The sequence below is a fragment of the Arachis hypogaea genome, chromosome 11, assembly GCF_003086295.3.
Source record: "Arachis hypogaea cultivar Tifrunner chromosome 11, arahy.Tifrunner.gnm2.J5K5, whole genome shotgun sequence".
In the NCBI taxonomy this organism is placed as follows: Eukaryota; Viridiplantae; Streptophyta; class Magnoliopsida; order Fabales; family Fabaceae; genus Arachis; species Arachis hypogaea.
The window spans coordinates 98,741,369-98,813,457 of record NC_092046.1 but is presented as its reverse complement, the minus strand read 5'-3'; the positions used below and the strand labels follow the sequence as shown (position 1 = coordinate 98,813,457).

General features: G+C 37.0%; 1 protein-coding gene and 1 non-coding gene across 2 annotated transcripts; both read right to left on the bottom strand.

Moving 5' to 3' along the window:
- Positions 1–31,755: 31,755 nt before the first annotated feature.
- Positions 31,756–31,859, bottom strand: LOC112725066 (small nucleolar RNA R71). Its single transcript, XR_003164196.1, has one exon. It is a non-coding gene; the product is annotated as a small nucleolar RNA R71 (small nucleolar RNA).
- A 20,282-nt stretch (positions 31,860–52,141) lies between these two features.
- On the bottom strand, positions 52,142–54,600 carry LOC112722310 (dof zinc finger protein DOF5.6). Its single transcript, XM_025773292.2, has 2 exons — positions 54,322–54,600; positions 52,142–53,436 (listed from the first exon to the last, which is right to left on the bottom strand). The coding sequence occupies exons 1-2, from the start codon at positions 54,382–54,384 to the stop codon at positions 52,417–52,419; spliced, it is 1,083 nt and encodes a 360-aa protein (XP_025629077.1). The 5' UTR covers positions 54,385–54,600; the 3' UTR covers positions 52,142–52,416.
- Between the last annotated feature and the right edge of the window lie 17,489 nt (positions 54,601–72,089).

Here is a 72,089-nt window from a genome sequence, read left to right as displayed (position 1 = left end):
ACACAATCACTTTTGATCCTACTAAGTACGATCTGAACTTGTCAATGGCGTAAACCACTGCAAGTAATTCTTTTTCTGTGGTTGTGTAATTTTTCTGGGCATCATTTAGAACGCGACTAGCATAATAAATGACATGCAGAAGCTTGTTATGCCTCTGTCCCAGTACTGCACCAATGGCGTGATCACTGGCATCACACATTAGCTCAAATGGTAATGTCCAGTCTGGTGCAGAAATGACTGGTGCTGTGACCAGCTTAGCTTTCAGCGTCTCAAACGCCTGCAGGCACTCTGTGTCAAACACAAATGGCGTGTCAGCAGCTAGCAGATTGCTTAGAGGTTTTGCGATTTTTGAAAAATCCTTTATAAACCTCCTATAGAATCCTGCATGCCCCAGAAAGCTTCTGATTGCCTTAACATTAGCAGGTGGTGGTAATTTTTCAATTACCTCTATTTTTTCTTGATCCACCTCTATTCCCTTGTTTGAGATTTTATGCCCAAGAACAATTCCTTCAGTCACCATGAAGTGACACTTTTCTCAGTTTAAAACTAGGTTGGTCTCTTGGCATCTTTTCAGAACAAGTTTTAGGTGATCAAGACAGGAGCTGAATGAGTCTCCATATACTGAGAAGTCATCCATGAAGACTTCCAGAAATTTTTCCACCATGTCAGAGAAAATAGAGAGCATGCATCTCTGAAAGGTTGCAGGCGCATTACATAGCCCAAATAGCATCCTTCTGTAAGCAAATACTCCAGATGGACATGTGAATGCTGTTTTCTCTTGATCCTGGGGATCTACTGCAATCTGGTTATAGCCTGAGTAGCCATCCAAAAAGCAGTAATAATCATGACCTGCTAGTCTTTCTAGCATCTGGTCTATGAATGGTAAAGGAAAATGATCCTTTCTGGTGGCTGTATTGAGCCTTCTGTAGTCAATACACATGCGCCACCCTGTAACTGTTCTTGTAGGAACCAGTTCATTTTTTTCATTATGAATCACTGTCATGCCTCCCTTTTTTGGGACGACTTGAACAGGGCTCACCCAGGGACTATCAGAAATAGGATAAATAATCCCAGCCTCCAGTAATTTGGTGACCTCTTTCTGCACCACTTCTTTCATGGCTGGATTTAGCCGCCTCTGTGGTTGATCCACTGGTTTGGCATTATCCTCCAATAAGATTTTGTGCATGCATCTAGCTGGGCTTATGCCCTTAAGGTCACCTATGGACCACCCAAGAGCTGTCTTGTGTGTCCTTAGCACTTGAATAAGTGCTTCCTCTTCCTGTGAATTTAAAGCAGAGCTTATGATCACTGGAAAAGTGTCACCTTCTCCCAGAAATACATATTTCAAGGATGGTGGTAATGGCTTGAGCTCGGGTTTAGGAGGTTTTTCCTCTTTCAGAAGAAAGTTCAGAGGCTCTTTCATGTCCTCTGAATCCTCCAAATCAGGCTGAACATCTTTAAAGATGTCTTCCAACTCTGATTCGAGACTCTCAGCCATGTTGATCTCTTCTACTAAAGAGTCAATAAGATCAACTTTCATGCAGTCTGTTGATGTGTCTGCATGCTGCATGGCTTTGACAGCGTTCAACTTGAATTCATCATCATTCACTCTCAGGGTTATTTCCCCCTGTTGGACGTCAATGAGGGATCGTCCAGTTGCTAGGAAGGGTCTTCCTAGAATGAGAGTAGCACTCTTGTGCTCCTCCATTTCCAGCACAACAAAGTTAGTGGGAAAGGCGAATGGCCCAACTCTGACAATCATGTCTTCAATCACGCCTGATGGGTATTTAGTGGAACCATCAGCAAGTTGGAGACATATCCGGATTGGTTTAACTTCTTCAGTTAAGCCAAGCTTCCTGATAGTGGATGCAGGTATTAGGTTGATGCTTGCCCCAAGATCGCATAAAGCTGTCTTGGTGCAGTTACCTTCTAATATGCATGGTATCAGAAAACTCCCAAGGTCTTTAAGCTTTTCAGGAAAGCTCTCTAGAATGACTGCACTGCATTCTTCAGTGAGGAGAACTCTTTCTGTTTCTCTCCAATCCTTTTTATGACTCAAGATCTCTTTCATGAACTTGGCATAAGAAGGTATTTGCTCAAGTGCTTCTGCAAATGAAATCTTTATTTCAAGAGTCCTGAGATAATCTGCAAAGCGAGCAAATTGCTTATCCTGCTCCTCTTTCCGAAGTTTTTGAGGATAAGGTATCTTGGCTTTATATTCTTCAACCTTAGTTGCTGCAGGTTTATTGCCTACAGAAGTGGTTGAAGAAACCTTTTTTAGAGGGGTTGTTATCAGCATTTGTGTGTGTCTGATCCCTCACTGGCGATTGAGTGCCAGAGTTAGAAGCTGGAGTGAAACTAGACGCCAGCTCCTTGTCTGCTCCTGGCGTCTGAACGCCAGAACTGTGCCCATTTTGGGCGTTCAGCGCCAGGTCTTGCCCATTTTGGGTGTTCAACACCAGATCCTTGCCCATTTCTGGCGTTGAACACCAGTCCTGCCTTGTTTCTGGCGTTGAACACCAGTTCTGAGCATGGTCTAGGCGTTCAGCGCCAGCCTTCCACCAATTTTCTGGCGTTTTAGTTCCAGAATTACTTTTCCCTGGGCTCTTACTGTCCTCAGGTGAATTTTGGGTGGTTTGCTCATTTCTTAGCTTTTTGCTGCCTTGAGGTGGGGTATTTAATGTTTTCCCACTTCTTAGTTGAACTGCTAGGCATTCTTCTGCTATTTGCCTTGACAGTTGCTGCTTTGTTTGCTTAAACTGTTCGTCCATATGTATATTAGCCATCCTTGTCTCTTGTAACCTGTCTTTAAATTCGGCTAGCTGCTTTGTTAGAAAGTCCAATTGCTGATTGAATTCAGCAGCTTGTTTTACAGGACTGAGTTTAGCAGTTACTGTTTTAACCTCTTCATTCATGGAAGGGTTGCTGCTTAGGTACAGATGCTGATTCCTGGCAACTGTATCAATGAGCTCTTGAGCCTCTTCAATTGTCTTTCTCATGTGGATAGATCCACCAGTTGAGTAATCTAGAGACATCTGAGCTCCTTCAGCAAGCCCATAATAGAAGATGTCTAACTGAACCTACTCTGAAAACATTTCAGAGGGGCATTTTCTTAGCATCTCTCTATATCTCTCCCAGGCATCATAAAGAGATTCATTATCTCCTTGTTTAAAGCCTTGGATGTCCAGCCTTAGCTGTGTCATCCGTTTTGGGGGAAAATATTGATTCAGGAATTTTTCTGTCAGCTGTTTCCATGTCCTTATGCTGGCCTTAGGTTGGTTATTTAACCACCTCTTAGCTTGATCTTTCACAGCAAATGGAAATAGTAATAGTCTGTAGACATCCTGATCTATTTCCTTATCATGTACTGTGTCAGCAATTACAAATTGTGCCAGAAACTCTGTAGGTTCTTCCTGTGGAAGACCGGAATACTGGCAATTTTGCTGCACCATGATAATGAGCTGAGGATTCAACTCAAAGCTACTGACTCCAATGGACGGTATGCAGATACTACTCCCATATGAAGCAGTAGAGGGGTTAGAATATGACCCCAGAGTCCTCCTGGACTGTTCATTTCCGCTTAGGTCCATGATGGAGAAAGGGAGATGATATAAAATAGAAAAAATATTTTTATTTATTTATTTATTAATTTATTTCGAAAAGAAAATAAATCAAAATAAAATAAAAAAATGAGTAAAAGATTTTCGAAAAAGTGAGGAGAGAGAAAGTGGTTAGGAGATTTTGAAAAAGATATGATGATTTTTGAAAAAGGTTTTAAATTTTGAAATAAAAATCTGAATTTTTAAAGGAGAGAGAAAAACAATAAGATAGCACAGGATTTAAAATTTTTAGATCTGAGGTTCCTTATTTTCGAAAATTTTGGGGGGGGAAAATACCAAGGAACACCAAACTTAAAAATTTTAAGATCAAGACACAAGGAAAAATTAAGAACACTTTGAAGATTTACAAGAACACGAGAACACAAAGGAAGAACACCAAACTTAAAATTTTTAGAAAACCAAAATAAATTTTCGAAAAACACAGAAAAAGCAACAAGAAAACACCAAACTTAAAGTTTGGCACAGGATTTAATAGAAAAATTATTTTTTTGAAAAATATTTTTAAAGGGAAATAAGGATTCTAAGATTCTAACACAACAATAAAAAGAGACTCTAAACAAAAAAGAGAAATTTTTCCTAATCTAAGCAACAAAATAAACCGTTAGTTGTCCAAACTCGAACAATCCCCGGCAACGGCGCCAAAAACTTGGTGCACAAATTGTGAATCACACTTTTCACAACTCGTACCACTGACCAGCAAGTGCACTGGGTCGTCCAAGTAATACCTCACGTGAGTAAGGGTCGAATCCCACGGAGATTGTTGGTTTGAAGCAATCTATGGTTATCTTGTAAATCTTAGTCAGGAAGTCAATTATGTTTATCAATTGAGTTGCGAATAAACAAGAGAGCATGGATTAAAGGTTACTTGTTATGCAGTAAAGGAGAATATGTTGGAGTTTTGGAGATGCTTTGTCTTCTGAATCTTTGCTTTCCTCTGTCTTCTGATTCACGCACGCACATCCTCCTATGGCAAGTTGTGTGTTGGTGGATCACCGTTGTCAATGGCTACCTTCCATCCTTCCAGTGAAAACTACGCTCACGTGCTCTGTCACAGCACGGCTAATCACCGGTTGGTTCTCGATCCGGTTGGAATAGGATTTACTATCCTTTTGCGTCTGTCACTAACGCCCAGCCTTCAGGAGTTTGAAGCTCGTCACAGTCATTCAATCCTTGAATCCTACTCGGAATACCACAGACAAGGTTTAGACTTTCCGGATTCTCATGAATGCCGCCATCAGTTCTAGCTTATACCACGGAGATTCTGATTAAGGAATCTAAGAGATACTCATTCAATCGTATATAGAACGGAGATGGTTGTCAGGCACACATTCATGATTTGAGGAAGGTGATGAGTGTCACAGATCATCACCTCCATCACAGTTAAGCGCGAATGAACATCTTAGATAGGAACAAGCGTTGTTGAATGGAAAACAGAAATACTTGCATTAATTCATCGAGACACAACAAAGCTCCTCACCCCCAACAATAGGGTTTAGAGACTCATACCGTTAGAGAATACAAAGTTTTGATCTAAAATTTTATGAGATGCAAAATAAGTCTCTAAAAGTTGTTTAAATACTAAACTAGTAGCCTAGGTTTAAAAAAATGAGTAGACTATGATAGGTGATGCAGAGATCCACTTCTGGGCCCACTTGATGTGTGCTTAGGCTGAGATTTAAGCAAGTCACGTGCAGAGGCCATTTGTGGAGTTGAACGCCAGTTTTTGTGCCAGTTTGGGCATTCAACTCCAGCTTTTGATCCTTTTCTGGCGCTGGACGCCAGAATTGGGCAGAGAACTGGCGTTGAACGCCAGTTTACGTTGTCTATCCTTGTGCAAAGTATGAACTATTATATATTAATGGAACGCTCTGGATGTCTACTTTCCAACGCAATTGGAAGCATGCCATTTCGAGTTCTGTAGCTCCAGAAAATCCACTTTGAGTACAGGGAGGTCAGAATCCAGCAGCATCAGCAGTCCTTTTTCAGCCTGAATTAGATTTTTGCTCAGCTACTTCAATTTCAGCCAGAAAAATACCTGAAATTACAGAAAAACACACAACTCATAGTAAAGTCTAGAAATATGAATTTTTCCTAAAAACTAATGAAAATAGACTAAAAACTAACTAAAACATACTCAAAACTATATAAAATTAAACCCAAAAAGCGTATAAAATATCCGCTCATCAGCTATGCAGGTTTTTACAGGAGATTTATTAAGGACTTCAGTAAGGTAGCATTTCCTTTATCCAGATTGTTACAGAAAGATATTGAGTTCGAGTTCAGTGAGGATTCCATGCAAGCATTTGATAAGCTGAAGCTCGCCCTGACTCAAGCTCCAATTGTGAGATGACTAGACTGGAGCCAACCATTTGAGATTATGTGTGATGCCTCCAACCATGCAGTAGGAGCGGCATTGGCTCAGCGTGAAGGTAAGGATCCTTTCGTAATTCCTTATGCATCTAAGACCTTAGACGCTGCTCAGTCTAATTACACTACTACTGAAAAAGAGCTTCTAGCCATTGTTTTTGCTCTGGATAAATTTCGAGCCTATTTACTTGGTACTAAGGTAGCAGTGTACTCAGACCATGTAGCTCTAAAATATTTATTAGCTAAAAAAGAGTCTAAACCAAGGTTGATACGATGGATATTGTTGCTACAAGAATTTGATTTAGAAATTAAGGATAGGAGTGGTAACCAGAATTTAGTGGCAGACCACTTAAGTCTCCTTGAGCACATTAAGGATGACTCCACTCCTATCAATGATACTTTCCCATTTGATAGTTTGCAAGCAGTATCCGAAGTAGCTCCGTAGTATGCACCTATGGCTAATTATCTAGTTAGCCATACTTTCCCTCCCAATTTTACTAAGCATCAAAGGGACAAGCTGAAAAGCGAGTCTAAATACTATATATGGGATGACCCATATTTGTGGAGGTGTGGTGCTGACCAGGTAATTAGAAAATGTATGCCCCAATCAGAATTCCAGTTTATTTTAGAGGCCTGCCACTCTTCTGAGAGTGGAGGACATTTTGGCCCTCAAAGAACAGCTAGAAAAATTTTAGATTATGGATTTTGGTGGCCTACTCTTTTTAAAGATGCTGCTGAATTTTGTAAATCTTGTCCCCCATGCCAAAGCTTTGGCAATATATCCAAGAGGGATGAGATGCCTCAACAGATTATGCTTTTTTGTGAAATTTTTTATGTTTGGGGCATTTACTTCATGGGTCTATTTCCAAACTCTAATGGTTACCTTTATATACTATTAGCTGTAGATTATGTTTCTAAATGGGTGGAAGCAATTCCTACCCATACTGATGATGCTAACACTATTGTTTCCTTTGTTAGAAACCATATTATCTGTCGCTTTGGATCACCACGAGCAATCGTGAGTGATCAAGGCACTCACTTTTGTAACAGGAGACTAACAGGATTACTGAAGAAGCATGGGATTGTTCATAAAGTAGCAACAGCTTATCATCCCCAGACCAATGGACAAGCAGAAGTATCCAATGGAGAAATAAAGCATATTCTGGAGAAGATACTAAAGCCTCATAAAAAGGACTGGAGTGCCAGGCTACAAGATGCACTCTGGGCATATAGAACAGCATACAAAATACCCATTGGGATGAGTCCCTTCTGCTTAGTGTACGGAAAGGCTTGCCACCTTCCAGTAGAGGTAGAACACAAGGCTTTCTGGGCTGTGAGGGAGTGCAACATGAATTTTAAAGAAGCTGGTGCTGAAAGGAAGCTGCAACTAGATAAATTGGAATATCTTCGTCTAGAAGCATATGATAACTCCAGGCGATACAAGGAGAAGATGAAGGTTGTCCATGACAAGCACATTAAAAAGTGAGAATTCAGACCCGGGGAGTTAGTTCTTCTTTATAACTCCAGACTGAGACTCATGCCAGGTAAACTGAGATCAAGATGGGAAGGTCCCTACAGAGTAGAGAAGCCAGAGCCATACGGAGTTTTTCACCTGCGTCATCCTTCGAGCTCCAAATTCATAAAGGTCAACGGACATTGCCTAAAGCTTTATCATGGAGAAAAGATTAAGGATCACAAAGAGCTAGAGGTCTTCTTCTTGGAAGACCCACCAACAGAAGCAGAATAAGCCCAAAGACCGTCCAACTTAAGGACGTAAAAGCAAAGTGCTAGGTGGAAGACAACCCACTATGGTATAATTGTTCCGTTTCAGTCTTAGTTTTACTTTTTGTTAATGGCTCTTCTCATATTCTCTGCATATAGCCTGCATTTGCATTTGCATTCCGCATATATATATATATATATATATATATATATATATATATATATATATATATATATATATATATATATATATATATATATAATGCATGCGACGCGCAAGCATCGCTGACGCGTCCGCGTCATAGGTGCATTCAAAACAAGGAAGAAAAGAGGCAGAGAGTCACGTGGGAGCATCGCTGGAGGCGTGCCTTAGGCACAAGCATGCCCACACGAACGATGCCCTACGCGTCCGCGTCATTTGAAAAATCAGCCTCCCACGCGTGAGCATCGCCCATGCGCATGCGTGACCCTACGAAATCGACGTAAAGAGGTAACTGGCATAGAGTTATGATGGAGTGGGGCTGGAATGATGCTGGCAGCACAAGCCCTATCATGCGAACGCGTGCCCCATGCGTCCACGTCATTTTTCAAAAAAGAGGCCATTCACGCGTGCGCGTCACCCACGCGCACGCGTCACCCTAAATTTTGGCATTATGCGAATGAAACAGAAAGTTGTGCGTACGCGAGGCTGCTCTCGTGCCAATGGCACAATTCATTTCATGCGAACGCGTGACCCACGCGTCCGCGTCACTGGAACATAGTGCTAATCACGCGAATGCGTGCACCACGCGTCCGCGTCACATGCGCCGCACATCTTATCCAGATCAGCGCCAGATATCTTATCTTTTCTTCCCCAATCTTAATTTTTCCTTCTCCCTTCTTATTTATTTCTTTCTCCTTCTTTCTTCTTTCTCCCTTCTTACTTTTTACCTTTTTCTCCCCTTCTTTTCACATTCATTCTCAAGGTTCTTTTCTTTTCTTCTTCCCTTTTTACTTTTCCATTATTATTATTATTATTTATGTTTTCTTCTTCTTTTTCTTTTTACTTTCATACTCTATGTTCCCTTTTTTTTCTTTTTTTTAACATTATTTTAATTGGTGTTAGAAATTTAATTGGGTGATTATTTTCTTCTATAATTGCTTGTGGATTAATTAGGAATTGATTGACAATTAATATTATTTCTTAAGGGTTGTTTGAATGTTCAAATTTACTACTTTTAACAATATATTTACTACCATACTAAGTGTTTGTGAAAAAGCCCGTTGATGGGATATTTTCGCGGAGAAACGAATTTCTCCAAAACACCCAAATCTAACCGGCAAGTATACCGGGTCGCATCAAGTAGTAAAACTCACGTGAGTGAGGTCAATCCCACAGGGATTGATGGATCAAGCAACTTTAGTGGATGATTAGTTTAGTCAAGCTAACATTTGAGTGATAATTGATGCAGCAGAAAGTAAATGACAAGGAAAATTAAAGTGCAAAAAGTAAATTGCATTGAAACTTAAAGAGCAAGAAATGTAAATTGCAAGAATCTTAAATTGCAAGAAATGTAAATTGCATGAAATTAAAAGGGAGTGGGTGCTGGAAATTAAAAGAAAGCAGTAGATCAAGTAATTGGAAAGTTAAATTGCAAGAAGAATAAAGGAAATTAGGTACTGGGATTCATGAAATCAAACACGGAAGTGTAAATAAAAATCAAACAGAGAAGTAAAAGATGCAGCAGGTTCAACAGATTTGGAAAATCACTTTAAAATCAAAACAGAGAGCAACTTGGCTCAATTGCAAAATCTAATTGAGAGGTTGAAGATCTCAGGGGTTGGATGAGACTAGAGACCAAGTCTAGATCTCAATTCCTTCCTTGATCCAACAGAGAATAATTGCAGAAGAAAATAGAGAAGAAAGCAGTAAAGAGAGTTTTGATTCAAATCATAATTCACTGAAATTATGCAGACAAGTAAACAGAGAGAATTCTCAAGGTGAGATTGAAACAGAATTTCTTCAATTCTCAACCCAAGATTCAAAACAAAAATGAAAACTAAGAGAGAGAGTTCTGTATTCCTAATGCTCCCTAGTGGAGCTCGCCCCCTATTCTCTCTATTCGGGTCTCCTTTCTAAAATGAGAATGATGCCTTATATAGGCATTTTTACAAAATAAAAATAAAATTCAAAATAAATTACAATTAAAATGAAATTTCTATTCTAACTATCTCCTGTGCCTTTGAGTGATGATAATGGGCCCTTGCTCTTGATGGAATTGGGTTGAGAGAGGCCTTGGTTGATTGCTCTTGGAGTTGGAGAGAGAACCGAATTGAACCGGGTTGGAATCATGAAAGCTTGAGTAAAAGTTGGAGTAAAAGTTAGGGTCTAACTTTTGCTCCAACTTTTCACATCAGCACCCTTCCTTGCTGATACCAACGTTGGGGCAAAAGTTAGGGGTCAAACTTTTTCTCCAACGTTGGCCCCCTTGTGTGCATGTATGGGGTGCTACTTTGTCCTCTTGTCAACGTTGCCAATTTCATGCCAACTATAGACTATTATATATGGTTGGAAAGCTCTGAATGTCAGCTTTCTAACCCAATTAGAATCATCTCAATTAGACATCTACAACTCAAATTATGCTCATTTGAAGAGGACAAGGTTGCTGGCTTTGGTGTGCAGCGTTTGAGGCGACGTTTGCCTCAAACGTGGTCGAAAACGCCAGTTCTGGAGGCTCAAACATATTGTCCACCCCATACTAATTATACATTGTTGGAAAGCCCTGGATATCTACTTTTCAATGCCGTTGGGAGCACATCATTTGGAGCTCTACAGCTCGAGTTATACTCCGTCGAAGGTGCAGAGGTCAGTTGGCCTCACTGCAGGTTGCCACCATGTTCGTTTATGCTCATTGCGGGGCAGTTTTCTCCCTCAATTTTAGTGTCCACCATGCAGTGCCATATATGCTTGGAAAGCTCTCGATTCCTACTTTCCATTGCTTTTTGAATCACTTCATTTGGAGCTCTGTAGCTCAAGTTATTCTTGTTGTAAGTATACCCCTTGCACACTCATGGCGCCAACGTTAGCCAAAAAGTTAGGGGCTAACGTTGGCGCAAACTTTTGCTCTCCCTTTGTATTTTTCATGTGCCAACGTTAGCCCAAAAGTTAGAGGCTAACGTTGGCGCAAACTTTTGGTGCCCAGGGAGTAACTTTCATGTGCCAACGTCAGCCCAAAAGTTAGGGGCTAACGTTGGGGCTAACTTTTCACCCAAAAGTTTGTGCAAAAGTTTGAGGCTAACTTTTGGTCCAACTTTTTGCTTCCTGGTTCATTTTCACTTATTCCATTGTCCTCTCTTTACTCCTAGCCATTCCTTCTTGCTTCAACCTTTCTCCAAGCTTTCTTCACCTATCATTAATCAACCAAACACATCAAAGCTATGCTCAAAAATCATGAGATATTCATTCTTTCGTAATATGTGACAATTATAGCATAAAATCTCATGAAATAGCATGAATTCATACATGGTTGATTAAATCAAAGGAAACATGAAAATCTACCCAATTGGCTTGCTTATGGCTCAAGAAAGTGCATAAAATCTATTGAAAACAAATGAAAAAGCATAGAAAAATATGACATGTTGGCATGTCATCACAACAGCAAACTTAAACCTTGCTTGTCCCCAAGCAAGAAAAGAATCTTGCAATAAAGATTGACAATCCAAGGCAAGAAGAATAGCAACTCAATGTTCATGGTAAGCTAGTTTTCTAAGCATGCTACAATCACAAAAGAAATGTAAATGATTGATGCTTCCATCTAGCTCAATTTATGAAATCTTTTTCTTATATTTCTTCCTTGAAACAAGCTTTTGATTTTCTTATATGCTTCTCCTTTTGGGTGCTTTTCCCCATGAGTTGATAACAAAGCTACGACTTCTAAATGCTTTGTTTTCAAGTATTACCACTTGATACATAAGCACCACAAGCATTTGATTAGAGGACTTCATTAAGCTCATTTTTCTTTTCTTTTCTTGACTCTCTAATCATTGATGCTCAGAGCCTTGAGCTTTGAGGGAGTGCTTTTGCACTTTGAGCCTAACCTTGACTTCTAAGTGTTTTGTTTTCAAGCATTTGGCTTGATACATAAACACCACAAGTACTTAACAAATAAATTGCCATTGGTACTCAGAGCCTTCAGCTTTCTCATTCTTTCCCTTTTACTTTTCTTGCTTTAATTGTATTTGCTTCTTCAAGGTTTTCATGATTTTCAAAAGATTTCACAAAATGTACTAGATGAAAACTTCAATTAAATAAAATCCAATGCAATTGAGCAACAATTAATCATACTAGCTTTCCAATACTTGTATGCACATGCTAAATTCTTCTTTAGTTCCTTGTTTGTTTATGATCATGATACTTTATTGCTTTTGAATTCACAAAACTTAAGTTGGTAATCATAATGGCACAGCACCATGTTGCAATTTAGAAATCAAACTATGCCTTTTCATACACACATGCATACAGAGAAGGTAAAGACAATCATGCAGTTTATAGTGCTTGAAACAAATGAGAGGAAAAGGAACTTTACAACCTTGTAGTTCATCTTCTCTATTGTTGTCATTTTCCTACCATTCTCCTCCTTCCCATACCAAACTCAGAATGCTTGCTCATCCTCAAGCAACTATTAGAACCGTGGCTATGGGGCTAAGATGGATCATGAATGTCTTACACAAGGAATGTTAGTAGTACATGTGTTTCAAGCAAGCAAAATTAAAGATAATAATCAAGGTACAAGAGACAGAGACATTGTGATTGCAAACTTAAGAAGGTGAGCATAATACTTTGCATAAAAGATAAGTGGCACACCAAACTTAGTGTGACACTTTCACTTGGAATTAATGCAAGTATCTTGTAAGAATTGGAACTAAATTTTGTTGCATAGCAACACCAAACTTAGAATGCAACCATATGTCAATTTATTTGAACTAAAACTAAACAAAAGAAACTGTTATATGTTAAATACAATCACCAAATGAAGAGTCTGTTATGAATAAGGATGTCTTGGTGATGTATTAACAAAAACAGTTAATGAAGGAAAGCATTAAAAACAAGTAAATAAATGAAACAAAGAGAAAACAAAAATTATCCAACTAAGAAGAAAAATAACACTGTAAAAGGCAATATGATTATGCAGACAAGTAATGTTGCTGGATTCATTGCATAGAAAATTAAGTGGCACACCAAACTTAGAATCTTAGTGTGACACTTCATGTAGAATTGATGCAATCATCCAAACGGGATTGAAAACAATTTGTTGCAAGGCAACACCAAACTTAGAATGTGATCATATGCCAATTTATTGAAATTTAAACAAAGCAAGGAGAAGAAATGTACCTACTGTCTACCTGTTCTTTACTTTCTTCCTCTTCTTCCAATTTGTTAAGAGGAATGACTTCAAAGGAGGAGAAGTTTCAGCTAGTGCCCCCTGTCTTGGTCTCTCCTCAGCAAGCTTCCTTGTGAAATTGGCTTGATTGATCTTGCTTGCTGGATCAGGGGGAGGATTGTTTGCAGTTGACCTTCTCATGAATGTTGTCCTTGGTGTCTTGGTCACAATCCTCTTCTTGGTGCTTTTGTTAATTGCCTTCACTTTCTTGAATTTATGACTTGGTTGCTGTGTGATTGTTGGAGTTTTGTCTTCATCAAGAGTCTCTTGCAATGGTGGTTCTGTGGATTCTTCCTTCATGTACTTCTTTGCCTCACTTGAGTTTGGAATGACTTCTTCACTTTCTTGCTCCTCCACTTCCTCTTTTACACTCAACATTTGTTTTAATAGCTTTTTCATTGAGGAGGTTTGTTGATCTTCCCAATATTTCTTCATCTCCTCTTCATATTTTTCGATCACAGATTCAAGGGAAGTTTGTGAGGGTTGTGAATGTTCATGTTCCTTTATCACCTCAAGAGCAGTTTCAGGTTCCACTACTTTCACCACCTCTTCTTTTTTGTAATTTCACTTGACACAGGGACCTTGCATTCTTGTTTTTCCATTTTCTCCTTCCTTGCATTCAACAATTGGCCTACCATCACTTCCATATTTTTGAGGGAGTTTTCTATTTCTTTATGGTATTTCTCTTCCTCCTCCGCAAATCTTTTGATCATGGACTCAATCTTTGAGAGGCTTTGGTTCATGGAAGTTTGTGTGGGTGGTGAGTTTTGACAGAGGCTTTCTGTTGAAGCGTGGTCAAGTGATGATATCTTCGGATGAATATCATATGGAGCATTAGAATTCCCTTCCCAGCCACCATTAGAATCATGACTTGCATCATTTTGTGGTGGAGGGAAATATCCCATATGATTTTCTTTCTCATCTTGTGGTTCTGAAGCATAGCTCCATGAATTGGAGTGCCCAGAATTTGAAGTTTCTTGGTGATATTCCTAACCACCATTAGAGATTGGTGATGGTGGGTGATATCCCATAAAATTTTGTTTGACCATAAGATGAGTTGAACTCCATTTGTATTTTGTAAACATCAATAAAATTTGAAATTCATGTCATAAAGAAAGAATTTTTTAGTGAGGCAATAACTCAAACACCTTGGTTTCAACTTAGAACAGAGAACAAAAATAAAGAAAATGCTTAATCTAGACTTCTCACCCACTTAATCATTGTTGATCTAAATCAATCCCCGGCAACGGCGCCAAAAACTTGATGGGATATTTTCGCGGAGAAACGAATTTCTCCAAAACACCCAAATCTAACCGGCAAGTATACCGGGTCGCATCAAGTAGTAAAACTCACGTGAGTGAGGTCGATCCCACAGGGATTGATGGATCAAGCAACTTTAGTGGATGATTAGTTTAGTCAAGCTAACATTTGAGTGATAATTGATGCAGCAGAAAGTAAATGACAAGGAAAATTAAAGTGCAAAAAGTAAATTGCATTGAAACTTAAAGAGCAAGAAATGTAAATTGCAAGAATCTTAAATTGCAAGAAATGTAAATTGCATGAAATTAAAAGGGAGTGGGTGCTGGAAATTAAAAGAAAGCAGTAGATCAAGTAATTGAAAAGTTAAATTGCAAGAAGAATAAAGGAAATTAGGTACTGGGATTCATAAAATCAAACACGGAAGTGTAAATAAAAATCAAACAGAGAAGTAAAAGATGCAGCAGGTTCAACAGATTTGGAAAATCACTTTAAAATCAAAACAGAGAGCAACTTGGCTCAATTGCAAAATCTAATTGAGAGGTTGAAGATCTCAGGGGTTGGATGAGACTAGAGACCAAGTCTAGATCTCAATTCCTTCCTTGATCCAACAGAGAATAATTGTAGAAGAAAATAGAGAAGAAAGCAGTAAAGAGAGTTTTGATTCAAATCACAATTCACTGAAATTATGCAGACAAGTAAACAGAGAGAATTCTCAAGGTGAGATTGAAACAGAATTTCTTCAATTCTCAACCCAAGATTCAAAACAAAAATGAAAACTAAGAGAGAGAGTTCTGTATTCCTAATGCTCCCTAGTGGAGCTCGCCCCCTATTCTCTCTATTCGGGCCTCCTTTCTAAAATGAGAATGATGCCTTATATAAGAATTTTTACAAAATGAAAATGAAATTCAAAATAAATTACAATTAAAATAAAATTTCTATTCTAACTATCTCCTGTGCCTTTGAGTGATGATAATGGGCCCTTGCTCTTGATGGAATTGGGTTGATAGAGGCCTTGGTTGATTGCTCTTGGAGTTGGAGAGAGAACCGAATTGAACCGGGTTGGAATCATGAAAGCTTGAGTAAAAGTTGGAGTAAAAGTTAGGGTCTAACTTTTGCTCCAACTTTTCACATCAGCACCCTTCCTTGCTGATACCAACGTTGGGGCAAAAGTTAGGGGTCAAACTTTTGCTCCAACGTTGGCCCCCTTGTGTGCATGTATGGGGTGCTACTTTGTCCTCTTGTCAACGTTGCCAATTTCATGCCAACTATAGACTATTATATATGGTTGGAAAGCTCTGAATGTCAGCTTTCTAACCCAATTAGAATCACCTCAATTGGACATCTACAACTCAAGTTATGCTCATTTGAAGAGGACAAGGTTGCTGGCTTTGGTGTGCAGCGTTTGAGGCGACGTTTGCCTCAAACGTGGTCGAAAACGCCAGTTATGGAGGCTCAAACATATTTTCCACTCCATACTATTATACATTGTTGGAAAGCCCTGGACGTCTACTTTCCAATGCCGTTAAGAGCACATCATTTGGAGCTCTACAGCTCGAGTTATACTCCGTCGAAGGTGCAGAGGTCAGTTGGCCTCACTGCAGGTTGCCACCATGTTCGTTTATGCTCATTGCGGAGCAGTTTTCTCCCTCAATTTTAGTGTCCACCATGCAGTGCCATATATGCTTGGAAAGCTCTCGATTCCTACTTTCCATTGCTTTTTGAATCACCTCATTTGGAGCTCTGTAGCTCAAGTTATTCTTGTTGGAAGTATACCCCTTGCACACTCATGGCGCCAACGTTAGCCAAAAAGTTAGGGGCTAACGTTGGCGCAAACTTTTGCTCTCCCTTTGTGTTTTTCATGTGCCAACGTTAGCCCAAAAGTTAGAGGCTAATGTTGGCGCAAACTTTTGGTGCCCAGGGAGTAACTTTCATGTGCCAACGTTAGCCCAAAAGTTAGGGGCTAACGTTGGGGCTAACTTTTCACCCAAAAGTTTGTGCAAAAGTTTGAGGCTAACTTTTGGTCCAACTTTTTGCTTCCTGGTTCATTTTCACTTATTCCATTGTCCTCTCTTTACTCCTAGCCATTCCTTCTTGCTTCAACCTTTCTCCAAGCTTTCTTCACCTATCATTAATCAACCAAACACATCAAAGCTATGCTCAAAAATCATGAGATATTCATTCTTTCATAATATGTGACAATTATAGCATAAAATCTCATGAAATAGCATGAATTCATACATGGTTGATTAAATCAAAGGAAACATGAAAATCTACCCAATTGGCTTGCTTATGGCTCAAGAAAGTGCATAAAATCTATTGAAAACAAATGAAAAAGCATAGAAAAACATGACATGTTGGCATGTCATCACCCGTATGGCATTATGCTTTTGTAATTACTCTATTCTTCTACTCTAATGCCTGTTTTTCACAAAACCCTTTCATTATTTTATTAATTGAATATAATTGTCAATACAAACGTGATGGTTAGTTTGTTACGAGTGATAATACAATTTAGCATTTGATGCTTGATCTATGCTACTCATGCCTTTGCCAGCATGCCAATAAACATCTTGCATCTACTTGCCATCACATGCACTTGCTATATTTCCATTGATGAACTTCTCACATGTAGTCGCGACCATGTGTTAACGACATCCTTCTTTACCGTGCATTGATTATCACTTGTACTGTTCTCCTCCTTGCTCTGACCCTTAGCTTTAAAAGTTACTTACCTTTTCCCTTTTCAGGATGGCCACCAAGAAGGGTAAAGAGAAAGCTACTCCCAAACCACCAGCGAGAAAAGGAACAAAAAGAGCACTAGTGGCAGAGCCATCTTCAATAGTAGTAAAACCCTCAACAAAGCGAATCAAGAGGATCATCAAGGTCGATAAAAAAGAGAAAACTTTTCTAGCAAAGGACACTGCGCAGTTCATTAACCGCTACTGTGAGCAGATGTTCCCTATCCTGGCTGGAAGGAACTATAATAATGAATACCTTCTCATCCTCCCGACCAACATTGTTGAATTTGTTGAGCCCCGAATTGAACAAAGACAATGGAAATTCCTACGGAGACAGCCACGGCAGGTTAATCTATCATGGGTAGTTGAATTCTACTCCAATTTTCACATGCCAACCATGCAGTCGGTCTATGTTCGCTAGAAGCAAGTTCCTATAACTGAAGAGGCCATTCAAAGAGCTTTAGATCTTCTCCCTGCTCCAGAAGGATTGGACGCATTCCAAAAAGCCTCTTTCAAGTGCCAGACATACCAATTTGACTGGGATGCCGTTCTCAGAGTTATAGCACAACCTGGCAGCAAATGGATCTATGGATACCATCGATCCTGACCTAAGAGCATATTGGCTTCAGCACTCACCTTGGAGGCTCGAGTATGGGCATAGATCATGTCCCATTACGTCTTTCCAAGCACTCACGAGTCCTCCTTCACTGCAGATATGGCTGTTTTACTCTGGTGTATCCTTACAGACCATCCTCTCAATTTACCAAGACACATCTGAAATGCTATGGGACATGTACAGATTGTGGGCAACCTACCTTTTCCCGCCTTGGTTTCAGATCTAGTCTCAGCAGCTGGAGTCTCCTACAGAGCTGGGGACACTAAGGCCATGCTCACACGGGATGATCAGTACGTCCCTAACGGGAAGTACATCAGACCTCTAGCAGCCACTATCAACTGGAGCACAGAACCAGCGGAAGATATCCCTTCTCTTACCACATCACAAGCACCTTCAACAAACCAACTGCTCCATCAGATAATTGAGAAATTGGACCGGCTTGACAGGCAAGGAAAGCACAGATAGCGCCGTAACAAGCACAGATTTACATACCTCAAGGAGCTACTTGTTGGTAATCACCCACCTGAAGAAAACCCAGACACCTCGGACTCCACTTCATTTACCAGCACAGGGAGCAATGACGGTCCCAATTATGGAGATGTTGCTACCAGCCCCCCTTTGTTCCTGACTGATGGAACCAAGGACGGTGCCAAGCTTTAAGTGTGGGGAGGACGGTCAGTACCTGATTTTCGGAGGTAATTTCTCTTTCTTAACACCAATAGAATAGAATAGTTATTTATTTTTCTATTATTAGGATAGGATAGATAGCATAGTAATAGGTAATTGCATGCATGTTCTATTTGGTTGAAAAATAATATGTTTCTTTTCAAGACTCTATTTTTCAAAATTTTCACTAGTTTAAATCAAAACTTTTCTTTAAAACTTGTTTGGAGATTGTATTTGGAACATAGTTTAAGTTAAGAACACACAACCCAGTGAGATTTGAGCTTAATTACATGGTTACATTATTTAACCATAAAAATTTTTTTCTTGTGTGTTTGCTTCTCTATGATTGTAATCTTTATTTTGTTCCATCCTATATGTCCAATATTTAATGTGTTATATGCATGCATATGATTGAGGCCATTATTTTATTAGCCCACTTATCCCAAATAGCCTACCCTTCCATTTATCTTTGTTAGCCATTTTGAGCCTTTTAATCCCATTTGTTCTATATTTTACCACATCACTAGCCTTAAGCGGAAAAACAAGTAATACCCCAATTTGAATCTTTGGTTAGCTTAAGATAGAGATTGTGTGTCAATAAAGTGTGGAAAAGCTGTGGGAACATGGGTTAATAAGGGAATGTGTCATGATAAAATAATGGGAATTTGGGTACCTACTCATGTGAAACTAGAAAAATTAAAAATCCATGTGCATTGGCAATGTTATGTTTATTTTTATGCTTCAAAAAAAATAATAAAAAATAAAATCCAAAATTATTCAAGTAATTAAGTGATTAAATAAATGAATAAGGGGACAAAATTACCCCTAATGATAAGTTTAATGAAAAATCAATGCGTATGTGATACAAGTTAAAAGAATAGTTGATGCATGAGTATGTAATGGAAAAGTGGAAATTATGGGTAGCTAGGCATGAATTAGAATTATATAGAGTGTGTGTGTGTTTAGGTAAGAACTTAGGTTGATCAAGGATTCAATTTATAGCTCAGTTAGCCATATATATACCCTCAACTTTACCTTAGTCCCATTACAACCTTGAAAAGACCTCATGATGTTTGCATTGGTACATTAAATACTTGTTGATTGGTTAGGTGAAGAACAAGGTTTAGAAAGCATGATTAGAGAAGAGTAGAGTAAATTACCCTATACACTAGAGTGACTAGAGGGCATATATACCGTCAGTGAGAGTTTAATGCTTAATTCTATGTTCCCTACTTTCATGAGCTGTCTTCTTACAAGTTTATTTGTTTTTACTGTATGATTTTAATTAGTCATATTTGATTTATATTTGTCTTGAAGAACTTATTTACTTTTAACCAAGTAGGCAAAATCATTTTAGCATATAATTGCATTCATATACATAGGTTGCATTGCATTGCATGAGTCTTACTTTTCCCTACACATTTATTTTATCTCCTTAAGCTAAGCATGAGGACATGCTAATGTTTAAGTGTAGGGAGGTTGATAAACCACTATTTTATGGTTTATCTTGTGTTTAATTGAGTGGTTTTATCAAATCCTTACCTACTTATTCATATGATTTGCATGATTTTACAATCCCTTCCTAGCTTTATTTTATGATTGAAAACTTGCTTCCTAGAGATCTTTAATTAGTATATTTTAATTCTCCTTTATACCATTTGATGCCGTGATCCGTGTGTTAAGTATTTTAGGCTTTAGGGCAGGAATGGCTTAGAAAATGGAAGGAAGCTTGCAAAAATGGAAGGAACACAAGAAACTAAGGAGATGACCAGCGAGCACCGACGCGCACGCATGGCTCACGCGAGCGCGTGGAATGGAGAAATTTACAATGATGCGTGCGCGCGCCTGACGCGTACACGTGGATTGGAGTCTGCACAAAAGACACACACGCGTGAACGACGCATACGCGTGACGAGGAAATTCGCCAATTGACGCGCACGCGTGACTGATGCGTACGCGTGACCTGCGCGATCTGCAAAATTAATAGAAAACGCTGGAGGCGATTTCGGGCCGCGTTTTGACCCAGTTTTCGGCCCAGAAACACAGAATAAAGCCAGGGAACAAGCAGAGACTCAACACACAGAGACATACACATTTACATATTCTCATTATGATAGTTTTTAGGTTTTTAGATCTGAATCTAGAGAGAAACTACTCTTCCTCTAGGTTCTGTTTACATTCATAGTTTCATAGTTTATTGCTTTTGCTTTTGGATATTGAAGAGTCATTACCTCCGTTGAAGATACTATTCTTGTTTGTTTCCTTACTTACTCTTTTATTTATTCCATATTCTTAATTCTTGTTTAGAGTGGTAATTGGATTACTTTCATGGATTGTTAATGCAAAGGATTACTTTTACTTTTAATTAATTTTGAATCCCTATTTTATTTAAATTATCATGTCTTCTTCTTATATTTCTACAAGCGTTATATTCATGTCAATGGAGTAGATTTCCTACTAGACATGGGGGTTGATTAAAAGGAGACACTTGAGTTGGAAGGCTTAAGTGATGGTTAAATTGGAAGTTGTTGGCTAGTTCTGTATTTACTAACGCTAGACCTTCCCAAGGGAGAGGACTAGGATTTGTGAATAAGAGTTAGCTCAATCACTTGACTTTCCTTTATTTAGTAAGGGTTAACTAAGTGAAAACAACAACCTTTTTGATACTACACTTAAGAGATCCCAACAAGGATAGAACTTCCGATTAATCATTCCCCCAGTCAAGGCTTTTTATTTAGAATATTATAAATCTCTTTTAATTTTCATTACACTAAATTATAATTGTTTATTTTCTGTTAATCAACTCTCAAAATTCTCGAAAAATTCCTGATTAATAAATTAGCACCCTTTCTAGCAACTCGTTAGGAGACAACCTGGGACTCATACTCTCAGTATTTTTATTCTAATTTTTGTGACACCTTTCTAATTTGATTAGGCAGATTTTAGCTGGTTAAGAGCTATACTCACAACGCTGTACTTATATTACAATCTCTTAATTGGCCTAACTTCTGCCGCTCATCATGGATAGTGTACATCCAACACCAAACTTACGTTTGGTCTTAGGAGGGATTGAATTGGTTTCATCCAAGGGAGGAGGCTTGAATGCTGAATCCATTATGCAAGTTCCTCCATTGTTAGGGGGTAATGGAGAGTCAAGAACCTTGAATACCATCCAGTCCTTATGCAAGGTAATCCTTGTTTCTTGTTCCTTTTGGATTCCCAGCTTCATCATCACAGATGAAGGTATCAGATTTAAACTTAAGCTAGGATTATACAAGGCTTTGTCAAAAGTGAGCTTTCCAGTAGTCCATAGGATTCGAAAGCTCCCTGGATCTGGCATCTTCCTTGGTAGCTCATTCTGAATTCGGATACTGTACTTCTCAGTAAGTACCTCTATTTCATCTCCTCTTAGGTCTGATGACAAGTCATCTTAGCCTAGTTTCACTAGCCTTTTTCTTTGTTTTTATTAGGTTTTATGCACTTTCTTGTATTGTAAGTAAGTAATTTGGAGTGAAATTGCATGGTTTCCTTGAATCAGTCAACCACCCTTTAATTGATACAAAATCATGAGGTTTAGGCTAAAATTAATTGAATTATGAATGAACTTTAAACCTTGTAAATTTGGTGATACTTTGATTGGTTGTTTTGATTACTTGTAGGTGAAGAAAAGAAAAGGATAAGAAAAGCGTGGCCTAAGGAATGTGTCCAAAGGAAGCAACAAGCGTGCCCAAGAGAGGAAAAGCGTGGCAAAAAAATCAAAGAAGAATGGAAGCCAAGTTGAGAAAGCAAAGTGAGCCTCACAAGGACAAATGGGAGAAAGCAAGGCACCAAGCTCAGTTCAATTAGTCAACTGAGCACTAAAGAAAGCAAGGAAACAACATAAGGCTCAGTTCACTAATTGAGCTTTATCGGGGGCTCTCAAAAATTAATTCAAAGCAAAAATCCCATAAATGAAGCCACCAAGATTTGAACCAAGGACCAAGGGGAGGCAAGGAACGTTCCTCACAAAGGAAAATCATGAAGAATTAGCCAAAATGCTTCCTCTAGGATTCGAACTTGGGAATTCTTTGAAACACAAGGGAGGAGCGCCACTTAGCTTACAAGAAAATGAGCCAAAATGCTTCCTCTAGGATTCGAACTTGGGAATTCTTTGAAACACAAGGGAGGAGTGCCACTTAGCTTACAAGAAAATAAGCCAAGATGCATTCAGGAGGGTTCGAACCAAGGAGCTTCATGAAGAGACAAGGAGGAGCGCCCACTCTTCCAAAGGAAAATTGCTTCAAACTTCCTCCACCAGGATTTGAACCTGGGACCTTGAAGACAAGAGCAAGGCGCCACCAAGGAAAGCTCAGTTGGTTTTCCCAACTGAGCACTACTCTCCCCAAGCCTCCCACTCTTTAGCGCAACAAAATGCTCACAAGGGAGCTTGTCATGCGCACCTTGACACGGCCAGGATCCCATGAGGCGCACAACATTGACACACTTAGAGCTCAGTTCAAAATTCCAACTGAGCTCTAGTGTAATGCAGCATGGCCAAGTCTGGACGCACAAAATCACATAAGGAAGGCAACATTTGGGCGCTCAGTTTGGTTTTCCAACTGAGCTTGCCCCTGGGAGGTGCACTTGGGCCAAAATTCACTAAAAATCCAATTTAATTCATTCCTTCACCAAATTTGAAAGCCCATCCAAATTCTAAAATCTAAGAATAGAAAGTGTATAAATAGAAGCTAGTTTGATTTAGTTAGGACCTCTAGACTTACTTGGAATTTTTCTTTTGAATTTTCATTTTTCATTTTGACTTTTTACTTTTGAATTTAGATCTTAGAGAATTGGGAAGGAGAATTGATCTCTCTTCTTCCTTGTTCTTGCTTGAGCACTCTTTACTTTTCTTGCTTTGGATCTTGGGTGAAGAATTGAAGAACTTCTGTTTCAATCTCACCTTGAGATCTCTTGCTTTAATTTTCTGCATAATTGAATTTCAATTTCTGTTTACTTTACTGCTTCATCTTCTTCTCTTTACTTCTGCAATTTACTTTTCTTTATTTCCTTTGCAATTATTCTTGTTGGATCAAGGAAGGATTTGAGATCTAGACTTGTTTTCTAGTCTCTTCCACTCCTGAGATCTTCAACTTCCTTTTACATTGCTGCAATTTAAGCACAAGTCATTTTCTGTTTACTCTTCAAGCATTTTCACTTTTCTGTTGAGATCTAGTTCAATTCAATTAATCCTCTACTCTTCTGTTTATTGCAATTTACCTTTGCTTGTTTAAATTCTACAATCCCAATTCCCAAATCCTTTTATGATTCAAGCAATTTACATTTCTTGCACTTTAAGCATCAGTTATTTACATTTCTTGCAATCTAAGTTTCTGCAATTTACCTTACTTGTTCTTTAAGATTCAGCACTTTTACTTTCCTGCTCTTTAATTTACTGCAACTCTTCCCTCTCCCTTTACAATTTATGCAATTTAGTTTCTGCCAAATACAAACCACTCAACCAATACTTGATTCGCTTGACTAAATCAACCACTAAACCAAAATTGCTCAATCCTTCAATCCCTGTGGGATCGACCTCACTCATGTGAGTTATTATTACTTGATGCGACCCGGTACACTTGCCGGTGAGTTTTGTGTTGGATCGTTTTCCACACATCAAGGTCCTTCTTTTCAAAAAGAATGTATTTTAGATAGGCCGTATAGGGGTCTTTTTTTCAATACCTTTGCAACAAAGATATTGACTTGCAGCTCCTTAAGCGCTGCTGGAAAATGAGCCAACTGCTCATCTGCTGGTTCTTTCTGCACGCCAAGGAAAGATGGCTCTTGAGGATCTTTCACCTCTGCAAGGGCGTGCTCTGTGGGAGTCACAGGCTCCCCTTTCACGCTTAGAGAAGAATCAACTGGAGGTTCCTTCTCCTCTGTAGGGGTGTGCTCACTGGTATTCTCACGATCCTCCTGGTCCTTGATTGCCTTCAATCCCTCAGTAGCTCCATGGTGAAAACTACTATCTCACCTTCTTTTAAGGCCTCCTTTCCAGAGAGCATCAAGCTTTCTGTGAGGGTCCTATAGGGATGCACTTCCTCAAACAACTCAGTAAGAGTAATATTACCCTGCTCAGGTGTCCACTGGTAGTGGGTGTGAATGACTCCCTGAGGGTAGTTACCACTAATATTACTAGGAGCATTATAAACCTCAGCAGGGGGTGCAGCTACAGTCTCTATGTCTAGAACTTCTATCTTGACTGGGGTCTGAACATCTGTTGCAAACTTAGCCAATCTCTCAGGGAGAGAACCTGTTCAGGAATTTGTTAACAACCGTATCCCAGGTGTTCAAACTTCCTTTGGGTATAATATACCACCAATCTTTTGCTCGATCTCTAAGAGCAAATGGGAATAGTTTTATCTTGTGGAATTCAGCGTCTATTCCATTGGTCTCCGCATTGTCACAGAACTGTAGGAAGTCAGAGATAAATCTACTGGGGTCTTCCTGTGGATGTCCGTAAAATTGGAACTTCTGCAACACTAGGGTGATCAGTTGTAGGTTGATCTCAAAGTTACTTGCTCTGATAGAGGGTGCATTGATACCTCCTCCACGGAAATCAGAAGTAAGATCTGTGTCAGGGTCCAGAAGTCTCATGGTCTGCACATTCCACTTCAGACTCATAGTGACCTTGGTGTCTCTGATAAACCCCCTTCGTAGGGTTTATCTTGTGTTGAATTTAGAGCATTTTGATAACATTTTCTCACATTTATTCAATGAAATAGCATGATTTTTGTGATTGATCCCTCAATTATGCTTAAATGTGAAAACATGCTTTTAGACCTATAATTTGATGAGTTTTTATTTCCCTTTTGATTCTACTAGATACCTTGATGTGGTTGTTAGTGATTTCAGAATTGAAAAATACTAGGAGTGGATCAAGGGAGCAAAGAGGGAAGCATGCAAGTGGAAAAGATCATGAAAAGCCAAAGAATTGAACTCGCCCATGGATGCGTGCGCACACCAGGCGCTTACGCGCACCTTACGAAGTCACCCATGGACGCGTACGCGTGCTGTGCGCGTACACGTCGGTGCTGATATATGATTTTTTTTTTTAATAGAACACGTGTCTGGCGATTTTGGAGGGTTTCCAACCCCATTTAGAGTTGAGATTTTGGCAGGAAAAAGGCTAAAAAGACCAAGGAATGAAGGGGAAGGCATCATAGATTCATACACACACATTAGGCTAGCTTAGTTTTAGTTTTAGAGAGAGAAGCTCTCACTTCTCTCTAGAATTAGGATTAGGATTAGGTTTAGTTCTTAGATCTAGGTTTTAATTCATGCTCTCTTCTACTTCTTCTTCTTAATTCCTTGTTGTTACATTCATCATTCTCTATTGTTTGTTATAATCCCTTCTACTTTGTTTGTAGATCTACTTTTGTTCCTTCTATTTTCTTTTAATGCAATTTGAGGTAATTCATGTAGATCTTGTTTTCTTTGATTGTTGTTATTGATTTCTTACATTCAATTGTTGTTAGATTCTATTCTTGTTATCAATTTACTATGCTTTTCTTTTATGCCTCCCAAGTGTTTGATGAAATGCTTGGTTGGATTTTAGTATAGTATTTTATCCCTCTTGGCCTAGGTAGAGTAATTAGTGACGCTTGAGTTATCTAATTCCTTTGTTGATCGATAATTAGAAGTTGCTAATTGATTTGGATACCACTAAAGCTAGTCTTTCCCTTGGGAGTTGGCTAGGACTTGTGGAATCAAGTTAATTCATCCACTTGACTTTCCTCCATGATTAGAGGTTAACTAAGTGGTAGCAATATATAATTGTGGTCTCAATTGAGGAGGATAACTAGGATAGGACTTCTAATTCTCATTCCTTGCCAAGAGCTTTTCATAGTTGCTAGTTTACTTTCATTGCATTTTACATTTCTTGTCTCCTATCTCAAAAATCCCAAAACAAACCATAACCAATAACAAGAACACTTTGTTGCAATTCCTAGGGAGAACGACCTGAGGTTCAATACTTCGGTTTATAAATTTAGGGGTTTGTTACTTGTGACAAAAAATATTTTGTATGAAAGAATTATTGTTGGTTTAGAAACTATACCTTACAACGAGAAAATAACTAACTAATTAAGAAAGATTTGAAAACAAGATGAGATAAAAGATTAGAAAAGATTTTATTTTGAAAATATTTAAAAAAGTCAACAAGATAAGATAAGAATATAAAAGATTTGAAAAAGATTTAATTTTTAAAATTTAAAAGAAGATAAGATAGAAAAGATAAGATAAGTTAGGTAAGAAAGATAAAATAAGGAAGTTAAGAAAAGATAAGTTTTAAAATTAAAAATATTTGAATTTAAAATTTGAATTTTTTAGAAATTAAATTTTGAAATTTTAAATTTTGAATTTGAAATTTGAAACAAGATAAGATAAAGATTTGAAAAAGATTTGATTTTTGAAAAGTTTTATTTTGAAATTTGAAATTTAAAATTTGAATTTTGACATTGAATTTTAAATTTTAAAATTTGAAATAAGATAAGATAAGATTTTTGAATTTTAAAGAAAGATAAAAAGATAAGATTTTGAAAAAGATATAATTTTTTAAAAGATTTGATTTTGAAAAGATTTGAATTTTGAAATTTGAAACTAAGATAAGATAAGATACAAATTTTGAAATTAAAATCTGAATTTTTATTGTAATTTTTGAAATTTTAATTAAAATAAAGATATAAAAGATATTTTTTATTTTTGAATTTAATGAAGAAAGAGAAAAACACAAAGAGACACCAAACTTAAAAATTTTAAGATCAAAACAAGAAGAAAAACAAGAACACTTTGAAGATCAAGAAGAACACCAATAACAAAACTCAAAGAATTTAAAGAACACAAGAACATGCAAAAGACACCAAATTTAAAAATTTTGGAAACTAAAGACACAATTTTTGAAAATTTCCAAGGAAAACACCAAAAGATATCAAACTTAGAGATTTTAAGATCAAAACAAAAAGAAAACACAAGAACAACTTGAAGGTTAAGATGAACACTAAGAACACAATTCGATAAATTCAAGCCAATAAAGCCAAACAAGGGATACCAAACTTAAAATTCTTTGAAAACCAAGAGATGTATAATCAAACTAGTGGTTCGATGCTTTCCAATCACGTATTCACACGAACCCAAGAAGAACACGGGTGGTTGTCAGGCACGCGGTTTTAGTATGAAGAACGGAGATGATTGTCACAGGTCATTCCATTCATCAAGTTAAAGAACAAAGATACATCTAAGAATTGAATCAAACACGGATTGAAGAGAAACAGTAATACTTTTATTAATTCATAGAACTCAGCAGGGCTCCTCCCCTCAACCTAGGAGGTTTAAAAACTCATACTGATAGGAAACACAATGTGTAAAATGAAATATGGCAGATCCCCCCTAATGAGAGGTAAAAGTTCTTTAAATACTAAACTAATGACTAAGAATTACATAAGAAAGAGTAAAATAGTCTTTTAGTGCTAAAATCCACTTCTGGGGCCCACTTGGTGAGTGTTTGGGCTAAGCTTTGATGAGATCCACGTGCTAGGAGGCCTCTACGGCATTGAACACTGGCTAAGGGGTCCTCTTCGGGCGTTTGGATGCTGGTCTCCTCCTTTGGGCGCTGGACGCCTAGACTGGGGCAGGAGGCTAGCGTTGGACGCCAGTTTTGGGCCTTCAATTCTGAAGCAAAGTATGGACTATTATACATTTCTGGAAAGCTCTAGAAGTCCGCTTTCTATAGTCATTGAGAACGCTCCATTTGGACTTCTGCAACTCCATAAAAGCTCTTCCGAGTCCAAGGAGATCATATCCAGATAGCATCTGCAGTGCTTTCTCTGCCTCTGAATCAGACTTTTGCTCCAGCTCCTCAATTTCAGCCAAAAAAAATCTGAAATTGTAAAAAACATAAAAACACAAAGTAGAATCCAAAAATGTGAATTTTACACTAAATCCTATGAAAACTTAATAAAAATTAAACAAAACATGCTAAAAACTATATGAAAATGATGCCAAAAAGCGTATAAAATATCCGCTCATCACCCCGTGTCTCTCACCCGTGATGCCAAGGCATCTTAGGCTAGTTTCACTAGTATTTTTCTGTTAGTTTTAGTGGTTTTATGCACTTTCTTGAGCTTAAAGTAACCAAGAATGGTTAAAAGAATAACAAAGCAATGAACCATCCAAACAATATGATTTTGATGCAATATCCATGAGTTTTAGTTATATTACTTGAATGCTATGAATGGAAGATTTCTCATGAAATTTTGCAAGACTTTGATGCAATTGTTTGGATGATTTCAGGAAAGAAGAGGCTAGGCAAGGAAGCAACAAAATCAATAAAGGAAGCTTGAATATCACATGTGGAGTTTAAGTTCCAGTTTAAGCCTAAACTGGAGCTTAAACGCCAGAATCATGAAGGCTAAGAAATGCTGGAATTGAAGTTTAACCTCCAGTTTGACCTCAAACTGGAGGTTAAACGCCAGAATGAAAAGTCTCACCAAAGAAGCATTCCACGTTTAACCTCCAGTTTGACCTCAAACTGGAGGTTAAACGCTAGAATGATAATGCCACTCAGGAAGGAGTTCCACGTTTAACCTCCAGTTTGACCTCAAACTGGAGGTTAAACGCCAGAATGGGAAAAGCACCAGGGAGCCATTTCCACGTTTAAGCTCCAGTTTGACCTCAAACTGGAGCTTAAACGTGTTCGACCAAGTTTTCTCCTCCAGGGTTGCTCTCTCCATTTCCACGTTTAAGCTCCAGTTTGACCTCAAACTGGAGCTTAAACGTGTTCGACACCTCCAGGGCTACCTTTCTAAGCTTCCACGTTTAACCTCCAGTTTAACCTTAAACTGGAGGTTAAACGTGTTCGACCTCCAGGATGCCTCCTTCCATTTCCACGTTTAACCTCCAGTTTGACCTTAAACTGGAGGTTAAACGTGTTCGACCTCCAGGGCTGCCCTTCCTATATCCACGTTTAAGCTTCAGTTTGACCTCAAACTGGAGCTTAAACGTGTTCGACTACATGACTCTCCAGGGCTGCCTTCTTCCATTTCCACGTTTAAGCTTCAGTTTAACCTTAAACTAAAGCTTAAACGTGCTTCTAAAAAAGGCCTCACTGGAAGTGTCTGGTGTTTAAGCTGCAGTTTAAGCTTAAACTACAACTTAAACGCCACTCTTGGAAAAGGTTTCTGGACCAAAGATATTGTGGTTTAAGTTAGTATTTGAGCACAAACATTAACTTAAACTTATTCTGGTATGAAACCCAATTGAATATCATGGTTTATGGGATTGGGCCTGAAGGATTGATGAGTCTGAAATTTCAATTTATTGAGTCATGTGCCATTATTTGATTATCACTAAGTTGGCTCAATGAATGTTACAGAATTTGGACCAGCAGCCTCATCAAGATTATGGATCATAAACCCAAGGCAAAAGGAAAGCAGGGAGAGGCCTCAAAGCCCAAGAAACACAACAGAAGCTCAATATAGAAAGTGTATAAATAGGATAGAATTTAAGTTAGAGAGGAGGGGGACCTTCACTTTTAGCTAGTTTTCATATCTTGTAATTGAATTCAGAGCTATGACTCACTAAACCCCCTTTCATTGGGTTAGGGAGCTCTATTGTAATTCAATGAATCAATAATAGTTTATCTTCTTCTTCAATCTTTTCTCTTGAATTTTGTTAGAAAGCTTCTCGATCTAATTCCATTGAGTAGTTGTCTTGGGAAAGAAACTACCCATACTTGGAATCCTTCGGAACCTTGGGAAAGGAATGGAGGATTCATGCTAGAGAAGCTTTCTCACAGTGAATTGGATTGGGGTTTGGATGGATATTGTGACATGTAATCCTACCAAATTGTGGTTCATGAAACTGTGTGGTATAATCAGTGATCGAGCATCATCTCTTCTTATGAACATTTAAACCAAGGGATTGGGAATTTGTTTGTTTTTAGAGAGAATTGGTGAGCCAAGGGATTGGGATCCAATCATATAAGATTGCCAAGCAAAATTCAATGAACGCATTGGTTGAGGAAGAGATAAACATGTTTTGATTCGGAGATCTCAATATCTCCTATAACCCAATGAATTCCCCATTTCTGATTTCCACTTTCTCTTTACATTCTGCTACTCAATTCATGCAATCACCCCCATTCCCTTTTAATTTCAGCAATTTAGTTTCTGCTCTTTAATTCATGCAATTTAAGATTCCGCCATTTCAATTTCTTGTCATTTACTTTTCCCGCCAATTTTACATTCCGCAATACTCATCTCAATCTTGATTCCGCTCAACTAGAACACACTTCTAATCCGAATTGCTCACTCAACCAATCCTTGTGGGATTCGACCTCACTCTATTGTGAGTTTTTACTTGACGATAACCGGTGCACTTGCCGGAAGGAATTTTGCCGATCGTGCAATTTCCTAAATCGTAGCATAACTAGTTTATGTGCATCAAGTTTATGGCGCCGTTGCCGGGGATTGGTTTTCGATTGACAATTCTCCAATTGGAAGCTAACTAGATTGAGCAATTTCTCTTGCTTTGTTAATTCTGTTCAAGTTACTTGTTGAATTTTAATTTCTGCACTCGGTTACATGCTTTCTTTCTTTATGCCTTTAAATTCAAGCAACTAACTCACTGACTCACTAACTGTTTGAATTAATTCCTCAATTGCTCTAACCATACTCTTCCATTAACCAAGAGTATTTCACTTGTTTGTGCCTGTGCTGTGTTCTTGTATGACAGGTAGGAGAGGAGAGACATCAACTCCTCCATATACCGAACCAGAGAGGACCCTTCATAGACTGAGAAGGGAAGCAAGAGGGAAGAGAGTAGTGGGAGAAGAGGAATCTGAAGGAGAATCTGAGGACAATTTTGAGGAAGCTTTAGATCTCAACATGGATAGAGAAGTTCACAACCATGAGAGAGCTGATGGAAACAATGCCATTCCTGAGAGGAGGGTTCTTAGTTCATACATAAACCCAACCTCTGGGAATTGTGGTAGCAGCATCCAGAAACCACCCATTCAGGCCAACAACTTTGAACTCAAACCACAGCTAATATCACTTGTGGAGAATCATTGTTCATTTGGTGGAAGTGCTAATGAAGATCCCAACCAACATCTCACAAAATTCCTGAGAATTTGTGACACTGTGAAGTCCAATGGAGTCCAGGAAGATGCCTATAAACTGCTTTTGTTCCCATTTTCACTTAGGGACAAAGCAGCTAAGTGGCTGGAATCATTCCCAAGGGGGAGTCTAACAACATGGGATGAGGTGGAAAGCAAGTTTCTGGCACGTTTCTACCCCCCACAAAAGGTCAATAGGCTTCGATCTGAGGTTCAAACTTTTAGACAACAAGATGGTGAAACTCTCTACGAGGCATGGGAGAGATTCAAGGACTTGACAAGGAAATGCCCACCAGACATGTTCCATGATTGGGTGCAATTGCATATTTTCTATGATGGACTCTCTTATGAATCAAGGAAGGCTGTAGACCATTCATCAGGAGGTTCATTGAACAGGAAAAAGACTGTGGAAGAGGCCATTGAAGTGATTGAGACAGTGGCTGAGAATGAGTACTACTATGCATCAGAAAGGCACAACACTAAGGGAGTCATGGAGCTGAACCATGTTGATACAATTCTAGCCCAAAACAAGGTGTTTGCCAAGCAACTAGCAGAGCTTACCAGGCAATTAGAAACAAAGCAAGTGGCTGCAATACACACACAGGATCAAGAGGAAGTAAGCATTGAAGGAGGTGATTGGGAAGAGGCCAACTATGTGGGAAACCAACAAAAGCAATCATATGATCCACATTCCAACACTTACAACCCAGGCTGGAGAAACCACCCAAACTTTGGGTGGGGGAACCAACAAACCCAACCACAAAACCACAAACCTTACAACCACAACCAACATAACAATTCCACATACCAAAACTCCAACCAAAGATCATACCAAGCCACACAAAACACTTACCCCCAACCATCATATCATGGCCAAAATAATCAACTTACCCAACTTAATCCGAACCAACAATTTCAAGATCAATTAAACCGGATAGAAGGAATGATGGCAACCATGAGTCAAGACATAACCGAATTGAAAAGCTTCAGAGATGATGTGAGAGCTACCTTAAGAAACCATGGTGAAAAACTCAAGAGGATGGAGTCGCAAGTAGGAGAGCTATCTCAACAGGCCGTCAAATCAACTGCAGTGTTCCCTAGTGACACAGAAAAGAATCCTAAAGGGGAACAAAAGAGAGTGAGATGGGAAGAATGCAAGGCCATCACTATATTGAAGGAAGTTTCAGAAGAAGAAGGAATCAGGCCCTCAGAGCAGGAGCCAGAAATCTTGAAGGAAGGAGTGGAAGAAGTTAAGCAGGAAAGTGGAACTGAGCAAGCCAAGGAACTGCAAAAAGGCATGCTGGAAATATACCAACCAAAAGCACCATTTCCTCAGAGGTTAGGAGGAGGTGAAAAAGGGAAAACCTATTCAAGGTTTTTAGAGACATTTAACTCTCTCCATGTCAATTTTCCCTTTCTTGAGATTCTCCATCAAATGCCTACACACATCAAGTATTTAAAGGAATTGTTAAGCAAGAAGAGAGTTTTGAAGGGAGGACAAACGGTAACAATGAACAAAGAATGCAGTGCTCTCATCAAGAAGGACACACTATCTAAGAAAACGGACCCAGGAAGTTTTCATATCCCTTGCATCATAGGGGAAACAAAAATTGACAGAGGATTCTGTGATCTAGGAGCTAGCATAAATGTGATGCCTCTAACTCTTATGAAGAGGCTACAACTGAATGAGGTGAAATCCACTGATGTAATCATACAACTGGCTGACAAAACTCAGAAGCAAGCTGAAGGGGTAGTTGAAAATGTGCTGGTGAAAGTGGGGGATTATTACTTCCCCACAGACTTTGTCATTGTGGACATGGAGGAAAGCTACTTACACCCTATCATTCTGGGCAGACCATTTCTAGCCACTACTAGAGCGCTCATAGATGTAGAACAAGGAGAGCTAATTCTGAGAATACATGATGAACAGCTCGTTTTCAAAGTTTTCAAACCTGCATCTGAGCCTGAACCAGAACCTGAAAAGCCTAAGGATGATAGTAGCCATCTGTGTTTGGAGGAAAGTAATCCAGCAGCTGAAACTCTAAAACAGTCCTTGGAAGGCAAACAAGAGTTGCAAGAGTTAAAGCCACAAGAATCAGTGGAAACAGATCAGAAGGATCCTCCTGACATAAAGGTCAATGAAGAAATCCTCAAGAGAAAGGGAAGAGTGATAGGGAGATTGCCAAGAGGGTGGAGAAACAAGAAAATTCCCACTGAAGGTTTCTCTCCGGGAGATAACGTGATATCAAGTCATTATCTGCCAATCCCACCTGGCCTCAAAACCATTCCTTCCCAGCTCCCTCAAGTGTTCACAATCAGGAAAGTTCTTTCTATGGAACATTTAGAGGTCATGAATGAATCAAGTGGGGACGTTTTCATAGTGAGAGGAGAAGACGTCAAGCACTACAATCCACCCTAACAAGGGACAACCGTCAAGCTAATGACGTTAAAGAAGCGCTTGTTGGGAGGCAACCCAACCTGAGGTAATACCCTTTTGCTGTTTCTTTTATTTGTTTCAATAAAAAGGGGTGAAGTAGTTTCTGTGCATTGCAAAGAAATAAGTTTGGTGTTTCACACCAAACAATGAATTCGTAAATCAATAATTCAAAGGGGAATGTGTGACTCTAAGTTTGGTATTCCACCATAAAGATCAACTGAACACAACAACCTTTGAATTATATGAAAGGAACAACCATTCTAAGCAGTCACAGAAATGCTTAGAACCCTTAGCAGCAACTTCATTCCAAAGAGAACTCAAGGACTCAAAGAATAGAGAAGTAAGGGGGAGTCTAAGTTTGGTGTTCGCACACCAAAACTCGGATACTTACCCACACATAGTTGAGCTAACCACTCAAGTGCTTGAGAAGCAAGCAACTTCATCACTCTTTGCAGGAAAGGAAACAAGGATCTTAAAGCATGAAGCAACAATTAGGAGAAGAAGGAGAAATCAAATTGTTTCCTGGCAACAAAGAGAAATCAAGAAATTTCACAAGGTGGTATTGTTCCTTGATAATTCTTTAAAAAGGGCAAACAAAAGCATGCTTGTTCTGGTTTAGACTGTAAATGTTGAATCTTTCTGGAATGGGAAGTTGTTAGTATATTTGTCTGTTTAGTGCTTTGAATAAAGTGAATACCTAGATGTTTGGATATAACTTCACCCTCTTAAACAAGTGCTTGCCATGCTTGTTCTGTTTCTAAAAATAAAAGAAAAGTTTGAACAAAAGTAACTTGGCTCAATTAGTGACAATTCAAGTAGAATTAAGTGGTGGTATGCATGCTTGATTGTTTAAGTCAGATCACTGGACATAGAGTGTAGAATTATCATTTTTTTTATGTAGAAATTGAAAACTGTCTATGGATCTTGATGAATAAATGTCTTTGGCCATAAAAAAAGAAAGAAAAAGAAGAAGAAAAAGCCACTGAAAAAGGGCAAACAAAAAGCAAAAAAAAATTGAGAAAATAAGCTAGGTACCAATGGTTTGAACTTCTGAGACAAATGCCTGTGGTGTGTATGTATTAAGGATATGCTTGGATGAATAGGTTCTGAGGAGTGTTTCAACACTTGGTAACTTGGGTTAACTAACCCGGGATTATCAACCAAAAGTCCATTATCAAGAGCAACCTAAATACAAAACATTTAGTCACACAAAGAGGTGCTGGGCACCAATGTCTCAAGAAGAAATGTGAACTAAAGTGCCTAAAGTGGATATGTGTAGTGCACTGATAAGAAAAAGAAAATGCCAAAGGCATGTGCAACACATGACACTAAGCAAACAAGGAGCAAAAGAAGCTCTAAGAAAAAGAAAAGAAAAACAAAGAAGAGAAAGGTGCCAAGGACATAAGAATAACAAGAGGCCATAGCAGTATTTGATGGATGCAATGAAAAAGTGATAATCTTACCTGATAAGTATGAAAAAGTGATGCTGCAACTTTCTGCATAAAACCCTTCTGATGAACTTCAAATGCCTGCTAATATAGCCAATGTAATTGCTTTCTGTTTCATACTTTCTTCTCAAATAACTCAGGACTTGCTTAGGGACAAGCAAGTATTAAGTTTGGTGTTGTGATGCCAAGGCATCTTAGGCTAGTTTCACTAGTATTTTTCTGTTAGTTTTAGTGGTTTTATGCACTTTCTTGAGCTTAAAGTAACCAAGAATGGTTAAAAGAATAACAAAGCAATGAACCATCCAAACAATATGATTTTGATGCAATATCCATGAGTTTTAGTTATATTACTTGAATGCTATGAATGGAAGATTTCTCATGAAATTTTGCAAGACTTTGATGCAATTGTTTGGATGATTTCAGGAAAGAAGAGGCTAGGCAAGGAAGCAACAAAATCAATAAAGGAAGCTTGAATATCACATGTGGAGTTTAAGTTCCAGTTTAAGCCTAAACTGGAGCTTAAACGCCAGAATCATGAAGGCTAAGAAATGCTGGAATTGAAGTTTAACCTCCAGTTTGACCTCAAACTGGAGGTTAAACGCCAGAATGAAAAGTCTCACCAAAGAAGCATTCCACGTTTAACCTCCAGTTTGACCTCAAACTGGAGGTTAAACGCCAGAATGATAATGCCACTCAGGAAGGAGTTCCACGTTTAACCTCCAGTTTGACCTCAAACTGGAGGTTAAACGCCAGAATGGGAAAAGCACCAGGGAGCCATTTCCACGTTTAAGCTCCAGTTTGACCTCAAACTGGAGCTTAAACGTGTTCGACCAAGTTTTCTCCTCCAGGGTTGCTCTCTCCATTTCCACGTTTAAGCTCCAGTTTGACCTCAAACTGGAGCTTAAACGTGTTCGACACCTCCAGGGCTACCTTTCTAAGCTTCCACGTTTAACCTCCAGTTTAACCTTAAACTGGAGGTTAAACGTGTTCGACCTCCAGGATGCCTCCTTCCATTTCCACGTTTAACCTCCAGTTTGACCTTAAACTGGAGGTTAAACGTGTTCGACCTCCAGGGCTGCCCTTCCTATATCCACGTTTAAGCTTCAGTTTGACCTCAAACTGGAGCTTAAACGTGTTCGACTACATGACTCTCCAGGGCTGCCTTCTTCCATTTCCACGTTTAAGCTTCAGTTTAACCTTAAACTAAAGCTTAAATGTGCTTCTACAAAAGGCCTCACTGGAAGTGTCTGGCGTTTAAGATGCAGTTTAAGCTTAAACTGCAACTTAAACGCCACTCTTGGAAAAGGTTTCTGGACCAAAGATATTGTGGTTTAAGTTAGTATTTGAGCACAAACATTAACTTAAACTTATTCTGGTATGTAACCCAATTGAATATCATGGTTTATGGGATTGGGCCTGAAGGATTGATGAGTCTGAAATTTCAATTTATTGAGTCATGTGCCATTATTTGATTATCACTAAGTTGGCTCAATGAATGTTACAGAATTTGGACCAGCAGCCTCATCAAGATTATGGATCATAAACCCAAGGCAAAAGGAAAGCAGGGAGAGGCCTCAAAGCCCAAGAAACACAACAGAAGCTCAATATAGAAAGTGTATAAATAGGATAGAATTTAAGTTAGAGAGGAGGGGGACCTTCACTTTTAGCTAGTTTTCATATCTTGTAATTGAATTCAGAGCTATGACTCACTAAACCCCCTTTCATTGGGTTAGGGAGCTCTATTGTAATTCAATGAATCAATAATAGTTTATCTTCTTCTTCAATCTTTTCTCTTGAATTTTGTTAGAAAGCTTCTCGATCTAATTCCATTGAGTAGTTGTCTTGGGAAAGAAACTACCCATACTTGGAATCCTTCGGAACCTTGGGAAAGGAATGGAGGATTCATGCTAGAGAAGCTTTCTCACAGTGAATTGGATTGGGGTTTGGATGGATATTGTGACATGTAATCCTACCAAATTGTGGTTCATGAAACTGTGTGGTATAATCAGTGATCGAGCATCATCTCTTCTTATGAACATTTAAACCAAGGGATTGGGAATTTGTTTGTTTTTAGAGAGAATTGGTGAGCCAAGGGATTGGGATCCAATCATATAAGATTGCCAAGCAAAATTCAATGAACGCATTGGTTGAGGAAGAGATAAACATGTTTTGATTCGGAGATCTCAATATCTCCTATAACCCAATGAATTCCCCATTTCTGATTTCCACTTTCTCTTTACATTCTGCTACTCAATTCATGCAATCACCCCCATTCCCTTTTAATTTCAGCAATTTAGTTTCTGCTCTTTAATTCATGCAATTTAAGATTCCGCCATTTCAATTTCTTGTCATTTACTTTTCCCGCCAATTTTACATTCCGCAATACTCATCTCAATCTTGATTCCGCTCAACTAGAACACACTTCTAATCCGAATTGCTCACTCAACCAATCCTTGTGGGATTCGACCTCACTCTATTGTGAGTTTTTACTTGACGATAACCGGTGCACTTGCCGGAAGGAATTTTGCCGATCGTGCAATTTCCTAAATCGTAGCATAACTAGTTTATGTGCATCAACCCGCATCTCAACGGCTCTCTTCGCGGTCCTGCTTCCAACGACGGCTCAGCAGCAGTAAGGGGTTCGACGGCGGGCTCAAGGGCCCACTACAAGAAAAAGCAATATTTGTAACAAAAAAAATTGTTACAAAAAATCAAAATTTTAAAATAAAAGGAATTTGTAACAAAAAAAAGGGTCGTTGCAATATGTGCCGTTACAAAAAGTTTTTGTAACAAAAAATGGAAGTGTTACAATTCAAAATAATGTTTTATAACAAATTTTTTTAATACAAAAAATGAAATTTGTTACAAAAGTGGTAACACTTTTTTACTTTTAAAATATTTTTCGTAACAATTTATATTTTTGTGTCATAATATTTTGTTACAAAATACTACTTATTCTTGTAACATTTTTTATTCTTTTGGTTACAAAATAGAAAATTCATTTTAAAATTTTAAATTAAATAATTGATATATCAATTAATTTGCTAATCCCACTAACTCAACCTTTATATAATATATAATCATATAGATAATTAAAACATCTTACATGTCATTAAGATTCTTTTACAATAAAATAAATTCTACAAATTCAACGAAACACAATTTTTTCCTAACATAAAATTGTATCGTATTGAATTTATAATTATTGAATCTTTTATCATATTTCAGTCAATATAAAGTCTAGCACGTTGGCATCAATTTTGTACACCTACAAATATAAATGATGAGGGAAAATTAGATTTCCACACAAACTCACTGGCAACTGTACCGGGTCGCATCAAGTAGTAATAACTCACAAGACTGAGGTCGATCCCACAGGGATTGATGGATCAAGCAACTTTAGTGAGTGATTAGTTTAGTCAAGCAGACAGTATTTAATTGAATGAAATCTGAGCAGCAGAATGTAAATTGCAGAAATATAAAGTGCAGGAAGTAAATTTGACAGAAGCTTAAAGAGCAATAAAAGTAAATTGTAGTGAATGTAAAATGACTTGTGTGCAGGAAAATTAAAGAAAGCAGTAGATCGAAACTCAGAACAATTGCAGAAGAACTAAATTGCATGAAAAGTAAATTCAAATCACAGCAAACTCAAATGTAAAGATGCAGAAAGTAAAATTGCAGAAAAGGAAATTGTAGCAGAGAAATGTAGAAAGTGAATTTGCATAAGTTGAATTGTAAAAAAGTGCAGAAATATAAAAGAGTATCAACTATGTTAAGCTCTCTGGAGTCTCTAATCCTCCAAGAGAGATCTGGAGTCTCTAATCCTCCAGCCTGAGCCTCTATTCTACTCCTATTCCTATTGTGCGTGTGTCTTTTGAAGTGAAACTGATGCCTTTATATAGGCTTTACAAAATGAAAATTGAAAACAAATTACAATTCAAATGAAATTCCTATTCTAACTATCTCTTATGCCTTTAAGTGATGATACTGGGCTCTACTTGCTTTGAATTTTCAATTGGGCTTGGAATCAGACAAATTGAGCAGAGTTGCAGCTTCCAGAAGAGCGTAGCGTTCATTTAGAGAACGGAGCATTCGGGCACCCACGCGCACGCATCCTTCACACTTGCGTGGGCTTTTGCATTGCCCATCGATGCATACGCGTCACTCACGCGTATGCGTCCTTTCAACGTTCTCTTAATGAGCGCTACGTTGGCTTAGTGAGCGCTACCCCACGCGTGCGCGTCATGTACGCGTGCGCGTGTGTAGCAAAATCCCAATTTCATGCTTCAGCGCCAGCCACGCGTGCGCGTGCTTTGTTCTAGGTGCACCCTCGACGCGTGCGCGTCAAGCACGCGTGCGCGTCGATTGCAAAACCTTGCCTCCAAATTTTAACTTGCCCGAAAATGCTGGCTTAGTGAAGGTAGCGTTCTCTTTGCAAATGAGCGCCAGTCATTTCCACGCGTACGCGTCATGCATGCGTACGCGTGGTTCTTCAGAATTCCTTGCCCGACGCGTGTGCGTCTTGGACGCGTGCGCGTCGTGACATTTTCGCGCCAAGAGCCTTTTCTTTGTTTAAATCATGGGCCACGCTTTTAAAAGCGTGGCTTAAGGCTCCAAAGTGTGTCCAGGTTCCAAAATGTGCCCCAGAATTCCTCTTTTCTCCTTTTTAGCTTATTTTGTGCTTTTTTGCTTCTTTTTCCACTTATTTCCTACAAAGTTTGTAAAATCAAAAGATCAAAGCAATATACTATTTAAGCACAAAATTACTCAATAATTAAGCATTAATCATCACTTTCTTGTATGAAAAAACCAAAGAAAAACATGACATGATGACATGTCATCACAACACCAAACTTAAACCTTGCTTGTCCCCAAGCAAGAAAAGAATCATGCAATAAACTTTGACAAATCGAGGTGAGAAGAATAGCAAGTTAAATGTTCATGGTTGGCTATTTTTCTATGCATGCTTCAATCACAAAAGAAATGTAAATGATTGATGCTTCTATCTAGCTCATTTTATGAAATCTTCTCCTTATATTTCTTCCTTGAAACAAGCTTTTTATTCTCTTATTAGCTTCCCTTTTGGGTGCTTTGCCCCATGAGTTGATAACAAAGCTACGACTCTAAATGCTTTGTTTTCAAGTATTACCACTTGATACATAAGCACCACAACCATTTAATTAGAGGAATTCTTTTAAGCTCATTTATTTTTTTTCTTTACTCTCTAATCATTGATGCTCAGAGCCTTGAGCTTTGAGGGAGTGCATTCGCACTTGAGCCTAACCTTGACTCTAAGTGTGTTTTTTTCAAGCTTTTTGCCTGATACATAAACACCACAAGTACTTAACAATTAAATTTTCATTGGTACTCAGAGCCTTCAACTTTCTCATTCTTTCCCTTTTGCTTTTCTTGCCTTAATTTCATTTGCTTCTTCAAGGTTTTCATGATTTCAAAAACTTCATAAAATGTCCTAGATGAAAACTTCAATTAAATAAAATCTAATGCAATTGAGCAATAGTTAATCATTCTAGCCTTCCAATACTTGTATGCACATGCTAAGTTCTTCTTTAATTCCTTGTTTGTTTATGATCATGATACTTTATTACTTTTGAACTCACAGAATTCAAGTTGGTAGTCATAATGTCACAGCAAGATGTTACAAATCAAAATCTAAGCTATGCTTATTCATACCACACATGCATACAGAGAAGATAAAGACAATCATGCTCTTTAAAGTACTGGAAGCAAATAAGAGGAAAAAGAACTTTACCACCTTGTAGTTCATCTTCACTATTGTTGTCATTTTCCTCCCATTCTTCCCTTTCCCATACCAACTTAGAGTGTTTGCTCATTCTCAAGCAACAATTAGAACAATGGTGATGGGGTCTATGATGAATCATGAGTGTCTTACACAATGGAATGTTAGTAGTACATGTGTTTAAGCAAGAAAAATGAAAAATAACAATGAAGGCACAGGAAACAGAGACATTGTGATTGCAAAAACAAGTGGGGTGTGCATGATACATGGCATAAAAGATAAGTGGCACACCAAACTTAGTATGACACTTTCACTTGGAATTGATGCAAGTATCTAGTAAAGATTGGAAGCAAATTTTGTTGCATAGCAACACCAAACTTAGAATGCAACCATATGTCAATTTATTTTAACTAAAACAAAGGCAACTGTTATATGTTAAATGCAATTACCAAGGGAAGAATCTGTCATGAATAAGAATTTCTTAGTAAGGTATTTAACAAAAACAGTTAGGGAGCAAAATAAAAGAAAGCATTAAAAATAAAGAAATGACTAAAGCAAAGAGGAAAATAAAAAAAAATCAAACCAAAAGAAAGAGAAAACTGCAGAGGCATTATGATTATGCAGACAAGTGGTGTTGCTGAATAAATTGCATCGAAAATAAGTGCCACACCAAACTTAGAATCTTAGTGTGACACTTTTATTTTTGATTTGCTGCAATCATCCAGAAAAACAAATTGTTGCAGGGCAACACCAAACTTAGAATGTAATCATATGCCAATTTAATGAAATTTAAACAAAGCAGACAGAGAAAATAAACAAAGCAAAGAAATGAAATGTTACCTACAGTTGGGTTGCCTCCCAACAAGCGCTCTTTTAGTGTCTTTAGCTTGACATGTTGTTCTTCACTTTTTTCCTCTTCTTCCAGTTAAGAGGAATGACCTCAAGGGGGGAGAAGATTCAGCTATTCTCCCCTGTCTTGGTCTCTCCTTAGCAAGCTTCCTTTTGTTATTTGCTGGATTGAACTTGCTTGCTGGATCAGGGGTAGGATTGTTTGCAGTTGGCCTTTTCTTCTTCATGGATATGATCATTTGTGGCTTGGTCCCAATCCTCTCTTACGTGTTATTGTTGATTGCCTTCACTTCTTTGATATCAAGACATGGTTGCTGTGTGATTGTTGGAGTATCATCTTCATCAAAAGCCTTTTGAATTGGTGGTTCAATGAGCCCTTCTTCTATGCAACTTTCTTCCTCACTTAAATATGGACTTCCTTGATTGTCTTCCTCACTTTCTTGTTCTTCCACTTCCTTTTTTTTACTCAACATTTGATTTAATAGCACTTTCATGGAGGAGGTTTGTTGTTCTTCCATGATTTCTTCATCTCCTCTTCATATTTTTCAATCACAGATTCAAGTGTTGAGAGTCCTTGGTTCAGGGAAGTTTGTGGGGGTTGTGAGTTTTCATGGTTCTTTGTCATATCAAGTGGCTTCTGTAGATGTGCAGTTTCAGGTTCAAATGCCTCCTCCACCTCATTCTTCATTGAAATTTTGCTTGACACAGGGGCCTCTTCATCTTCCTTCTCCACTTCTTCCTTTTCATCCACAAATTGATCTTCATTTTCCTTGCTTAGCAATTCTTTGTTTCTCCTTGCTTCCTCCAAATATCCACCCATCTTATTGCAGAGGGTTTCTTGCTCTTTCCAAGAGTCTATGGATATTTGTAGGTATTGTTCAAATGCTAGCTCAAGGGATGAAGGTTGAGAGTAATTTTATGGGCATGGATGTGTTGTGGTGATGTTTTGAGGGGTATGAAATGAATTTTGTGAATTGTGAAATGAATTTTGTGGTTGGTACGGATCGTGGAATGAGTCTTTTGTGTAGTGAAATGAATGTTGTTGTTGGTGAGATGAATTGCATGGATTATTGAGAAAACTTTGTGTTGAGGCATAGTCAAGTGATGAATAATTTTCAAATGAAAAACTGTGAGGTGAGGTTGGGCAATTTTGCTTAAATGAATTAAAGGTTTGCTCAAGTTATGATGGCTCTTGATAAGTGGAGTATGAACTGTCAAATACTTTCTGATTTTGATCCTCCCATCCACAATGTGAAACATTGCAGCATTGATCAGAGTGTGGATCATCTTGTGGCATTGGGGGATAATCTTGTATGAATTCATTGAAAGCAGGATCAAGTGATGATATTTCTGGATGAATAGTATATGGAGTATTAAAATTCCCTTCCCAGCCATAGTTTGTGTTAGTGTCATAACAGTATGATTCACTTTGTGGCTCTGGGAGGAGATTCCTTTCACTTGATTGTTCACACTCTTGTGGATATGCCCAGACACCATGAGGATAATGACATAAATCATTTTGTGGTTCTGGACAATATCTCATGTGATTTGTTTGATCAATTTGTGATTCTAGAGCATATCCCCATTGATTGGGTTGCCTAGAATCTGTTAATTCTTGGTGATACTCCCAACCACCATTAGGATAATGAATTGACTCATATTGTGGTGGTGGGTAATATCCCATATGATTCTCTTGTTCATCTTGTGGTTCTGAAGCATGTCTCCATTGATTGGAGTGCTCAGAATCTGTGTTTTCTTGGTGATATTCCCAGCCACCATTAGAATAGTCAATTAGTGATGGTGGGTAATATCCCATAAAATTTGTTTGATCACCAGATGAGTTGAACTCTATTTGAATTTTGTAAAACACATCTCCAATGAAAATTAAAATTCATATCTCAGGGAAGAATTTCTTAGTGAGGCAAAAACACAAACACCTTGGTTTCCGCAGAAAACAGAAAATTAAAAGGACCAAAAACAAAGAAAATGCTTAATCTAGACTTCTCACCCACTTAATCATTGTCGATCTATATCAATCCCCGGCAACGGCGCCAAAAACTTAATGGGTGAAAATTAGATTTCCACACAAACTCACCGGCAAGTGTACCGGGTCGCATCAAGTAGTAATAACTCACAAGAGTGAGGTCGATCCCACAGGGATTGATGGATCAAGCAACTTTAGTGAGTGATTAGTTTAGTCAAGCAGACAGTATTTAATTGAATAAAATCTGAGCAGCAGAATGTAAATTGCAGAAATATAAAGTGCAGGAAGTCAATTTGACAGAAGCTTAAAGAGCAAGAAAAGTAAATTGCAGTGAATGTAAAAGGACTTGGGTGCAGGAAAATTAAAGAAAGCAGTAGATCGGAACTCAGAAAAATTGCAGAAGAACTAAATTGCATGAAAAGTAAATTCAGATCACAGCAAACTCAAATGTAAAGTTGCAGAAAGTAAAATTGCAGAAAAGGAAATTGTAGCAGAGAAATGTAGAAAGTGAATTTGCATAAGCTGAATTGTAAAAAAGTGCAGAAATATAAAAGAGTATCAACTATGCTAAGCTCTCTGGAGTCTCTAATCCTCCAGCCTAAGCCTCTATTCTACTCCTATTCATATTGTGCGTGTGTCTTTTGAAATAAAACTGATGCCTTTATATAGGCTTTACAAAATGAAAATTGAAAATAAATTACAATTCAAATGAAATTCTTATTCTCACTATCTCTTGTGCCTTTAAGTGATGATACTGGGCTCTGCTTGCTTTGAATTTTCAATTGGGCTTAGAATCAGACAAATTGAGCAGAGTTGCAGCTTCCAGGAGAGTGTAGCGTTCACTTAGAGAACGGAGCGTTCGGGCACCCACGCGTACGCGTCCTTCACGCTTGCGCGTGCTTTTGCATTGCCCATCGACGCGTACGCGTCACTCACACGTACGCGTCCCTTTCAGTGTTCTCTTAATGAGCGCTACGTTGGCTTAGTGAGTGCTACCCCGCGCGTGCGCGTCATGTACGCGTGCGCGTGGGTAGCAAAATCCCAATTTCATGCTTCAGCGCCAGCCACGCGTGCGCGTGCTTTGTCCCAGGTGCACCATCGACGCGTGCGCGTCGATTGCAAAACTTTGCCTCCAAATTTTAACTTGCCCGAAAACGCTGGCTTAGTGAACATAGCGTTCTCTTTGCAAATGAGCGCCAGTCATTTCCACGCGTACGCGTGGTTCTTCAGAATTCCTTGCCCGACGCGTGCGCGTCTTGGACGCGTGCGCGTCTTGGACGCGTGCGCGTCGTGACGTTTTCGCGCCAAGAGTCTTTTCTTTGTTTAAATCATGGGCCCCGCTTTTAAAAGCGTGGCTTAAGGCTCCAAAGTGTGCCCAAGTTCCAAAATGTGACACATAATTCCTCTTTTCTCCTTTTTAGCTTATTTTGTGCCTTTTTGCTTCTTTTTCCACTTATTTCCTACAAAGTTTGTAAAATCAAAAGATCATAACAATATACTGTTTAAGCACAAAATTACTCAATAATTAAGTATTAATCATCACTTTCTTGTATGAAAAAGCATAGAAAAACATGACATGATGATATGTCATCAATAAACAATGAAAACCAAAATTAAAAAATAACACATAACACTATCTTCATCCGAGTAAAAATTAAGTTAGAAGTTACAAGTTAAAATTAGCTAATTCTTTAAGAATCTATTCTCAAAATTCAAAACTAGCCAATCAAAAATGCAAATTATCAAGAATTATGAATTCAATATATAAACTTGGGCTAATTAATCACAATTCAATCACAACTTAGTGAACAAAGTTATTAAATTTATATAAGTATCAATTGTCAAACAATCACTACAAAACACAATTTCCACCAAAATCTTCATAACAAATATACTTGACTTTTTTATGCTTTTACACTCATAAAGTTCCATAATGAGGTTTATGTCAAAACATGAGATAAGAACATAAAGATGCACCTGAACAGAGTTTCTGTTATTGCAGAAGCAATAGTGATGCAGAAAAAGTTTGGAAATAGAGAAGTATAGCAAGAATGGAAAAATAGGACTGAATTGAGCAAAATTGACAATGAGTAAAAAGTGCTAATTGATTACAATAAGTATTAGGCTTATATAGCGGGAGACTGTTGATAATAAAGCTAAAGTCTCCTTAATCAACTTTTAACAAACTAAATAATAACTTGACAGCTAAGCCACACTATCTTGAGCTTTTTTAAACTATAATTGCTCTTGCATTTCATCACTAGCCTTAACAGCACCATCAACAAAATTATACTAGAATCATTAAAATCAACTATCAATAGTTATTAAAGTTTCATAAACATTATAGAAACAAAAAACTTAATAACAAAAGCAACAACAATGTTATACCCGGTCACTCAAAAAATTTCAAAGCTTAAAACCTGTACACATTGATACTAGCCAAGCCATTACCGAATAAGAAGTCTTAGCCACCCAAATAATTTCAAAACAATTTTTACTAGAAGCACAGATTAAGATTTATACTATTCAATTTCTTTTGAATTTTTTAGCCTATTTAATTATTTTTTTTAATCAAAAGCTTTTAGTCCCTTAATACTTATAGTTAAGAGAAAACAAGCACAAAAAATGCACAAAACAAGCACAAAGTATGCGGTGGCTATAGAAAATCAAACAAGGTTCAGAGCAATCAACAATTAGCAATGCATTCATAAAAAATGGTAGCTGCAGAAAATCAAGCAAGGTTCAAAGCAATAGCAATTAACAATGCATTCATAAAGAATTGCTAATTTTGTCATGTATTTTTTATTTTGTAGTAAATACAAGGCAATTAGCAATGCATTCATGCTAAAGATTGCAAATCATTTGTCCCTAAACATGTGGTTAGCATACAAATAACTACTACTATGACAACATCATGACAGGCATTAAAACTTTGCTACCAAATTTTCAATAAAAACAATAAGATTAGCAACGTACTTGACCCTGTGCAAATTGGACACCTCTGCAATAGTTTTTCTCATCTTTGAGGTCTCTTGATTGATCCGAGTCTCAATGGCACGAAACCTTCTAGAATGTTCAGCAACTTGGCTTTCTTTTCTCAACACTGCTCTGCTATGAGCTGCTACTCTCCTCTCCTTGTCTATCTCAAACTTAACCACCAAAAATAAAATAAAATAAACAAAATAAGAACAACTTTATGAATTCCCAGATATTTAAATTATACCAAACAAAAAAGCATCTCAAAATTTTAGATAGAAATTAAAAAATTAAACTTCACAGAACTTCCCAGATAGCCAGATAATAAAATTCTACCAAAATACCTGATAAACAATTGATAACAAAATAAACAAAAAAATCTGAACTTTCTTCCATTCCCTACCTTAGAGTGTCGAGTTAGCAGGAATTAATTGCGACGAACCCCTTTTTCTTAATCTGTGGCAACAGCAGCAACATTTCCGATCACTTTCCAGTAGTAGCAGCGGCACCGGAGCAGGGAAGAGGCAAGGCAGCTCAGACCAACGGCTCCAGCAACCTCCTCTGGGCGAGTTCTGTCCCTTTAAAAATGCAGCCTGAAACTAATTCCAAATCTTAACCCTAATTCCAATCCCAACCCCAAAGTTAACCCCAATCCAAATTTAATGTTGACTCCCAAGCCTAAGATCAATCCAAGCTTAATTCAAAGTCCAACCCCAACCCTAATCTCAAGCCCAAGTCTAAGGAGAACACCAAGCCTGCTGCAACCATTAACACCAAGTCTAATCCAAAATCCAATTTTTTTAGAGCTTAAAAATAACCCCTCCCAAAATTAGACACAAACTAACTACCAAGTCTAAGAAGAATACCACTTCATAATCTAAACACAATCTAATCCAGAAGAATATCATATCTCAAACTATTAAAGTATTACATTGTGACGTGGATGACTCCCTTCCTTTTCCGTCGTTCTTCCTCTTCTCCTCTGCTCAGATCGGTGTCGACGGCGGTGAGGGAAACTTTGGGACATCGCATGTGATGGCGGCAGCAGCGGCTTGAACGGCGACGGCGGTAAGCTCCACGAACAGTGACGGTTCGAGCTTGATGGAAGGCAGAACGGCGACGGCAAGGCACGAACGGCGGCAACTCTGGGCAGCAACCCCTCCTTCGTGAGTTCTCCATCTCTGTGTGAGCTCTCTCTTATTGACAGCACAGCGGCGACTCTCTCCTCTGTGCTTGACAGTTCGGTGGCGGTGGAATGGGCTGGACGCGGCGGCAACAAGCGAGCAACGCTCTTCTCTTCTCCTCCCTCGTTGATCTCTGCGTGGGTGGGTTTGTTGTGAAGTGTGTGTGTGTGTGTTACGTTGAAAGGTGGGGAGGGGGGTTTGTGTGGCTGAAGCAGAGGTTAGGAAAAATTAGGGTTTTTTTTGTTTAATTTGAAAATTTTAGAATTTAGGATTAGAAATTAAAGATTTTATAAAGGAATAAGAATAAATATGAATAGATAGAGGCTAGAGTAATTTTAAAATTAAATATATTCTATTAAAAATATTTAAAAATATTATTTATCAACATATTGTTAAGTTTAATTAATTATTTTTAATTTAAATTATAAAATAAAATATAAAATAATCAATTATAATAAAATTCACAAAAATATTAATTAACTTAACTCTAAATATTCATAAAATTAATTTAATTATTTTAGATTAATTTCTAAAAAAAAAGAAGTCAAGTTAATAAAATAAACCATAATTTATTCATAATAAAAATTATTTAAATTAAACTATATAATTCTTCTATCACTGAATTTTAATTTCTATTATGCAAAATATTAAATTATAATAAAATTACATAAGAATCTTGATTAATGTAAAAATTAGCTGAATGAAAAATTTTTATATTTTGTGACAAACAAATAACTTGTTACAAACAATATTGAATTTTGTGACAAATTAATTTTTTGTTACAAAATAATTAAAATTTTTGAAACAAATGGGTATTTCGTTACAAAATATTTTGAACTTTTGCAATAAAATACCGATTCGTTACAAAAGTCAAAATAATTTTGTAACGAAAAAAATTAAGTCGTTACAAAATAACAAAATATTTTGTAACAAATTATATTGTTGTTACAAAATATTATTATTATGTAACAATTACTAATTTTTGTTACAAAAAAATAATTTTTTGTAACAATTTTAAATTTGTTACAAATGTTCCATTTTCTTGTAGTGGCGTGATGCGGTGCTGTGGCGGCGCAGATTTCTCGCCGGCACTGCCTCTTCTCCGGTTCTCCTCCGTTTCCTCACTCCCTCGATCTCCATCTCTCTTCTGCTGTCTCTCATGTCTCTTTTCCTTTTCCATTTGTTTTCTCCCTTTTTCTTTTGTTTTATGTGTGTGTGCGTTGTAGCTGTGAGGGAGAAATGGGGGTGGGATGGCAGTGGGTGAGGCGGTAAGGCGATGCGGTAAAAGGCTTAGGGTTAGGATTTTCAATTTGAAAATTAGGGTTTCAATTGGAAAAAAGAGCTAGGGCTAGTATAGGTATTTTTAATAAAATTAGGGTAATGAAGTAATAATTTAAAATCAAATTTAATTAAATAATAATACCTATGAAAATACTATTTAATTATTAACTTACAATTTTTTTTTCAAATAAATACTCTAATTCAATAATTAGAGATAATCAAATTAATTTTCTTTAAAATAATAAAATAAAGTTCAAAATCTAATTATTCAAATTAGAGCATATAAAATTCTCATTGTTTTTAAATCAGTAAAACTTTAAATTAACAATAAAAAAATACTCAATTAATAAAAAAAAAATTTAAAAATATTCTCTCAAATAAATTATAAATAATTTATTATTTAATTTTCAAAATCTAGGATCTTACACATATGCGAAGCATTTCTTGCCAAAGAGGCTTCAACATTTTGTTCCTTCTATTTTGAGCCACATATTAAAACTTAGAGAACTAGAATTGGTAGGAATGATGATAAAGGGAAATCCTTGTTGAGTGGACCAAAATCCCTGACTTTTTTATAAGAAGGATATGCACTAGGTACAAGAAGTGAACACTTAGACCAAAAAGAAAATTAAGGCCGCACATTTGCATGTATTGCTGAATTGTGATAAGATTTTACCCTATGTGATGTAAGCTTTTAAGTTATTTAAATAGCTCGTTATATTTTTTCAAAGATTAGTTTTACTTATTTAGATCATTAATCTGATTGTAATACTATTTTAATATAGGTTATTTCAAGAAACAAATTCTTATTCTTCACTTGATAAATTTTCACGTTGGTTCAAAGAATACGTTTGATTGAATATGTATGGTACAATGGATGCCAAAAATGTTGCATTTAGTTGGATCCAATAAATAAAAGGATGAGCTATCCAATTCACAATGTCAACGGTCATCAATTTCATTCTTTTCAAAGGTCAGTGGGTAAAAAAAGTAGATTATACTAGGGTTTGGGTCACAAAGACACAGGTAGTGATCACATTCTGATTGGTTCGGTGAGTTGCACAACATAATTCAATTATAATATTATTGTCACAACACATACACAGTATTTAGATTTAAATGTGAATAGTTTGATCCAAGTTCGCGACACAAAACATAAAAGCATAAAGATTATAATATCATTAAAGTGAAAGTGAACAAGAAAGATAGACATCAAAACCCTTTCATTTTACCCCAAAATGTACAAGTACACTATTTGCCTTACCCGAAAAAGTGTAAGTTTAGTTGGATGGTTATAGTTAATACTAAACCAAGAGGTTACATCAAGTCTGATAGGATTAAAGTTGGTGGCTGACACTCGCGATCTTATCACTCTTAAAGTAGATAATGACATTCATCCACTAGAAGAAGAGGACGATGACATAGAAGAAGAAGGGAAGGAAGAAGAGGAAAAGAAATTCGATGATCAGAAAGTAACATCCAAAGAAGATGATGAACAAGGAATTGTTAAAGAAGAAGAAAGGATTTTCTTTTTATGTACTTTGACATTACTTTCCTTTATTTTATTAACGAGATTATTTTATTAGCAATTGTTATTTTAGATTAAATTATAATTTTTTATATTTTAATAAAAAATATTTAGTTTTTATTAATTTTTAATTTCAATTTTAGTTATTCCTAGTAAAAATAGAATATAATTACGATAATCATAGTTAAAAAATATTAAATATTTTTTAATTATCGTCAAATTTTGCATGGAATAAATCCAACTGCATCAATTAGAACTACTTTTTCTAACAATATTTTATTATATAATATTACTATCAAACTTTTTGGGAAAAATTTTTGCGACAATAATTATGACGCGAAAAATTAAACATGGCACCATTATTTTACCATCGGATTTTTTCCGACAATAATAACAAATAAAAATAGTCACTCTGAAAATAGTTACAGATACTAGTAATATTTATACCGTCAAATTTTATTAATTCGGTAATATTATTATTGACAGATTTTTTGAAGAATTTTACCGATAAGTCCAATGATTTTTAGCATTTTTTTTGTAGTGTCTCTGATCTTATATATTCTTTACTTCTTCATTTTTTTTTCGATATAAGACTAATTTATTATATTTTTCACACTTACTACTTAACAAATACAATATCTAAATAGAAAAAATGGACCAACATTTTTTTTGTTAAAAGTGATATCCTTTAATCAAATTAAATTAATTTTTTTTTCTATTTTTTATGTACTCTTTGAATAAAAAAAAACTTTATGTTTGGTATTATCTTGTATTTTCTCCTTAAATATTTTCATAAAAAACATTATATCTCCAGGATGAAAATCCTTGCATGTATAAGAATATAAGATTTTGTGTTTTATTGGATAATAAAGGACAAGCTTGTCCCATAAATAAATGATGAGACGAATTAATCACTCTTGGACTCTTGGTTTCTTAAGGAACTACTTTTGTCCCAATATTTTGGCTTAAGGTGCTCTTAATTGCTTGATAATGTGGATTCATAATTCAAATAATGTATAGTGCTACTTGCATTTTTCTTTAACTGGAAAAGAACTATATATATATATATATATATATATATATATATATATATATATATATATATATATATATATATAATGCAGCAAAGCAGTCAAATTAGACACTGAAGCTTTAATTTCCTTTCACATTCCTTTTGTTAATTCCATGATAAAATACCGAATTAAAGACTACTTCGGCAAAAGGAGACACTAGCTATGAGAAAACCTCAATCAAAGACTTTATACATAACCCAAAATACTAATATATTTAACTAGCTAGCAATATCACAAATTAAATTAACTGAATGAACAAATTAGCCAAAGCTTAGAGAGATACATGCATGGATCATCATCATCATGATATGAATATATATTTAGTAAGATTACTAGTTACTAGACCAAAGGGTTCGTTGCGGAAGATCCATAGCTGTTAATCATTCCGGTAGTAGTCCATGACCCAAATGTCTCTTTTCCATCAAGGGGAAACAATTGCCTAGGGTTTGGCTTCACATCAATCAAACTATTTTGATTGCCATTGTCACCTGAATCATCATATGGTAACATCAATCTCTGACAAGATCCCATAATGTTGTAGCTCCCAGTATTGTTGCTGTTGTTGTTGTTGTGATTGTTCCCTCCATCAAGTGACATATTATTATTATTTCCTCCAAATGCTGAAGAGCAAAGTCCTTGATAATTTGGTGATGATGATGACGTCATCAAATTGTAACCGCCACCATTCATCATCATATGATGATGATGATCACTATTTCCAAGGAAATCAAAGCTCCTAGAACCACTCTTAATGATACCACTCTCCATCATGAAGTCCAACGGCCTAGGGTTATTCTCAAACATGAAATTAGGGTTTCCCAATAACCCCCCACCAATACTACTCATCCCAAACAAACTGTTCATGTTAGAGGAGAATTGATGTAGATCTGGGAAACCACCATTATTAGAAGGATAATGTAGTTGGTTTTGATTATTAATATTAACACTAATAGGAAGTGGTGATGGTTGATCATTGTTGTCGTTATTATTGGATGATTTCTTGGAGGAATTAGAAGAGGATTTCTTGTTGGTGTTGTTCTTTCTACAACCACCTCCAACAGGGATGTTCCTAAGAGTGCCACCTTTGGTCCAATACCTTCTACAAGATTTGCAGAAGTACCTTGGCTGTGAGAGGCTGTAGTTGTTGTAGTAACAGAACTTTGTGTGTGTTGACTCACACCTTGGACACTTTAGAGCTAGTTGGTCTTGTGGGGGCCTTGTCATTAGTCTTCTACTACTACTTCCTTCTATGATCATTGTTGGAAGCTTGTTCGAGCATGCAATCATCATCATGTCCCCTGTTGGGGAAGGACAAGAAGAATCATCCACCCCTGTACTACCCTCCTCGTTAATTGTGCCCTGATCATTAACAAATTTATTTATTATATGTATATATAGTAAAAAAGAAGAATAAAGGAGAAGTGAATAACTATTCAAACTAAATTTAAATGTGTTATGTATGTATGTTTTTGTCATCAACTTTTGTCATTTTATATTAGGGAAAATATGAGAAACTAATGGAATATTTGTACAATGTGTACAATGAAAATTTAGGAAGTATTAGAGATATAACTATTAGTGTTACCTTTTTTCATCAGCTGAAGTTTTTGGGATGAGTAGTATCATGACATGGTATTAGAGTGCTAGATTCGAAAGATTAAGAATTCGATCCTTGGTGAACCCCAAAATCAGTTTAAACTTTTGAGAAGATGTTTATTATCCCTAGTACTCGGATGGTTATTCTAGATAGTGTGGAAGATGTTCATTTTGTAACTCAATAGCCTATTGTACACATTGTACAAATAGTCTATTGTTTTCCTAGCCGGATTCTTTATATTATATTGTATGCCCTTTTTTTTTTTTCTCTTTATTCTTCTGCCACTATTTCTCCTTCTAAATTGTCTTTCACTTTGTCTTTTTCATTTTTCATTTTCCTCGGATCCTCTTTTGAATATATATCATAACATAATACTGCTCCTGGTGAACTAGTTGTACTTCACACTAGATAGTTGAGGTTTTTAACTATACTAATAATAAAAATAATGTAATTGGTCTCAAATCTGGGCTTTACTTTAGCCTTGTCTAACCGTTACAATTCGTTAGTGTATAAATAATTAGCATGCATGAGGAATCACTGGACTTGTTCAAGTTAAACTTGCATTATTATATAGAGAAACAACACATATATGGATAGATCAACAATATATATAATGTGAGAGACTAGAGCATAAGTTAGATGCATACCTGAAGCCAATTATTATCGGATGCTGATGAATCCATGCAGACGTGGAGAGAGGAGAAACCCATTCAAAATTTCTCAAGAAAAACAATAAACACCAATAACCCCAGCTATATATATATAAATATTTGGACAAAAAAATAATAATTTAAAATGCAAATGTCTAGCATTAGATAGTGATGATAATAAGCATTGAAGATAGAGAAGTGAAGAAAAGAGGGTTAGATAGCAAAGAGTGTTAGGTGAAGAAGAAGAAGATAGAAGTGTTGTTACTTCTACTATATTAGGGGAGAGGACAGGACATATAAGAAGGGAAGAACAAAGTGACAAACGAGATGCCACGTCATCACCTCTTCTTGGACGTCGGTGACACTGACATGAAACTGTGGGACCACCCATTTTGTCTCTATACTGTTCCCTCTACGCGCACTGGTCCCACTGCTTATCTCATCTTGACCAAACCCAACCTAATGGACGGGTGAGATTCCCCCGTTATGGTTGGTGTGGAATTATCACGGCCGTTCATTGTGATTTTGGGACAAAATGAGTTCAATGCCTAATAGTTTCAGGCTGGTGTTGTATTCTAGAGCCAGATTTTTTTTACAATAAAATAAAATAATAAAATAACATAGAATTATAAGTCAAATAAAAAATAATTCATAATTATTTTTAATATTGTCATAAATAACTAAAGAATTAAATTCAATCTATTCTTTATAATTTGTAATCGACTTATTGATATCTTCTACTATATTTATTTCTTCAGATAAGTATTTTAAATGATAATAAAAAAACCAATCAATTACTTATTATGATCTATCTTCTTTACTGAAACTTCTATTTAATTTTTAAAATATTACTTAATTATTTTTGAAACAGACCATAATTTATTATAAGCAAACAATCACACACATCACACTTACCAAATAAATTCACAACTAAAAAATAATTAGTAATCATTTTGAGTGTTTTTTTTACATAAAACATAAATATTATTGAAATGATGAAGATCTGTTATTTGATATCTATTTAATATTATGTAAAGATTCTAATCGAAATATAAGATATGTATCATCTTAAATATATTAAATTATTTAATAATTTTTAGTTATTATATAGTAATTACATTTTAAAATATTTGTTAAAAGGATAAAAAAATATATTTTAATATATTTATTATTTTAAATACTTCAAAATTTTATAACTTTTATAAAACTTTCATTTTTATATTTTTAACAAAATATCTTTAGAATATTTGTTTATAAGACCCGAATAAAATAATATATATTATATATTTGTTTTACCTAACAAGTTTAATATGTACGTTTCATATTATTTGTGTAATTATCAAGATCAATTATATATTTTCACGTAGCGTTTCTCACGACTGATTTCAAATACATGTGATGTATTTTGACTTAGGTATAAAATTAAAAACAAAAAAATAGGAAGTGAGAGAAATAAAGAAAGGAATTGTGATAGTGGATAGTGGTTTGTGTGAGAAGTGACAGAAGGTGAGAATATTTGGGTCCCCGATAAAGAGGTCGATACCGAAAGAGCACACTACTTGTTGGACAGTGGGCCCACTCTACTCTCCTTCAACAAGAAACGCATATATTCTCCTCAATCCCAATTTAATCGCAATCCCATTCCCAGAAATTATTTTTAATATGGAAAGAGAGATGGTGTTTTGGTTGAATATTGATATTTGAAGTGTATTACAGTAGTATGGAAATCATTCAACACGCCCCCCACGTGTTGCAACATGCCCCCACGTGTTGGCTAAGAAGCTGCCACGTGTCCAACACGCCCCCCACGTGTTGGCCAGAATGCTGACACGTGTCCACCACGCCCCCCACGTGTTGCAACACGCCCCCCACGTGTTGGCTTTCCACCCAAAAAATCCACCCATCTGTAATTACACCAAATACTCCCATTTTCAACAAAAACACCAATATTTTTTCCATACCAAAAAAAATTAGCCTCCCATTCCCCGTTTCGGTTTTCCAACTCAACATTTTTGTACGGATGAAAATTATATGCAATTAATTTTATGTAAAATTATTAGTTAAAAAATATTAAATAATTTAATATATTTAATTAAATTATTATCTAATAATTTTTAGTTATTAATGTTATATAAAAATAACTGTATATAAAAATAACTGTATTATCTAAGGAGTGTGTTACTACGGCCACCATGGCAGTCTTGGTAAACGGGGCACCTTCCAAGCCATTCAAGATGGAGAGGGGACTAAGACAAGGGGACCCACTTTCTCCATTGCTATTTGTATTAGTTGTAAATGTGTTGCATAGGATGTTGGGAGAGGCTGTGAGGAATGGCCGCATTGCTCCACTGCTGGTAGGGGGAGATCTTATTGAACTGTCACACCTACAATTTGCAGATGACACTATTTTATTCTGCCTGCCGGAGACTGAAACAATTGTAAACTATAAGAGACTGTTACGGTGCTTTGAGTTGATGTCTGGGCTGAGCATTAACTTTGATAAATCGAATCTGATATCGGTGAACTGTGAGCAAGGATGGATTGATCAGGGCATGTGGACTGCTGGGATGCCAACAAGCTTCTCTACCGGTTAGATACTTGGGAGTTTCTCTAGGTGCGAATCCGCGCTTGGTGAAGACTTGGAAACCAATCATTGATAAGGTGGAACAGAAGCTGAGTTTGTGGAAAGCCAAGGTTTTGAATAAATCAGGTAAGCTGGTTCTTATCAAATCGGTGCTGAATAGTCTCCCCATCTACTACCTTAGTCTATACAAGATGCCGAAGGCGGTAGCGGACAAGCTGATTGCTTTACAACGGAACTTTATGTGGTGCAGGGAGAACGGGAACTATGGTATACCTATGGTAAAGTGGGAGATAGTTCAGGCTCCAAAAAAGGTTGGGGGATTGGGGGTTGGTGATGCAGTGCTGAGAAACACAGCGCTTCTGTTTAAGTGGTGGTGGAGGTTTTCAAAGGAGGATTGCCCGCTGTGGAAGAAGATTGTGTGTTCGTGTAATAAGTTGAACCCGGATGTCATGTTAGCAACTCAGCCTTTACCAGTAAAGGGTGGCCCTTGGAAGGACATATGTCAGCTGAATATAAAAGAACCGCGGATTCGTGATAAAGTGGTAAGTGGACTGGCAATGGAAGTAGGCAATGGTATGCAGACTCGATTTTGGGAAGATAACTGGGTTCAAGGTGGTACTCTGAAAGGAAGTCATCCGAGACTCTACTCTATTTCCAGTCAGCAAGGACTTGTCATCGGGGAGTGTGGTTTTTGGGATGGGCTTGATTGGATTTGGAATTTTCAATGGAGGAGGGCACTGTTCCAATGGGAGCTGGAGCTTGTCAATCAACTGCATGAGAGGTTAAGGCCAGTGAGGTTGTCATCAGGTAGGGAGGACAATGTGGTGTGGAAGTTTGAAAATAAAGGTATTTTCTCTACTAGTTCTGTGATCCAGGCTATACAAGCGGAGACATTATCAGCTGAGATAACGAGTTATAGCTTCACGAGTTCCATTTGGAAAGGTTTCGTCCCTCCGAGAATTGAGCTCTTTGGGTGGTTTGTGCTAGTGGGTAGAGTTAACACCAAGGAGCGGCTGACTAAACTAGGAGTCAACATTCTGGGGGATAGTATGTGTGTACTGTGTACCAAGGAATTAGAATCTGTTGAGCATTTATTCCTTAGGTGTGAGGTAACATGGCAGGTGTGGTGCAAGTGGCTGAGGCTACTAGGAAGGGAGTGGGTGATTCCCGGAACTGTTAAAGAAATGTTTGAGAGTTGGCATGGAATGCATAATAGACAACAGGGGAAGAAGATGTGGATGTCAGTGTTCTTTGCAGTGATTTGGAACATCTGGCTGGAACGGAATGCACGAATCTTCAAGAATGCAAGAGCAAGCCTGGAGGTCATACACACAAGGACGTTGATGAGCTACACGGAATGGAGTGGTGGTGATCCTGGGGGAGGATGAGAGTACTGGGGATAGTAGGGGTTGGTTTATTTGTTGGTAACTGATTATGTGTCTTCTTCTTTCTTTTATTTGCTCCACTTTAATGTGTTGAGCTTCCTTTGTTTCAAAAAAAAAACTGTATATAATTATTCACTTTTTATATTACTCTACTTTTTATTTCTATTTTAAATGTCTTCAAATAATTTTCTCATACAACATACAATATTTATCTCATACAACAATTATATTATGCAAATAAAAAAATACTTACTAATTAATTATTATATTTGTTTATAAAAAAATTTAATTATTTTAATAGTTAATTTTGTGGTCATCCAATCACCATACGGCTCAAGTTAAAGTGAGTAAAAAACTCTTATTAAATCATGAGATCATGTGGCCTGGTAATAACAGTGAATCAAATTATCAATGAAATATAATATATGTGTATGTGTATTCTTGTTTCAAATGAATTAATTAATTAACATTTAATAATTTGGTGAGTTCAAACTTGAAATCCATATTCCACTACTAGGCGGGTTTTGGGGGAAATACTGACAGGCTTCAATGAGAAGGGTGACACCTCAAAGAGCAACTAGGAAGGTATACCTTTACCTTTATTCCTCCCACTTTATTTTTTCCGATTAAGAAAATAAATCAAAAGAAAATACTAGAAAATATATCTCTTTCGTATGAAATTTTTGTAGAACTTTATTGTTGATGAAGGTTGGAAAAATCGAACCAGTCAATAAATTAGTCGAGTAACTGATTTAATAATTTAATGGTTTAATCAGTTTAATTCATTACTCCATCATAAATTCTAAATTAGTCTACGCCTAATCCACAACACAAATTGTAATTGGCATGGAGTTGGGTTGCATGTCCGACATGTATTGGTGAAAGAAAAAAAGGTCTTTATAACACGCGTACTTTGCGTCTTGCTTCAATGTGAGCTTAGTTTACTTTTACTAAGTTACTTCTCTATTTTGGTTGCAATGGTTTTGGGGTGAGGGTTTCTAAGTTTTGAGTTGTAAGGGAGGGAGAGTTTCTACGTTTTAAGTTCTAATAAGGAAGGGAAGGAGACGAAGACCAAGAACGAGAGGAAGTAATTTGAGCGAGTGAGGAGTAAAATTATTAAAAAAAAACAGTTCGTAATTTTATATTACATCAATAATATATTATTGAATATTTTTTTATTTTTAAAGAGTATATTTTTTTATTTTTTAATGATAAATAAATTTATTTATTTATTTATATTTTATTAATAAATTTTTTATATATAAATTAACTGTTAGTTTTATTATTATTATTATTATTATTATTATTATTATTATTATTATTATTATTAGTGCTTTTTTATGTATTATTAATTATCATTATTATTAGTATATTATTAATTTTTATAATACTGTCTATTATAGCAATAATATTTTATTATTATTAATATATTAATAATAATATATTATTTCTGTATTATTATTCAAAAGAGTATAATAATAATGATATACTATGATTATATCATTATTATATTTTTATTATTATTAATAATTGAAAAATGATACGGCTGTTAATTTTATTATTATTATTATTATTATTATTATTATTATTATTATTATTATTATTATTATTATTGTGGTTAGTTATTAGCATTATTATTAACATTAATTATAATTATTAATTAATATTAATAATAATTTTTTTTCAAGCTATCAAGAATTTGATGCTTAAAAAATTTGATTCGCCAAAAATTTTTAATGAGATAGTTGCAGCAACTCTAACATTAACTAGGTTTCACTACGTTTCATAAGTAGATTGTAGATACTACATTATTTTTACATGTTTCACCTTTCAGTCGGCAAAGTGACTGTGACTCATATACTTGGCCTCCCAAATAATGGGGAGTCCATCACGGGTAGAACGATCAATAGTCATCAGTTTTTGGGTATGCCGTTCTTAGTACCTATTCTTCATAATGAGTACGCTGATGTTGGTGTTCTACTTGTGCATCGGTAATGGTTATCATTGTTGTTGTTGTCATTATTATTATTATTATTATTATTATTATTATTATTATTATTATTATTATTATTATTATTATTATTATTATTATCTTGTTTAGGTAGAGTCATTGGCGCCGGCTAACGAGATATACGCAAAGGTCTACAATACACTTTAGGCGACAGCTAGATGACATGGGAGTCAACGACGTAGGTTTTAACAATTTACGATAAACAGTTTATTATGTCTAATAATTTAACTCATCGGCGTCGTGTTTACTGATGAGCAGTTTATATGGCAGCCGTATATGGGAGTAGTGGTTCCTGAAGACCTAGTCGTACATTTGTTTATGTGCTCCACAAAGTCTTCGCTAGTGTCATTTGAGTGTATAGAGTGGCACCCAACAGACTGAGTAAGACGCCAATTCAGGCTTGCACAACTTCGACCGGATGAACTATACCGGATTGGTGATGCTCATTGTAGGTGGTTGACCGGCGCACAAAACCATGATTGGAGCAACAGGAGACGAGATTGCAGATTTTTATCCTCTCTCGATGTACTATGAATGGTACACAGAGCAGTATGAAAATCACCTACACTTGTCAAATAGAATTCCCGATGCAGAAGCCGATATGAATGAACCGCAGGTGCAACCCCGCCACCACCTGGACCTCAGTAGCCAAATCCCCCTTATGAGCACTAATTTCATATTCCGGCTTATGAGCACCAGTATTAAGCTCCAGGCTATGAGCAATGAGTTCGGGTATTATTAATTATTATTATCATTACCGTTACTGTTCTTATTATTATTGTCGCTGATACTAAATATTATAATTGTTATTATTATCATGAAGATACCGGCATACGACCAGTTTTAAGGCATGGCATATGATCAGCAGTTTCAGGGCATGGCAAATGACCAAAAGCCTCAGCTTCCAATTTATGAGCAATAATAATAGTACATACATGAATCACAACCACAACAGGTAGTAGAGCTATACATACCACATATGATAATTCCAACTGAAGGCGACTTTAGTCTGCTACATGGTATTGGTGACATCAGTTTGTCTCTGATTCTGAGAGACATAGATTATCTATTTCCACCTTTTCAACAAAGACCTACTGCTTCTAAGCCGTCTGTTGGTTATCGCTCCCTTTCAGAGCATGCTAGTGACTTCTCAATGGATCGAGAGGCGCATGCCGATGACCTTCCTCATCCCTCAAAGGTTTTGCGTAGCGAGTTGTTTGATTTGAGTGAGTATCCGCAGCAAAAAGAGGGATTTGTAGGGGATGTTAGTGCTTCTGAGGGTTGCGGTAGTGGCGGACCTAGCGGTCTGGATGCGGGTGCTTCTAAGGGTCGTCCGTATAATCTACAGACACAGGTTTTTCCCCCGGATAAATACACCCATCTCAGTATTGGAAGAAGGCGCCGAAAAAGCAACCTGTTGTAGTTTTCTTCATTTGTTGTCTGTCTGAGTTTATCTTTGGACAGTTTTTACTATACACTGTCTTTATTGTTATACGTGTGATGTTATCTTTGGACATTTCTATTTTGTGTTGTGTTTCTATTTACAATACACACTGTCTTTATTATTGTAAGTTTGGTTATATTTTATTTTAACGCATCCATAGATAAAAAATTTACATAAGAAAGTGCACATGCTTACAAACGTAAGAAAGTTACATACCAGGTTAAACTAATTAAATTCGTAAAAAAGTTGCATAAGAAATTTAGAAATATAGGAGTAGCTTAACCACTATTGACCTCCGACAGAACTTGGACCTGCGCGCTGAGGGCATCGTCTACCCGTCCACATATAATACACCGGCAAGGAGCACACATATCCCGTGAATCCATCTCATTCAAGTAGCGGGTTGACTTCGGTCGTCGTTTAGTCGTGCACCTCAATGTCCAGTTAGTCATCAGCTTTGCTCCTTCATATCTAGCCCACGTGGATGGATCACTCATCGGAACAAACTCGCCTCTGTAGACCTTGTAAATTTTAGACATTTTGTACATGCCTTGTACATATACTTGCCAATCAAGACGTTGGTTAGCGCAACATATAAGAACGTGACAATATGAAAGTCGCTTGACCAAGAAATGACCACAATTACAGTGTCGTTGTGCAAGGTTAATAGTGTATATATAACCATCTTGCATTTTACGTACCTCAAACATCTCATTGTGCCTATCGAACCGATTGACCATAATGTTTCCTGCACGTCAAAAACTTTGTTCAACTTGTTTGGTGGCATATTTTGAATACATCAATCCATTGCGGACACGCTCATGAGCCTCGACACTCTTCCGTAAATAATTCGTTTACTTGATAAAATGTAGACCTAACAATGGCAGTCACAAGAAAGTTTTGCGTACATTTAAAGACAGAATTTATGCACTCTACCAAATTCGTTGTCATATGACCCCAACGATGACCCCCGTCAAATGCCAACACCCATCTCTCAACACCGATATCATTGTACCATTGAGTATATGCCTCATATCGATCTTTAAGCCATTGGTAGTTTTTATTGTACTCTTGTTCCGTCTTAGAATAGCATGTAGAACAAACCATGTAATCATAAGTAGATGTCGCAAATTACTATGAATAAAACCATAACAACGAATTCAAATACCTGTGTTAACCACAAGTTTATGCAAGTACAGAGCCTTGAACCCCCTTAAGAAGTTGGACCCGATGTGCCTAATGCAGAACATATGCCACACTCTTGGTAGTGACCATGCATCGTTATTGCGAGCTATTGCTGTGTCGATGGAGTTATGGCGGTCAGAAATAATGCCATGACATCAATAGTAACAACATATCTCGCAAATTAGTTAGGAAAAACTCCCACATGTCTGCTGTCTCACCCTCCACGATGGCAAATGCAATAGGCACAATGTTTTGGTTTCCATCTTGTGCCACCGCAACTAAAAATGCACCTTTATATTTTCTGTACAGGTGTGTGCCATCAACTTGCACCAATTACTTGTAGTGTCTAAATGCTCTAATACATGGATAGAAGCTCCAAAAAATGCGATGGAGAACTTTTACACCTTGAACCTCCTCACTCTCACGATAAACCGGGAGTGTTTTTATTTGAACACGAGACCTTGGTATCTTTGTAGTTATTTCTTTCAACCATACTGGAAGAGTTTGGTAAGAAGCTTCCCAATCACCAAAAATTTTTGCGATAGATTTCTGCTTTGCCAACCAAGTCTTGCAGTAACACTGTAGTTGAATTTAGATTAAACTTCCGCAATAATAGACTTCACCGACGAGTCTGTTTCAACCAATAACCTAATATCATCTGCAATTGTGTTTGAGTCCAACTTGGCATGATATTGTGAAATTGTCCCATGGTACACGTGTGTTTGCCATTGTAACTCTTGATCTCCCAACAACCTTTCTTTTGAATCAAGCTAGCTCGAATAAGCCAATCGCACCCTACATCATACCCCTTGCATTTTGCATAGAATGTCTGTGACTCAGACTCATACACAGTGTAATCAACTCATCTAGAGATAGTATAGCTTTTGATTACATATATCACCGACTCTCTAGAACCAAATTCCATTCCAACACTAAATTCACCTTCTTCCGCCGCAACATTACCTTCACCTATGACATGCGATCCACCGTTAGTCAGTCAAGACAAATAAAAAAATGGTATTGGTAATTTTAATTAATAACCATAACATACCCATATTCGCATACTCAAAAAATTATGGAGCATGTATGGTTGCGAGATCCAGAGTTCACATAAAAGACAGAACACCCAAAGGATGCTGGTTTACAATTGTATCTGCTTCATCTTGCACCGCTAGATTGTCTGCCAAGTCTCGGTCATCATTTTCATCATTAACTTCGTAGTTAGCTTCGAACTCCTCTTTTCATTATCGTTGTTATCTTCTTCCCAATCTATATCCCCGAGCTCATCAACATTGACCTCCTCACCAACCGCATCCAGCCCCGTATGCTGTTCAAACTCAACATACAGCTCTATTATCAACACCTGAAATCGAATTTGTTGATAAATATAGAACATCTGCTGCATACATATCAGTGATGGACATTATTTGAAACTGTATCAGTCTACTAAATACTTGTATAAGATTCCTATATAAAATATTGCTCATTCTCTTTGAAATGTGACTTTGTATGTTCTCCCAAAGACCATTTTGTAACTACTCTACACAACTCATGGTGCATGGAATAGCAAAGAAAAACAGACATTCACAGACAAAAGTCACTCATTCGTGTGTGTTTGGTATAATCTCACTGTTATAATATACTCACAAATTTGTGATATCTTCTATAACCTCAACTTCACTCAACTCAAATTTTTTGACACTACTAATTGTCAAAAAAACTCATAAATATGAAAGACATAAAAAAAAATGAGAATAGAAATAAGGTATGAATCCGAATAAATTGTCTTTCATATTTATAGGCAAGACTTTCAATTAAAATATTTTTTTTTTACAAAACGTAAGCTGCGTTTTACAGTTTTCAATAAAAAATTTTGCATCTTTAAAATACAACCTGCATTTTGATTTTTTGAAAAAAAAAATAAAAAAAAAAACTAAAACGCAAGATGCATTTTGTTAAATTCAAAAACAAAAAATAAAAGAAAAGGTTACAAAGAAAAAAAAAACGTAATCTACGTATGATGTGTTTTAGATAAAAAGAACAAAATAAAAAAATAAAATACAGGTAACAATTTTTACTAACATCGTAACAACGTAAAATCTTTATACAAATACATTTCCATTTCATTTAATTACACCATAATAATTTTTATTCGAAAAAAAAAAGCCATTTTATGTATTTGGTAGATTTTTAATGGGAATTGAAGATTTGTCGGCGGGAAGAATGAAGTTGGATTAATGTTGTGTAGTCCGTAGTACAAGTCTACAAGATGTGTCATGTTGAACAGACAGATGCATTACATGGTACACACCTGAACTAACTATCTTTTATTTTTTTTTAATCATAAATCTAACCAACATAGATCATAAGAATACATATTAAAATTATTATTAAAAACTTTACTTTTTTCATTTTAATAAATATATAATAAATATATTAAAATTTAAATTTTATATTATTTTATAAATTTTTTAATTGATCATTTTAATATATATTGTTTTATTATTAACCGAGTGCGCTTGCTAATTTGCTAGACATCAAAAACCGAATGCTACGCTGACTGGATCCTTTTATTATTATTTTCCTTTTCGGCTTCATCATTATCACCTGGCTCAGACTGCATTTCTAGTAGCTAGATTTTCTTCTTTCTTGCATAAGTGTCTATCACTTCTATGACCCGTCACTGTTTCAACTTTCAATCAAAACAAATAAAAATGAAGTGATGCTATTATTAAAATTTTATAATTATTTTTGTACGAAGATGTTTTTTTTTTATTATTAGATAATAAATTATGAGATTTAATTTTAATGTATTATAAAAATATTTTTTTTAAAGTATGAATAAACAAATAAAATATATTTTTAACATTTTTATTTAAATAGATACTTAAAAATAATACTATTTTAAATTTTTGTATGAAATAAATTTAATTAAATTAAATAATAAAATTTAAAATAATATTAATTATAATTAATTTTTATTATATTAAATTAACCTAAATAAATTTAATTAATAAAAATATTTAAATATATAGTACAGTATTATTTAAAAAATAATGAACCTAATTATCGATGACTATACTAACTATTAACTAATAATAAACTTTTTTTTTGGTGACTTATTAACTAATAATAAACTAAATACAGGATTATTATATATATATATATATGTTTTTATATTTTATATTTTTATTTTTAATATTTAAAATAATTGATGAAAATAAAAATAATATATACAAATAATAATATAGAAAAGTTTTCAAATGGTCCAAAGCACGTTTTTGGAATTCTTATGGTCCATGTAAAGTGTCCATTGGATTTAATAATTAATTAAACAAAGGGTTGTGATTTTCTATGTAACATGTGTTTATAATGAAAAACATTGTGAGGTGTGTATCAAATTTTACGTTCCACGAGGTATGATTTATGGAAATTACATCCTGCTGCCTCTTGACACAAACTTCTCTTGTTGGTGGCGTGGCTTGGTGGCTTAGTCGTTGGTTTTTTGGATGGCTTATCTTATGTTTTTGATTTTTTTTTGTCATGATCTTTTGTTTTGGTTTGGCTGATTTCTTTATTTAACGGTTAATAGACCTTTTTGGTACATGATTTTTCTTATATTAATTTAAGGATAATTTTAATACGCGGTCTAACCAAAATTTAGTAAATAATAAGTTAAATAGGAGCGAATATGGTTGGAAGATTTGGCAATTGGAATTTGATAATTTAAATACGATATTTGGATTCAGTGAATTTTTCCGAGTCGGAAAATATAGTTTTCTGCGTAAAAGTGCGCAGTGGAATTTTGACCGACAGTACCGACTGAGATCTGTTTGGTACTACAACTGAGGAAATTGATTATGGGTAAATAAGATTAAGAAATGAGGAATTATAATTAGGGAAGGTAGAAATATTTAAAGTGCGATTTAGAGCGCTAATCTTAAAGGTTTTGGCCCAAAATTGGGCCAATGGGCAAAAATAAGTGAACCGGGCCTAAGTGGGCCCAAGACCCAACATATATAAACATTAGTTGTGAGCATTTCAGCTCATTTTACCCTAAAAAGAAGGGTTGAGGCGCTGATTTGAGAAGAGAGAAGAGAAGAGAGAAAACCTAACTCTCTTTGATCTTCAAACCACCATAACTTGAGCTACGGAGCTCCGATTGACGAGCCGTTTGCGGCCACGCGTTGCTCTTCTCATCCTCTACAATTATATCTAAGTTTGGTGGTGAGTATTTCATTCATCTCTGCCCAGTTTTCGAAATTCCCACTGTTACACGTTTTTGGGTAGTTAGTGTTGAAATCTTGTGATTTTGGGTGTTTAGGGATACTCCAACATGGATTCTAAGTGGATTCTATCCCTACTTCATATAGGCTGAGGTAAGAAGTGCTCAAACCCTTGTGATTTATCATTTTTATGAGTCCTAGGTTGATGTATGTATGTGACATTGGTTATGTTAGTGTATTTGGTGATGTTGGTGCACAATTGGGAGATTGGTATTGCTTGAGGAGCTTTGGTAAGGCTTGGAGCTAAGGTTGGTGAAGAATTCCAAAGAAGAGGCTCAATTGGTTTGGCTACAAGAGGTACGGTTTAAGTTTCATTTAAGTACCGTGTGTTGTGATGAGAATTCCTAGGCTAGATGCCCCTAGGATTAAGTTTGGATTGTGTAAATGGTTGGTGCTAATATGCATAGTTGATATGTAATGTGAATTAATAATTGGGTTGAGAATTGTGTGACCTTGTATGCTTGGTGTATTGAGAATTTGATGTACTGGGTAATGAGTATTGATTTGTGGTTTATGCATTTAAATTGTGAAAATTGGGCCGGAGGCCGTGAATTTTGGGCCGGAGGCCAGAAAGAGGTAAGAAAGGTAAGTCGATGTGTGCATTGTATGATGGCACAAGTGATTGGATGAATTTCAGATAATGAATATATGAATGATTAGGTTGGTTATTGAATAATAAGGTTTGAGAAGTTGAAGTGTGGAATTTGGTAATTTTGGGTGAAATTATGTTGACGAGGTATGTTTGGTTCGGTTGAGATATATTATGTGATCATATATGTGATTATGATTATTGATGCCTTGATGGTATGATGATGCATTAGAGATATGTATGTTGTGATATATGCTTGGGGAATGATTAAGGTTGATTTGTGGGTGAAATCACGTGATAGTGAGTATGATATTAATTACGTATAATGATGGTTGATTGGAAATGGTATTATTGAAAATTAGGATGAGGAAGGATGTATGACATGATATTGTGTTTGTCCTTTAGCCATTTGATTGAGAAGTGTTAAAATGGTTAGATGTGGTTTTGGGAATTTTTGGTAAAGTGTCAATGTGTGAGTTGAGGATGGCTTGATGTGGATTTTGGTACATTTTGATTGATTTCAAAAAGGGTTGAAATTGGCATGTTTTGGTTGATTTTGAAAAGAGTTGAAAATGGCTTGTTTTGAAAATGGCACCTAGTGGTTTTGTATGAACACATGGATTTTGGGCATACTTTGACGGGACATAACTTGGACTACGGATCTCTGTTTTGTGCCAAATCTGTTTAGAAATGAAATTGGATCCGGGATGTCCATGCCGTATGAAGAACGGGTGAAAAATGATTTAAAATGAGAAAGTTATGTCCGTCGGAAGATTGGGGGTTGAATCTGTAAATTCTGCAGCTTTTAACTTAGAAAATTTTTAGCAGAATGACCCTCCACGCGTAGTCGCACTTGGCGCATACGCGTCGTTCTTCAAGAAGGCACTATCCACGCGTGCGCGTGGTGTGCGCGGGCGCGTCGATGCGCTGCACCAAATGCCCAGCTATTTTCCCGAGAGTTGTGCCAGAGTTGTGCCAGTTTTGTGCCTGGGGCGCAAGAGCACCCACGCGTACGCGTGGCTGACGCTTGCACGTCGTTTGGCTATTTTTCAACCCGCGCGTCCGCGCGTATGACGCTTGCGTGTCGATGAGTTTTGTGGCCATCCACGCGTGCGCGTGGAGTGCGCGTACGCGTGGTCCTGTTTTCATACCAAAGTTGATTTTTGAGTTTTAAAAGCCAAATCTCATACTTCTAAGCCTCCGATCTCACCTCTTATGTATTAAATCATTCTGATATGCCTAGCAATGAGCTAGGGGATGTGGTAACTTGCGAGTGAAGCAAGGGAAAAAGTTATGATCAATGATGATCAAAGATGATTATATGAGATATGGAGGATGACGGTAGAAGTACCGTGTATGCCATGAGCCGGAGGGCTATATTTATTGATAAATGGCCCGTTCTTGATTGGACCATGAGCCGGATGGCTGAGTTATTGCCGGGTTACGGCAAAGCCATTATTGTTTATAGCTGAGTATAAATGCATATATGATTAATGAATGAATATGTTAAATGGATAATAATGAAAAATTATTGAAATGTGATGTGCGACCCCGGGTAGTAGGCAGTGGCGTTGTCCACTTGCTCCGGGTATGAGACGGGAAAGGAGGATTATCATAAACGAGTTTAATCGTGGGGTTTTGAATAAATATGTATTTGTGATACCTGGGTAGTAGCAAGGGTCGTGGTTCGTCCCACTTGCTCCGGGTCATTGTCTGAGGATTGATAATAATGAAGGGTGATTATGAATAAATGTTTATTTGTGATACTTGGGTAGTAGCAAGAGTTGTGGTTCGTCCCACTTGCTCCAAGTTAATGTTTGAGATTTGGTAACAATGAATGTTGATAATATGAATTGAGATTGAATGAATATATGTTTGAGATGCCTGGGCAGTAGCAAGGGTTGTGGTTCGTCCCACTTGCTCCAGGTCAGAGATTGCAACGCTTGGGTAGTAGCGGCAGTAGTGGTGAATCCACTCGCTCCAGGTTGAGCTTTTAGACACCCGCCTGGGTAGTAGCCGCAGTAGTGATTATTTCACTGGCTCTGGGTTGAGCGGGCAGTAGCAAGGGGTTGTAGCTCAAACCTACTTGCTCCGCAAGGGGTGTTTCTGTCCAATGGTTAGCTACCAGGACATGTCGGGTTGGCTATATAACCGACAGATGATATCATCAGCCATAGGGCAGGCATTCATCATTTGCATATGTTTGAATTGTTTGGGTTTGCCATTTGTCTTGGATTTCTACATCATATATGCCATGTTACCTGACTATATGCTACTTGTTCTACTTGTATCATGTTTGTGTATTACTTGCCTGTATTGCTTGTGTTTGTACAACTGAGAGGCCCCTCATGCTGGTGTCGGTGGGTGTGAGGGCTGTTCTTGATGGGATGAATTGATGATGCGATTGCATGATGATGTATTGATATAGAACTGCTGAGGCAGAACAACTGGTGATGGTTTTGCTTATGATTCTGAGTCTGATTCGTGGAAGAGTCAGCAAGTTGGGAAACATGTGAAACATGAATTGAATTTAGCACTCCCTTATGACAGTTGCCTATTCATGGATTAGCGAGAACCTAGGATGAATAATTGGTGAAGAAGTTTAGGATGCTTAGTGAGTTTTTGTTACAGTACATTGAATTTATTTGGCACTTTTACCGTACTGGGAACCCATGGGCCCGGGGTTCTCATGCCGTATATATCTCTTGTTTTTCAGATACAGGTCCAGGTGCTCAGAAGTGAGTTGTGGGTCGTCTGAGAGACGGCGAAGATCTTTATTTCCTCTACTTTGTGTTTTGATTAGAATCTCTCCACCTTTGTTTTGGAAAGTTTATATTATGTATTGAACTCTTTGAATTTGCCTATAGAGGCTCTCATGTTTCCTTCGGGAGAGATTAGGATATACTGTTGTCAACTCATAATGTACTCTAGCCGACCTAAACTTCGCGGGTCGCGACTAGTAGCTATTTACTTATGTTATATATATCTATCTGTTATCTATCTCTTAATCTCCTCTACGCCTTGTCCGTATATCGTTTTCGGCTTCACGGTTTATCTTTTGTTGTCGAAACGTGAGAGATACGTCTTCGCGATTTTATTTCTACTCTTTTCAGGTTTCTCGATTAATACTCCTTTTGAAATTACCTATATTTATTTATTAAAAATCCACCTGAGAGTCGTAACACCGTAATATCATTGACTTATGACTCGAGCATAAGGATTTGAATATTAGGGTGTTACATTATGGTATCAGAGCAGTTCGTCCTCGTGAGCCTGAGGGATGGAACTGCTTATGCTTCAATGCATACTCTGAGTCTGTGCCTGTACTAGTTAGGGTATCTAATCGATACATCTAGCATGAAGTCCATGAGTGTACCTTTGGTACTTTGAAGCACTATACTTCCGATATTGAGACTGATCAACTTGATATCGATTGTTTGGTGTGTATAGGAACCAGATGGCACCTCGTGGACCCGGTCGGGGACATGAAAGAGATCGTACTAATACGCAGGAACCGGAAATCAACCCGAATAACCCGGTAAACCTTATGGCGGCGTTGGAGAATATGGCTGCTGCTATGCAGGCCACTACGGAGGCTCTTGGGCAACAGATGAACAATAATGGCAATGGCGGAAGGGAAGCTCAGGACCCGATGACACTGGCAACCTTCTTAAAGGTTAATCCACCTAAGTTCAAGGGAACCACCAATCCGACTGAAGCTGATACTTGGTTTCAGGCCATGGAGCGAGCACTGCAAGCGCAGTTGGTGCCTGAAGAGCAACGTGTTGAATTTGCTACCTATCTACTCACGGGGGAAGCATCGCATTGGTGGCAAGGGGCTCGACGTCTCCTGCAACAGGGGAATGATCATATCACTTGGGATGCCTTCCAGGTGGAATTCTATAAGAAGTACTTTCCGAATTCCGCCAGGACAGCCAAGGAATTGGAGTTACTACAGCTAAAGCAAGGTGCTATGTCCATATCTGAGTATACAGACAAATTTGAGGAGCTATTCAGGTTTTCCCGCATGTGTCAAGGAGCTCCGGGAGACTTCGAGGAATGAAAATGCATTAAGTATGAAGGAGGGCTCCGGAGCGACATCTTAAGTTCAGTGGGACCAATGGAGATCCGAACTTTTTCAGAGTTAGTGAATAAGAGCAGAATTGCTGAAGAGTGTGTGAAGAGGAGAGTTGCAGAGAAGGGAAGTCATAGAGAGCACAACCAAGGATTCGCACCAAGGGGTCGAGAGTTTAAGGAGAGAGGATACGTACAACACTTTCC

Coding starts and splice junctions, on each gene's coding strand:
- LOC112722310 (XM_025773292.2), bottom strand. CDS start 54,384: ATGGGTTTCTCCTCTCTCCACGTCTGCATGGATTCATCAGCATCCGAT. Junction 53,437..54,321: donor CCGATAATAATTGGCTTCAG/GTATGCATCTAA, acceptor GTTAATGATCAG/GGCACAATTAACGAGGAGGG.